The sequence below is a fragment of the Siphateles boraxobius genome, unplaced genomic scaffold, assembly GCF_051911475.1.
Source record: "Siphateles boraxobius isolate OS27281-9 unplaced genomic scaffold, OSU_SipBor_1 41, whole genome shotgun sequence".
NCBI classification, from domain to species: domain Eukaryota; kingdom Metazoa; phylum Chordata; class Actinopteri; order Cypriniformes; family Leuciscidae; genus Siphateles; species Siphateles boraxobius.
The window spans coordinates 43,844,306-43,916,394 of record NW_027509042.1 but is presented as its reverse complement, the minus strand read 5'-3'; the positions used below and the strand labels follow the sequence as shown (position 1 = coordinate 43,916,394).

At 40.5% G+C, this 72,089-nt stretch overlaps 3 protein-coding genes across 7 annotated transcripts in view; 2 read left to right on the top strand and 1 right to left on the bottom strand.

The window, feature by feature from the left end:
• quob (quattro b) overlaps nt 1-14,960 on the top strand; it is a 48,803-nt gene extending 33,843 nt beyond the window's left edge. For 3 of the 5 annotated variants that reach the window (XM_077199878.1, XM_077199877.1, XM_077199880.1), the window contains exons 16-23: nt 4,855-4,944; nt 5,906-6,136; nt 9,389-9,559; nt 9,641-9,818; nt 11,917-12,033; nt 12,810-13,016; nt 14,264-14,442; nt 14,616-14,960. In XM_077199878.1, coding sequence (XP_077055993.1) covers nt 4,855-4,944; nt 5,906-6,136; nt 9,389-9,559; nt 9,641-9,818; nt 11,917-12,033; nt 12,810-13,016; nt 14,264-14,442; nt 14,616-14,657 — 1,215 coding nt within the window. In that variant the 3' untranslated portion in view covers nt 14,658-14,960. The remainder of the gene's footprint in view (nt 1-4,854; nt 4,945-5,905; nt 6,137-9,388; nt 9,560-9,640; nt 9,819-11,916; nt 12,034-12,809; nt 13,017-14,263; nt 14,443-14,615) is intronic. The other 2 variants (XR_013193083.1, XM_077199879.1) reach the window with 2 other exon arrangements.
• Nucleotides 14,961-20,621: 5,661 nt separating this feature from the next.
• Nucleotides 20,622-57,596, top strand: tgm2b (transglutaminase 2b). The gene is made up of 13 exons (XM_077199873.1): nt 20,622-20,752; nt 26,434-26,613; nt 29,961-30,179; nt 30,289-30,407; nt 44,826-44,954; nt 45,856-46,036; nt 47,948-48,086; nt 48,234-48,337; nt 49,424-49,663; nt 49,753-50,028; nt 51,134-51,294; nt 54,091-54,227; nt 56,503-57,596. The coding sequence occupies exons 1-13, from the start codon at nt 20,749-20,751 to the stop codon at nt 56,651-56,653; spliced, it is 2,040 nt and encodes a 679-aa protein (XP_077055988.1). The 5' UTR covers nt 20,622-20,748; the 3' UTR covers nt 56,654-57,596.
• A 12,504-nt stretch (nt 57,597-70,100) lies between these two features.
• Nucleotides 70,101-72,089, bottom strand: part of vstm2lb (V-set and transmembrane domain containing 2 like b) — a 9,513-nt gene continuing 7,524 nt past the window's right edge. The window contains exon 4 of the mRNA XM_077200004.1: nt 70,101-71,246. Coding sequence (XP_077056119.1) covers nt 70,917-71,246 — 330 coding nt within the window. The 3' untranslated portion in view covers nt 70,101-70,916. The remainder of the gene's footprint in view (nt 71,247-72,089) is intronic.

Below are 72,089 nucleotides of genomic sequence, written 5' to 3'. Positions count from 1 at the left end.
GGTGAAATATTGTGCCCCCGGCCTGAGACAGAAGGTCTCTCCTGATCGGGATCGCGAAGGGAGGACCGTCTAGGAGATGGATCAGGTCCGAAAACCAGATCCGACTTCGCCAGTGTGGTGCTACTAGCAGTAGGCTTATTCCATACCGGCGGACTCGCTCCAGAACTCCTGGGAGCAGAGCAACAGGGGGAAAGGCGTACAGACGTAGCCTCGGCCACGTCTGCACCATAGCATCCAGCCCCTGGGGGGCTGGGTGAGTAAGGGAGAACCACAGAGGACAGTGCGTCGTATTTTCTTACTTCTGCTTGGCCATAAAACTCCCAGATTTTCTCCACCACCTCGGGGTGGAGTCTCCAGTCCCCTGGCCTCAGCTCCTGCCTCGACAGGATGTCTGCTCCTATATTCTGGACCCCAGGAATATACACTGCCCTCAGAGAGAGTACCTTCCCCAGAGACCACAGGAGGATCTGGTGCGCCAGTTTGCAAAGCGGACGCGAACGCAGGCCCCCCTGACGGTTCAGATAAGAGACCACTGATGTGTTGTCTGTTCGTACGAGCACATGATGGCCCCTCAGGTCTGGGAGGAACTGCCTCAACGCATTGAAGACAGCCATCATCTCCAGGCAATTTATGTGCCACGAGAGATGATGACTCTTCCACCGACCCTGAACCGAGCGGCCTTCCATTACCGCTCCCCAGCCGGTGAGGGAAGCATCTGTCGAGATAGTAACTCGATGGCAAAGAGCTCCCAACACCGGGCCCTGGGTTAAGAACCAGTGCTTCCTCCATATAACTAAGGCACGAAGGCAACGCCGCGTGACCTTGATCATACGAAGTGGGTTTCCCCTCGGGGAGAACCCTCTGGTCCTGAGCCACCACTGTAAAGGCCTCATGTACAGCAGGCCAAAAGGTATCACGTTGGACGCTGCTGCCAAAAGACCCAACAGTTTCTCGAACTGTTTTACAGTGCGTGACTGGCCTAGCTTCAGCTCTTTTGTGGCTGACAGGATAGCAGCTACACGAACGGGCGATAGGGTGGCCCGCATCGTCACTGAATCCCATACCACACCAAGGAAAGTGGTTCTCTGTACTGGAGAAAGCACACTCTTCTTGGCATTGAGCCTCAACCCCAACATCTGCATATGAGCGAGAACGACACCTCGGTGCCGAACCGCCAACTGCTCTGATTCCGCTAGAATCAGCCAGTCGTCGATGTAGTTCAGAATACGTATGCCCTGAAGCCTGAGAGGGGCTAAAACTGCATCCACGCATTTCGTGAACGTGCGGGGTGATAAAGCTAGACCGAAAGGAAGAACCCGATATTGGTATTCTTTGCCCCCGAAAGAAAACCTTAGGAACTTCCTGTGCTGAGGGAGGATGGAGATATGGAAGTAGGCGTCCTTCAGATCTATCGTGACAAACCAGTCCTCGGATCTGATTTGAGTCACGATCTGTTTGAGTGTCAGCATCTTGAACTTCAGTTTCTGAACTGACCGATTTAACAGACGAAGATCTAAAATAGGACGCAACCCTCCATCCTTTTTTGGAACAATGAAATAACGGCTGTAAAAACCCGACTCTCGGTCGGGTGAGTACACCTGTTCTATAGCTTCTTTCGCTAACAGGGCCTTTACCTCTTGCTCCATTACCAGAGCCTGCTCGGGATGCACCACTGTGGGCAACACCCCGTTGTAACGGGGAGGACGAGAACCAAACTGGATTCTGTATCCTTTCTCTACAATCTGCAGGACCCAACGAGAAATATTCGGCAGAAGCTTCCACGCTGCCAGAAAATTTACTAAGGGAACCAGCCTCTCGAGGCTGGTCTCTGGTGTTACTGAGACAGCTAATTCTGGAGCCTGAAACATCATGGCAGGAACTACCTGAACTGGCTGCTCTAAAGCCCCCCTCAGAGGGCGCGAAACCGATGCTGTGCCGCAGCATAGCATCAGCGACTCGCTGGAGACCGCTGCGCCCTGAAGCACCAAGGGTGGCAGGGTTGGCAGAACGGTCTCGTGAGGACCCCGAAATGGAACAGGCACCGTATAATGAGGTGTACACCGCTCTACTTCGGTCGGGGCTGTCCTCACAGGCCTGACGCATGAACATCAGGACCTTTTTTTTTTTTTTTGAGCCGAAGTCCTCTTCGCCTGAAGAACGGTCCTCAGATCCGGCTTCGACTTAGAAGACTTCGGTTGAGAGGGTTGCGTCTGTCTCCAGTGTCTATGTGGAGGTGCACGAGACGCAACACTCTCTTTCTGTTGCACATGATATGATGAGCTGGACGGCTGGGGCTGCTCACGCCCAGCAGCCCCAGGGGGCTGGACACGGCGAGGGATAAACTTTTTAAAAGCGTCAGCTTGCTTTTTAGACTCCTGAAATCTCTCGACGACCGTGTGGACTGCGTCGCCGAAGAGACAAGAAGGTTCAAGCGGAGCATCTAATAAAAAAGCTCGATCTTTTTCTTTAATCTCTGACAGATTTAACCATAAATGTCTCTCAGTAGCTACCAAGGCTGCCATAGACCGCCCAATTGCTCTGGCGGTCTCCTTAGTAGCCCTGAGAGAAAGATCGGTAGCCCGACGAAGTTCTCGAATATCGTCATGAGAAATTCCCTCACTACTATCCAGATCCCCCAGCAGGTCAGCTTGATAAGCCTGAAGCACTGCCATTGTGTGCAGACATGCTCCAGCTTGACCTGCTGCCGTATAAGCTTTGCCCACTAAAACCGAGGTGGCTTTAAGCGGTCTAGTGGGCAAAGCCGAGGCTTTCAGGGACGATGCGGGACCAGGCGAAAGATAGCTGGCTAAATTCTGTTCCGCCTGGGGCATCGCCTCATAACCATACTCTTTTAGCCCTCTTATTCTCGAATAAGTGTTAACTTGAGGGCTAAAAAGTCGTGAAGAGTAAGGTTTATTCCACGATTTCGATATTTCATTATGAAGATCGGGAAAAAAGGGAAGCCCTCGTGGTGGAGATAATGTCGTGGAAGATAAAAAGCGCTCATCTAATTTACTTTTAGGACGAGCGCCTTTATTCTCAGATGGCCATTCAATATTTAATTTCTCTACAGCCCGTGACATAACATCCACCAGCTCATCATATGCTGGGGAAATAAATTGTGAATCTCTTTCCCCCATGTGTGTGCTTTCACTCTCCATACTCATAACATCGACCTCCTCGGAGGAAGAGCATTGAAGTAATGGAGGGCTCTCTCCCCGGGCGGAAGAAACCGCAGTGCGTGCTTCCGACACCGGGGGGAGAGCGCTGGATCTTCCGGGTAAGGAAGGAGAAAAGGCCCGCGGACCCGTCTCCAACCCCTCCGAAAGATCCTTTTGCGATCCCCAGGAATGCATTCTCCGCGCCGCCTCGGCAGACGCGGGTCCTGATCCCTGAGGATCGCGAGCCTGCCCACTCTTTTCATCAAAGAGTGACAGGCGAGAGCGGAGCATGCGGAGCGGTAGCATTTCACAGTGTTGACACTCAGCCCCCTCGAAGGCTGAGACCGCATGCTCCACTCCCAAACAAATGACACAAAGCTCGTGTGTGTCCCCACCCGTTAAATAACGCGGGCAGGGAGGAACACACTGCTTGTACACTTGTTTCGCCATAACGTTTCCGAATAAATTGCAACAGACAACAATAAATAGACAGAGACAGTATAACACAGATCGCTTGCTGAGGCAACAGAAGCTAATGCCGGTTTGCACCGGATGTGCTTTTATCATATCCTGGTCATGACGTCACCCGCCCGTGACGCTCATTCTTTCCATTGGACTAGTTGACATAGATGCTTCAGACGCGGTCACGCTGGGGGCGTTCCCATGGCGTCGATGGACGCATCGTTGAGTTCCCTTCGTAAGGGAACTCAAACTCAAAAAACAAAACATTTCCGTGTCACTTTTCACCCCAAAATTGTATAAAATAAATAAATTATATTTTGCATAAAGGAAATTAAGCCTAAAAATATTTTTATGATCATTATTTTTATTTATTGCATTTAGACATTTTTTAATGACAGTTAAGAACATTTCCTCTACCAAATTTGTATTATGGTAGTGCAAAAACAAAAACTGATGTATTATTTAAATTGCATCATTATAGAATTTGCCATACAGCCTTTCATTTATTTTGCTTTAGATAAAAACAGTTCTTCTTTAAATAACAACAGCATCTATCATTGGGAATAATAAATGTTACAACCACTACAACAACAAAAAAAGACTAAAAGTGAAATGTTTGGATATATTACAGTAATAAGAATTTGAGGGGAAAATGTGTTAATTGGTCAAAATTCACCCTCATTTTTTTAAAGTAAATATAAAAATATCTCATATCAGTATAGATATACTGTATATCTTGTTTTGTTTTTGTTTAGAGTGTCACACTCTAGCACTGAGCTTACAGAAATATGTTCTAAGAACGTTTGGCCAAAATTGCCATTAAGTTATGAAAACGTTATTTCTGAATGTTCTCTGGACGTTCTAAAAATGTTTTTTCTCGGTTATATGAATGTTAAGGGAACATTCCATTTTACAGTTTTTGCAAACATTTTTGGAACGTATTGAAAGTTACTTTCGAACGTTCTGAAACGAGTAGTAACATTTAAAAAATGTAAGGCAAACATAACTAAAAATGTTTCAGAAAAAACATCCCATAATGTTTCTGTGCTATCATTTTGAGAACCTTATTAAAGACCAGATAACTTTGAACAAACGTTCTATTAACGTTACTAAGAACCTTTGAACCTCAGCTCTTTATGACGCGTTAATGTCTTCACACACAGGATCTGAAAGCACACAGAAGTCCACTGTGTGAAAGCGATGATTCTAACATTTTGTCTCTCAAATTCAGAAAGAAAACTTCGGCCTGTACGCATTATACAGCAAGAACAAGCCTCGCTCTGAGAGGATGCTCATCGATCACGGGAAGGACTTCTTTAAGGTGAGTCCTTCCTGCGTTTGCTCACAGTTTTCCAAATTTGATTTCTCATTTTATTACCCCTTCATTACAACTACAATAAAATCAATCTATGAATTCAATATTCTATCACTCAAAAACTAAAGATTTGTAAGCATTTGTATGTCTCTAAAGTACTACACTGTGTACATGAAGGACATGTAGAAGCTCCCTTTCTGTTGCGAATTACAAGATTAGGAAAGAGTTTATGATATTACCACATAAACTCTTTCATAATCTTACTGTTAACTCCCATAATGGGAAGTCAATATTTCACACATCTGATCAAATCTGAAGTAATGCGCTGGAACAGGCCTTATTGGGAAATGTTGCTGCCATTCTGCTCAAAAATCTGTCTGATGAAGCTTAATTTGAAAGAAATGGGATTATACTTGGAATGAGAAGCATTAAATGTGATTAGGGCAAAAAAACATGTCAGAATACACCATCTGCATAATAAATGTGCACTTTTCAAGACAGGGCACGTCTATAACCCAAACTATGATTATGATACAAATAATAATGACAAATATTTGGTGTTGACTTTGCAAAAAAGTCAAAGCAGTATTGATGATAATATCGTAATCTAACATTTTTTATTTCAGCTCAAGCAATTAAAAACAAACTTGATGTACTAAAATAGGTAAACCTGAAATAAAAATTAAAAATAACCTAGGGCCTATATAGACATTTTTGAAACAAACGCTTGTAAAAATGACAAAAAAAGACTAAACCTTTAACTAAAATAAAATGTTAACAGAAAATATAAAAATAAAAACGAATTCAAAATATTAGTAAAAAGAATAATAGTGTCTCAGTGATACTAAAATTACACTGATGTACATAAAATGTCCTCTTTTGGAGTTTAATAATTACAGTCAGTACCTGAGTGATCAGTTCTTTGAGATGCTGTTATTAATTACAGTGATATGATCTGGTTTGACAGCAGAAACAGCAGCTGTTGTGTGATGCGATGGATCTGTCCTCGTACCTGCTGAAGCCCGTGCAGCGCATCAGTAAGTACAGTCTTCTGCTACAGGAGCTTCTGCGGGAGACTGAGTCCGGCGCGCATGCGGCCCGGCACCGGCTGGAGATTCAGACCGCGCTTCACATCGTCCAGTTCCAGCTGCGCCACGGAAACAATCTGCTCGCCATGGAAGACATCCAGGACTGTGATGTGAGTCATACAGAGTTGTTATTCTTAAATAAAGCTGATCAAACCGTTCATTGAAATAAAGCTGAAATAAAGTAAGATATACCGTGCAAATGTTTGGAGTCAGTAAGTCTCTTCTGCTCATCAAGGCTGCATTTATTTGATATTGTGGAATATCATTACAATCTAAAATAGCGGTTTTCTATGTGAATATATTGTAAAATGTAATTTTTTACATTACCTGTGATCAAAGCTGAATTTTCAGCATCATTCTTTGAACGTTCAAAAGAACAGCATTCATTTGAACCATAGAAATCTTTTGTCTTTACACTCGTAGAAGAAACATTTTTGGTCCCGGAGTGAACAGTTCTTAAAGTGTTTTAAAAATGTTTTAAAGAACTTTTCACTATAAATAACATTTTGTGAAATGGAAAGATTCCATGGATGTTAAAGTTTCTTCATGGAACGATCAATGCCAATAAATAATCTTTTTTTTTTTAGGGTGTACTGTCACTTTTGATCAATTTAATGCACCCTTGCTGTATAAAATGATTAATTTCTTTAAAAAAACAACAACTTCCTGACCTCAAACATTTGACCGGCAGTGTAAATATTAAAATAGAAAAAAATTGAAAATTAGAAATGTTGCAACAAACTGAAATAAATAAGTTGAAGCTGAAATACTACAAATATTAAAACTACAATTAATTTAGCTTTATTAAATTTAAGCTAAATAGAAATATTAACTAGCCAAAAGAATTAAAGCATGTAACGGTATTACTAAATAAAAGTTGTTTAATATAAAAAAACAAGCTCAATTAAAATATTAATAAATACTATAAAGCTATATAAATAATACTAAAATAACACGAGTGAGAGAGATGAGATTACAACATCTCAGAAAACCCCAAAATCGGTTTTAGTTTACAGCATGTTATGACAATTGCTGTTGCACACACTGATGAGGATTAGTGACTTAAACAAAAGACTATTAAACTTCAGTGTGTAAAATGTTGTTACTCTTCTGATCAGACCAACAATTTCTACCTACTTGATAATAAAATCCCACAGACTCGCATTGAAGAAGCGACCCGAGTCATAGAGATCAGAATATCACACAGACTTGAGCGTTAATTCGGTTACACTTTATTTCGATAGTCCAGTTTAGACATTTTACTAACTATAAGTAACTTTGCAACTACATGTTAACTCTCATTAGAGTATTAGTAGACTGTCTGCTTAATATCTGCTAACACTTTATTTTGATGCTCCTCAATAGACATTATTCTGTCTACTTATTCTATCAATCTTAACATGACAGTATACTTTACTCTAATGAGAGTTAGTTGACATGTAGTCACAAAGTTACTTATAGTCAGTAGAATATTTAAAGTGGACTATCGAAATAAAGTGTAACCGTTGATACTTTTTACTTAATACACTACAATAGCTATTGCATAGCAATACCAAAATCCACTAAAACATCTCAGAAACACCCTAGCATTTTGCACAGGCAAACACCACTCCTCATTTCTTCAGAAATTGTACTATCATAATCTGTTGTTTTGCATAAGGCAAATGTATATGTGTGTAAATTAAATGTTGACTAAAATAAAGAGTATTTTAGTAGAAGAGGAAGGACAGGCATGAGGTGAAGGCGAGTTTTGGCCACATCACACACTGCCTGTAATTAGAACGATAAACACCTTCATATTTCATGCACTTATTTTCAGACGCATGCTTTAAAAAGAAAAGAAGCTCAGTGGGTAGAGAGGATAAAAGATAACTAGTAGGCCTAGACTCCCTCCACCATAAGTGAGCTAGAGACCGCTTATTGTACGCTTATGTCATTTGAGCCTCTTTTTAGAAGGACACTTTCCTCATTTGCCAAAAATAAGATTGTGTTCAAGGTCAAATTATGGCTTGATATTTCTGCCAAATTCTGAGAGAGATGGTGTTTACATCGCTTTTCATCTCATCTATGACACATTCACTGAAGTTTTACAGTTCTGTCACTCAGAATGATTTGTGTTTAAGTAACTTTTTCCGTGCAGTTCTCTGTCATTCATTTGATCAAAACAGTTAAGACAGTAACGGTTACAATTTAACTCTTTCCCTTCCAGCGTTTCATAAAAAATTGCCAGTCACCGCCAGCATTTTTGATCATCACAAAACTTTCATTGCCCCCAGAATATTTTTTAATGACTTTTTAAAGAGCATCTGATTTATAAAACAACAACAACAAAAAATATTTTATTCTAGCATTCTTGAAGCTTGAATGTGTGTACGCTTCATAAAAAAGCAACATTTTGACCAAAAAAACACGGAGAAAATCATGTGTTTGTCAAAGACTTTGTCCGGATGGGATTCAGAATGATGATCAGGACACAGATGGAGTAGATCGAGTCCATCAACACCTCAAAGCTTCAGTCGTTTTCTCTTCATGGGTTCAACATTTCATTCAGTAACGATAGACAGTTTTGATTTATATGATGTTTCATGTTTGATGATTGCGTTATTTTACATGTGTGTCAGCAAGGCTTTTATCGGTTGTTTCTGCTTCTTCTTCACATGTGTTTTGTTCCGGAGACTCTGTACTCTTTCAGAAGATGCGTAATAGCGCCACCTACCGTAAAACTGAGAAAATATGAATTACCGGACAATTCTGTCAGTGGCGGGGAAGACTTAAAAATAGCTGTTTTCTATGTGAATATACTTTAAAATTGAATGTATTACTGTGATGAAAGCTGAATTTTCTGCATATGCTTTCTGTGTCACTTGATCCTTCAGAAATTATTCTAATATGCTGATTTGCTCCTCAATTTTTATCAAATAATTTTTAAGAATGTATTTTGTCACTATCAATGTTGAATAGTTTTTGCTGCTTAATATGTTTGTGAAAACAGATAAATCAGGATGAACAGAAAGTGCATAACAGGAATAAATTATATTTACTGTACAGATCAAATAAATAAATAGATAATTGATCAAATAAATGTAGCCTTGCTGAGCAGAAGAGACTTTTAAAAACGTTTTAAAATCTTAATTATTTAAAACTTTTGACCGGTATTGTTTATAGTGAAGTCTCTCGATTCAAACTTGATCATGTTTTTTAATATCATAGACATCGAAAAATACCTTGGATGTAATGTAAGTCGATTTGTATGAAAGCATCTGCCAAATGTATAAATGTAGGCCCGATTTGCTCCAGTAATGTGAAAGTCGTTGATCAGGCATGTGAGATTGACATTGTGATGATTTGTTCATGTTGTGCAGGTGAATCTGAAGGAACAGGGCCAGCTGATCCGTCAGGATGAGTTTCTGTTGACCTTCAGGAAGAAGAAATGCTACCGTCACATTTTTCTCTTCCAAGATCTCATACTCTTCAGCAAGACACGCAGAACTGACATTGGGAATGACACGTACATCTATAAACAATCCTTCAAGGTAAACCACCACACGAACCGTCCGTGAACAGGTCAAGCTCTTCTTGTCTCGGAGCTTGACGTCTCTTCTGTCCTCTCTCAGACCTCAGACATCGGTATGACCCATAACTCTGGTGATAGCGGCCTGTGTTTTGAGATCTGGTTTCGGAGAAGGAAGTCACAGGACACGTACGTACTTCAGGCACAGAGTCGAGAAGTGAAGGAAAACTGGACCAGAGACCTGGAGAGGATTCTGTGGGAACAAGCCGTTCACAACAGAGGTGAGCAGAACAATGATTTCAGACCGTATATATTCAATTATAATGGCATTTATTTATAAAATTCAAAAAATGTTGGTATAGTAAGCATGAATGGTGGATATGAGGCACTAGTGTGAATTAAATTAAGAAGAGTTTAAAGGTAATCCGAGATTGCTCTATGTTTTATTTGAATTCAGGTTGTGCTACATTGCTTACTTTTAAAGACAGTTTGACAAATTAGTAATTAAATCTTTAACCTGTGATTAGATGTGATTGCTTACTCTGGGAACTCTTTCATTTCCCCCCAATCCATTGAAAAATTACTTTTTTTGAAATCTAAACCACTTCATTTAAAAGTGAGTTTTGAATCTGTAAAAGGATTAGAGTTAATCTAAGTCTACTGTAAAACCTTGATTTAATGTGCATTTAAGATTTATTCTCATTGGTGCAACGTGCAATTACTGACATACCTGTTACCTCATATTTATGATTATGAAATCAAAACCTTAATAATAGAGGCAGTAATGTGATGTGCTTGGGTTTATCAAGCATAAAGAACTGCTGAGAGGTGATATTGTATATTGAGGAATGTAAGAAAGATAAATGACAGAAGCTGAACTCCCACACACAGCTGCATTTATTCATGACTCTTACCTCGGTCCTCGAAGCACATTTCCCGATAATAGTTCCATAGATGTTTGAGTGAGTGTGTGAGAGCTGTGTGATGGATTGGCCACATGTCCAGGGTGTTTACTGGGATACTGGGATAGGCTCCAGGCCTATGACCCTGCAGAGGTTGTAAGGAAGTGAGAGAAAGGCAAGGCAAGGCAAGTCAAGGCAAGTTTATTTATATAGCACATTTCGTACACAATGGTAATTCAAAGTGCTTTACACTGAAAAATAAAATACAGTACAAACAGTCGGACGAACAGTGGCACAGTGCTCATTCAGTAAATGCACAGCTCAACAGATGTGTTTTGAGTCTGGATTTGAAGGTGACAACTGTAGGAGCGCATCTGATCTCTTCTGGAAGCTGGTTCCAGCATAGTAGCTAAAAGCAGACTCATGCTTAGAGTGAACCCTTGGTATTGCAATGTATTGAGGTCCTAGGCCATTGAATTATTTATATATCAGTAATAATGCTTTCAAATCAATCCTAAATGTAACTGGGAGCCAGTGTAAAGACCTGAGGACTGGTGTGATGTGTTCATATGTTCTGGTTCTGCTCAGAATCCTGGCGGCAGCGTTCTGTATGAGCTGCAACTATCTTTGGCCTTTTTGGGAAGGCCAGTGAGGAGTCCATTACAATAATCCACCATGCTGGTGATGAAAGCATGAACAAGTTTCTCTAAGTCTTGACTGGAAACAAAGCATCTAATTATTGCAATATTTTTCAGATGATAGTATGCTGATTTAGTTATTGCTTTGACATGACTACTGAAACTAAGGTCTGACTCTAGAGACACACCCAGATTCCTGACTTGATTTTTAGTTGTTTGACCCTTCAGTTTTGTGTTTGTTCAACTGAAGAAAGTTTTGGCACATCCAGCTGTTTACTTCATCAATGCATTTGCACAGGGAGTCAATGGGGCTGTAATCATTAGGCGATAGGGCTAAGTAGAGCTGTGTGTCGTCTGCATAGCTGTGGTAAGCGATTTGGTTCTTTCTCATTATTTGGCTCATTGGGAGCATGTACAGGTTGAATAGGAGTGGTGCAAGAATTGAGCCTTGAGGGACTCCGCATGTCATGGATGTCCACTCAGACTTATGGTATCCTATACTCACATAATAACCTCTCCCTTCTAAGTATGACCTGAACCATTTTACGACTATCCCAGAAAGCCCCACCCAGTTTTCAAGCCTGTCAAGAAGTATGTTGTGATCGACAGTGTCAAATGCAGCACTGAGGTCGAGTAATACCAGTACTGATTATTTGGTGTTTATATATAAGAATATATTTTTGGAGTTTTTCCCCATGGTATCATTGTCAAAATTGTGGTCAGCAAAAATGTGTGGCTGGTACCTTTGGAGGACCAATAGCCAAAGTACCTGATGAGCAAAAAGAGTTAATGTCAATTCTACCCCATAAAGCTGAGGGTCTGTGCTGATCTTCACACAGAGATCCGGATGCAGGAGAGGGTGTTCATGGGAATCGGACATAAACCCTTCATGGATATCCAGCCCAGTGAGATGGCCATCAACGACCGAGCCATCAACTGTGCTCTGACAGGACGAGGTGAAACACCAGTAATAAAGGGCTTTCGCACCGGAGGAACCTTTTCATAGTTCCTAGAACTATTGGCGGAAGTACCCAGATTTTGTATTCAGGAACTAGCAACGATATTAGTTCTAGGAACTCCTTTTGGAGGAACTAATTTAGCTCCTTCTTCAGAGTCGGGTCTAAACCAACACTATAGGAACCATCCGTGACGTTAGTGAACGTTGATTGGCCGAACGCATGCGAAACACAATCACCTGCCATTTTTAAAAAGGCTGTGAACACACAGATTATAGCCTATATATTTACTCCACAAACTAACTCAAGGTGAGATGGGCATTTTAATCTTTACGCTGAGGAGAAAATCCAACGCAACTTTGAGGGGACCAAACCAAACATGATTAACTTACGTATTTTCACTCAGCTAGCGACACTGGACATCAACCAGGCGGCATACGCTAATAACTTTTTATTACTGTCTACTTTCTGTGTATTACAGTTCTATCTAATAACGTATTAGACAGGACTGTTATAGACAGATTGTAAACGAATGAAAACGGAGAATGCGAGTGCTCATTCACTGGTGTTCTCGTCGTCGTAAAAATAAAGGTCCGCCTCGCCGTCAAATAAAAGTCACAAAATAGGAAAAAGTTCATAAGGGAACCATTAGTTCTCGCCGGGGCTAGTTCCTAAAACTAAGTTCCTAGAACTAACTGGTGCGAAAGCCCCTATAGTTAAACTCTGACCATAACCCAGCTTTGACTAGCCTTATTTAGCTCTGTGTAATATTCTAGGTGTCCCTGTTCTCCGGTTGAACTCTGTTGGCTCGGCCAGCTGTACGTCCTCCTCTGGGAGCCACTCGTCCTCCTCCTCTGGGTGGGGATCCTCGTCTCCCGTGGGCCGTCCTGGCAGTGGAGATGTTGTCCGGTACGTACACGGGACTTCAGGGATCCTGGAGGAAGATGATTTAGACCAGGAGAGTGGAAACCAGAGTGCACTTGGTACGTCCTACTTCACAATGTCTGTTTTGAAAGTAGTTCACTCAAAATATTATATGCAATGTCTGAAATTTGTGATCACTAGAAGTGCAATTTAAAATGTATCTTGTTTCATAATACATATTTTGGTCTAAAAAATTCTCCTTTCTCCCATCCATCCATCCATCCATCCATCCACCCTTCCTTCCTTTTTCCCATTCATTCATTCATCCATCCATCTATCCATCAATCCATCCATTCATCCATCGCTCTGTCTCTGTCTGTGCATCCATCCATCCATCCATCCATCCATCCATCCATCCACCCTTCCTTCCTTTATCCCATTCATTCATTCATCCATCCATCCATCCATCCTTCTGTCTCTGTCTGTGCATCCATCCATCCATCCATCCATCCACCCTTCCTTCATTCATCCCATTCATTCATTCATCCACCCATCCATCGTTCTGTCTCTGTCTTTACATCCATCCATCCATCCGTCCACCCTTCCTTCCTTTATCCCATTCATTCATTCATCCATCCATCGTTCTGTCTCTGTCTTTACATCCATCCACCCTTCCTTCCTTTATCCCGTTCATTCATTCATCCATCCATCGTTATGTCTCTGTCTGTCCATCCATCCATCCATTCATCCACCCTTCCTTCCTTCCTTCCCTAATCCCATTCATCCTTCATCCTACCATCCTTCCTTCCATCATCCACCCTTCCTTACTTCCTTCCTCCCATCCATCCATCCATCCATTTATCCATCCATCCATCCATCCATCATTCTGTCTGTCTGTCCATCCATTAATCCATTCATCCATCGTTCTGTCTCTGTCTGTCTGTCCATCCATCCTTCCTTCCTTCCTAGTGGCCAAAAGTTTTATTTATTTATTCACGTCAGATAATGGAATAAAAACAATTGCACGCAGCAACCCTTGACCAAGGATTTTTTGACATTTACATATTTGGCAGAGGCTTTTATCCAAAGTGACTTGCATTGCATTTCAAGGTACACATTTACATTCTCATCAGTTCTTGCTTTCCCTGAGAATCGAACCCATGACCTTGACGTTGCAAATGCTAACGCTCTACTGTTTGAGCTACAGGAAAGCTACTAACTTGGTAATATTGTCAGATCCGAACCTAATGAAAAGCATGTATATTTTCTGTTCTGTCAAATAAAAAAATCAATACTCAGGAGCACATATTGAAATATATATGCGGTATATATTTCTAACTGCATGTTTTAATGTGTTGTGTTTCAGTGGAGAGTTCAGAGTCCTCAGGAGAAAGTGTGAGCTGCTTCAGTAGCTCTGGCCACAGCTGCCCATCTGTGATTGGTGGAGACTGTGAACACGCCCCCTCAAAGGTGCCCGTCATTGGCTCTAAAAAACAGGAATGCAATAACTTACCAGGCCAAACCAGGGACCAGCCATGCTCTAACGTACGGGCCTACAATATTCATTTGCTTTGCTATTATTTCTGAAACATCATCATTGTAAATTATTTAAAACATTGACATTTTTGACACAATCAAATTTTATAGATATGTTTCATCTGTTGAGATTTGGATTATTCTGGTTATTAATATTTTAATTTCCTCTTTGTTCTTCACAGGTTCAAGGGACAAGCATCATAGGAAAGTCCACTGAAGTATAGCCCATCATGTATGTTTATGCTGTAATCATGAATTTTACCTTAGCATGCATTATATATGGAACACTATCAATCCTGTGGAACTCTAAAATAAAATGTATTTTTATTTATTTATTTTGGTGGGACTGAGTAACATTGGTTAATTCAACTAACTCTTAATGGTTAAACCTACAAACCTGTGTTTTTTCTTTTTTACTCATTTTTCTGTTTCTAATTAGCTTTGTTGTAGAGGCAATAAAACAAAAACAGATGTGTAATCTTTAAAGAAAAGTGCTTTGATAAAATAAATGTCTGGTCTTCATGAAATAATGTGAATGTCTCTCAGTGGAATGATTCTAAATGAATTGTTTTATAATAAGAAAGTGATGAATTCAGTTAGTGTGATATATATGCTACAGCTGCAGATATAGACATGTTGTGGTTTTGACACTTTTTGAGCAAAGACAGCAAAGAAAGTACTTTCTAAAATACCGTATCTCACGTCTTACAAACATTTGCCCTGAGCTACCATTTGTCAGTGTCAGTGTTACATTAAATAATAATAATTTAATAATGTATATGAACAAATACAAGTGGATATAATTCAAACAGAATAAAGGATAAACATATATTAACTAAATACTTGAAAATATGATGTAAAATATGAAGTGAAAACTTGAATAGTTTGCTTAAAAATGAAAATTCTGTCATCATCTCAGCCTTTTAAGTTGTTTCAGACCTGTATGAATTTCTTTCTTCTGCTTAACACAAAAGAAGATATTTTGAAGAATGTCGTAACCAGACAGTTGATGAACCTCTTTGACTTTCCATTGTAGGAAAAAAATGCTTCTACTACTACATTCTTCAAAATATCTTCTTTTGTGTTCAGTAGAAGAAAGAAATTCATACAGGTTTGAAACAACTTAAAAGGGTGAGTTGATGTCAGAAATTTCATTTTTAAGTTAACTATTAATTTAATAAAGAGAAAAATCATATGCATAATACAATATGAATGAAGAAAATCATCATCACAACTACTGACTGTTTGGATACACCAAGTAGCAAAAAGAATCAAACTTATTCTGTAAACTTTGAATGAAAGTGAACTAATCACATTGAAAAACGCCTCGGTTACGTAGGTAACCCTCGTTCCCTGAGTACAGGGAATGGAGACGTGTCGTCGGGGGAGTTCCCTGACGAATTGGGATCAAGCTAGGGAGCCAATTGCCTTCGAGAGAATTAAAAACGAGCCAATGGACTGCCTCCTCCTGGGGCAGCGGTTGCAGGTTCACTACCTGGTCCACGAAGGGAGTGGTAGGAACCTTGGGCACAACCGCCTGGGGATGGAGTCGCCATTCTCCTGGCAGGGGAGGCAATCGCGAGAGCTCGTCTGTCACACGGTTGAGCTAACCTAGAATGTGAACGGCACGAAGCGACCTCAGATGCTTCTGACTCCATAGGAGGAGGTGGGAGGCGGGAGTCGCGACATGCGACGGGAGCGTAGACCACCTTGATGGTTGATATACGCAACGGTCGCAGTGCTGTCCGTACGGACCAGTACGTGCCTGTGTCTGAGAAACCCCTTGCGGCGATGCAGGGCTAGACGTACTGCTTGCAACTCTAGGCAGTTGATGTGCCAATGCAGTTGAGGCCCAGTCCACAGACCTGAAACTGCATGCCCTTTGTACGTGGCCGCCCACCCGGTGGCAGAGGCATCCGTGAAAACCACAGCATGCCTGGAAACCTGGACTAGGGGCACTCCGGCCCGTAGAAACGCAGGATCTGACCACGGGGAGAAGGTTTGGCGACAGTGCGGGGTCACTTTGACCCGGAACGTGCCGCTGTGCCACGCCCACCTCGGGACTCGATCGTGAAGCCAGCGCTGAAGCGGTCTCATATGTAACAGGCTGAGCTGCGTTACTGCGGCTGCGGCTGCCATATGCCCCAGGAGCCTCTGCAATTGTTTCAGTGGAACCGCTGTCCTGCTTAGAAAGGACCTGAGGCAGGTGAGCACTGACTGGACGCGACTCCTCCGTGAGGCACGTAGTCTGGGCGACCGAGTCCAGCTCCATACCGAGATAAGAGATCCTCTGCATGGGGCAGAGTTTGTTCTTGTCCCAGTTGACCTGAAGCCCCAACCTGCTGAGGTGCCGGAGCACCATGTCCCTGTGATCGCACAACACATCTCACGACTGAGCTAGAATGAGCCAGTCATCGAGATAGTTGAGGATGCGAACGCCTTGTTCTGTCATGGGAACAATGGCCGCCTCCGCGACTTTCGTGAAGACACGAGGCGACAGGGCCAGCCCGAAGGGTAGGACCTTGTACTGATACGCTCGACCGTTTAAAGCAAACCGAAGAAACGGTCTGTGTCGAGGGAGAATCGAGACGTGAAAGTACGCGTCCTTCAGGTCGATCGCTGCAAACCAATCCTGGGGACGGATGCACTCGAAAATGCGCTTCTGCGTAAGCATTTTGAACAGGAGTTTGTGCAGGGCCCGATTCAAAACACGCAGGTCCAGGATTGGCTGTAACCCACCGCCTTTCTTGGGTACAATGAAGTAGGGGCTGTGAAACCCAGACCTCATCTCGGCAGGAGGGACCGGCTCGATCGCGTCCTTCGCCAGCAGGACATCAATCTCTTTCCTCAAGACAGGGGCGTCCACCGACCGCACGCGGGTGTAGTGGACGCCCCTGAACTTGGGAGGCCGGCGTGCAAACTGAATTGCATAGCCGAACCGGACGGTGCGGATGAGCTATCGGGACGGACCTGGAAGCGCTTCCAGCCTTCCAGATAGCATACCAATGAACCCACCCGAACCACCGGCGTACCCGCGGAGGGGCAGCGAGGTGGAAGACAGGGCAGGGTGCACCTGACACCAACCTGCTTCCACCGAGGGGCAGACGGCAGAGAAGGCTCATGGGCTTTCTGCTGCGGACTGCCTGGTGGCGAGGGGAGGGGGAGAGACAAGGAACGAGGCCCTGACTCCTCGTATGCTGGTCTGGGGCTGCGTCACTGCTATCCGCAAACTGGGAAGAGGGGAACGGGGGTGTGACCGCTCGGGGGTGGCACACGCTGCCGTCCTGGCCCTCTTGGACGGGGGAGACTGTGTGCCCATCAGTCTCGGCCGTGGATGACCTGGAGGAGGAAGAAGAAACTGCTCTTTTTTTGAAAATGTGGGTACCGCTGACCGAGTGGCCAGCGGCGGAACAGAAAGAAAACTGAAACAAGGATTTTCCGCCTGGCCCTCCCCCGGGGGAAGGAGGAGTGCAGGGGCACCCTCCCGAAGAGCAGTATCCGGAACCTCCACCAGGTCGCCCGTCTCAGGGCGGGCTTGGCCGCCCTATAACGACCCGACCTCCGTCCTCCAGGGTTAGACTGCTGCCCTGAAGGAGGAGCTGCCGCCGGAGGGCGACCTCGGCTACGAGCAGCCGGAGGCTCTATGGCCACAGAGGATGGACCAGCAGCAGTCCGCCTCCTGTGCAGGACGTGCCGTATCGCCTCCGACTGCTTCTGGGCGGTGGAGAACTCTTGGGCGAAGCTCTCTACCGCGTCGCCGAAGAGGTCCCCTTGGGATATGGGGAAGTTGAGAAGTTTGTTCTTCTCTGCTTCCCGCATATCCGCAAGGGTGAGCCACAGGTGGCGTTCCTGGACCACCAAGGTGGACATCGCTCGACCCAGGGAACGTGCGGTGACTTTCGTCGCCCGGAGGGCAAGGTCCGTCGCCGCACGCAGCTCCTGCAGCAGACCCGGGTCGAGACCACCCCCCTGCATGTCATGGAGTACCTTGGCCTGGTGGACCTGTAGCAGCGCCATGGCATGCAGGGCGGAAGTAGCGTCTCCACACGCCATGTAGGCATCCCTGGTCAGACCAGAGGAAAACCTACAGGCGCGGGAAGGGAGTGAAGGGGCACCCCGCCAGGAGGAAGCAGTCTTAGGACACAATTGCATCGCAACCGACCGCTCCACTGGGGGGATTTTTCTCTCGAGCCAATTGCCTTCGAGAGAATTAAAAACGAGCCAATGGACATTGGCATGCAAGATTTGCATTCCGCGACCTGCCTACCAGCGCGGGTATAAAAGGCGGAAGTAAACATTGCGCAATGCTTTTTGCTTTGGAGCCATCCAGTGTGTCTCGTGTGAGCTGCTGTGTTTCCCGAAGAGAGATATATTTAAAACAAAACGAGAAGCCCCTTTAGAAGAAGGATCATTTTTTTATTTTTTTATTAAAGCAGCGATGAAAGGGCCCTCGCAATGTGCATTTAAGTAGGTAAATATAAGAGGAGTACATCAACGTCAGTAACAAAAATGTCCTTTAATATGTTGATAACAGCATGCTTTATCACTTAGCTAACTATTGCTAGCATGTTTAGTATGTTCGTTCCTAGCATGTTTAGCACACAATGGCATATTTTAGTGTGTGGCTAGTACTGCATTACATTGTTAAACTTGTAATTTCCTGTTCCCAGTAGGTGGTGCTATGACTATAACTGAATTTTATCATTTAGGTGTTCAGGGCAGGACTCTTATCAAACATGTGTTTGCACTATTGCCTAACGATTACAGCCCCATTGACTCCCTGTGCAAATGCACTGATGAAGTCAACAGTTGGATGTGCCAAAACTTTCTTCAGTTGAACAAAGACAACACTGAAGTCATTGCGTTTGGAATCAAAGATGAAGTTCTCAAGGTGAATGCATACCTTCACTCTAGGGGTCAAACATCTAAAAATCAAGTCAGGAATCTGGGTGTGTCTCTAGAGTCAGACCTTAGTTTCAGTAGTCATGTCAAAGCTATAACTATAAATAAATTGTAGTAAATGCAATAAATTGTTTCCAGTCAAGACTTAGAGAAACGTTGGCATGCTTTCATCACCAGCAGGGTGGATTATTGTAATGGACCCCTCACTGGCCTTCCCAAAAAGACCATAAGACAGTTGCAGCTCATACAGAACGCTGAGCAGAACCAGAACATATGAACACATCGCACCAGTCCTCAGGTCTTTACACTGGCTCCCAGTTACATTTAGGATTGATTTGAAAACATTATTACTGATATATAAATCATTCAATGGCCTAGGACCTCAATACATTGCAGATATGCTCACTGAAAATACCCCCAACAGATCACTCAGATCATTAGGATCACATCAGCTAGAAATACCAAGGGCTCACTCAAAGCATGGCGAGACCGCCTTTAACTACTATGCCAGCCGCAGCTGGAACCAGCTTCCAGAAGAGATCAGATGCCCAAAGATTACACTCACCAAATTTGAAGATGAACAAATTAAAACTGTAGGATGCCTGAAAATGGCAAAACTGCATAAAAATCTGAGAGGAAATAAAAAATGGCTGACTTCCTGTTGTGTATAGGGCTATGCTCCAAGAGACATTTTTGTAGGTATTCGTACCGAATCTGTACACGTACGTGAAACGTAGCAGGAAGCGTTGAACCTTTATATGTGGCACTCTCGATCCATTTCGCCCCACCCAATTCTGAAACCATCAGATGTAAATTTTCGCCAGTTCTGAAGCGTGTGCGAAGTCTCGTGAGTTTTCGAGGATGTGTAGGCCCTCAAAAATGCGATTCACTTTGGAGAATAAGAAGAAGAAGAAGAAGAAGAAGAAGAATAAACGGAGCAATTCCAATCCTCACAACATCGGTACTCGGGCCCTAATAAAAAAGCTAGGAAGATGGAAAGTGGGGACAGAGAAATGCATCCCAAATTACACAAAGGGAACACTGAAGAAACACCTGAAATAATGTTTAATTAATCCAATTTACTTTGTAAGTTTTTCATCGTAGAACATCCACTCTAACCAAAGCAGGGAAAAAAAGATTCACTTAATTGTGATTTTGATTAAAGTTAAAAATATTATTATTTAAAAACGATAACATAGTGAGGTTAATGCAGATTGATTGAGCTATATGTACGTGTGTTAGTGTCTGCAAGGCAAGCTCTTACACGCGCGTGGGCGTGACACTCTGACGCTTCGCGCCGCTCAATAAAGACGCGCGTGAGTCTGAGAGCGCGCACACAGTGACTTGTCACTGACTGAACACACACACAACTCTGGATCACAGAACATCAACCTACATTACATTATTAACAACATGGGTAAGTGCGTTTCACACTCTATTCATGTTTATAAACTTTAAGATTCTATGAATTGAGTCATTTTTGTTTTATATTTTTCCCATATGCATCGAGCCTATAATAAATCTGTTTTGCATAACACAAGTTAACTTGTTCAGCAGTTGCCATATGAATTTATTTATTTATTTATCTGATCTGGCCTTTAAAACTTTTAGTGCAACCTAACGTTTGCAAAATAATTATGTAATTTAAATAATATATTTGAATAAACCCAGTACATTTGATGTTATCCCCATTTTAGGTTACCTGATGTTTAGTTACATGTAGTGCATGTGTCCTACTTTATTGACAGATTTAAGTTCATTTGTACTATCATTAATATTAATTCATTAATTTACTGTGTGTGTGTGTGTGTGTGTGTGTGGGCGCGCGCTCCATGATGGGTCAATCACATGTTCTATTAAATGCACTGTGTAAATAGTACATTGTGATTAGTTTCAGAGTTTGGGGTTTTTATATGGCACGTTATGAGTGCGGGTGTGGTGTCTATTTTCCTGTTTGCTGTGTAGGCTACTGTAGTTTCCACTGTACGCAAACGTCTCAGTGAATGAGGTTCTGTAGGACATGTAAATATTATGTCTTTAGATCTACAGGCAGCTGTTTACCATGAGCTCCACTAAAAATATTTACCAAGGGTCATAATGATTAAAATAGTACACCACTGACCCAACCATAAATGGAAAACTACAGCAAATAGTTTCATAAGGGAGGAGAGTCAAAGACTCATTATTTCTTTCACCTACTTATAAAATCTTCTTCCACTTGTTTGTTGTTCCGCTATTCATCCGGTCACTTGTTCATTGAAATGCAGGCAGATATTTTTGAGGCTCGCTGTAGTTTATCCAGACAGTTCAGGCTACAACACACACTCAGAATGTTACCAGCATCAGTCTGAAAGCTAAACAGAGGTGTGTAAGCCAGTGATGACTGACTGACACACACACACACACACACACACACACACACACACACACACACACACACACACACACACACACACACACACACACACACACACACACACACACTGATGGAGGCGGCATCTCTTTAGACCAGGATTAAAGATGTGATAAAGATTACGACAGAGGGTTTACTGAGAGAAAACAGAGAACACCCCACTGTGCACATACCCCATTAAACACACACACACACACACACACACACACACACACACACACACACACACACACACACACACACACACACACACACACACACACACACACACACACACACACACACACACACACACTTTCTGTCTGTCTGGCCTGTGACTAATTTTCTCACCGCAGGGTTGGTTTACAACATTAAAGAGAGAAACTTGATCCGCATTCCCATGAGTGTTTATGAACCTTCCTCCTTGTCTCTACTTTCAGATAGATAGACAAAGACTCCCCAATCTTTACTACATTAATATCACTTAACCCAGATGTTTAATAAAGATTAATCACAATTTTGTAGGTATTATAATGATGTCATTGCAGAAATTCCCTCTCATTATTACAATAATTTTTGTATTACAGTTTACACCCCAAAACACTTCAGGGCACAAATAAAACACCTTTTAATGACATTTTAATGACATTTAATGTCATTATTATAAGGTTCATTAGTTAACATTAGTTAATGTATTAACTAACATGAACTAACCATGAGCAATACATTTGTTACTGTATTTGTTCATCTTTGTTAACATTGGTTAATACAAATACAGCAGTTCATTGTTTGTTCATGTTAGTTCACAGTGCATTAACTAATGTTAACAAGATTGATAAAGTATGTATGAATTAAAGTAAATGCTGAAATTAGCATTAACAAAGACTAGTAAAGGCGATATAAGTGCAGTTCACTATTAGTTCATGCTAACTAACGTTAACTAATGAACCTTATTATAAAGTTTTACAAATGTATTATTATAAATAAAATTTCAAGTAATTAAAATGTAAAAAACCATAATGAAACGAGAAATGATTTGAACTGAGAGTGTCAGAGGTCAGTCGGTTCAGACATGTCTCAGTCAAGTGTCCTTGAAGACGGCATCTGTTAAACATCAACCACATGCTTCACATGAGCTGTGCATTCTTCACCAGATGCTCTCATTAGAAACATTCATGCAGACCTGGAACACACAACAGATCCAGCACTTCATGTCATTGTGATCCTGAATCTGTGCATTGTGCAAAATCACATTAGATGAGAGGTTTCCAGATGCACTGAGTCATGGCTTGAGTGTTGTACTTTTTTATTTGTTTGCTTATAACTGACACACTTGTTGTGACTTTTATTCAAAGCACATGCAGCGGGGAAAGTAAGTGAAATTCCTGTTTTCCCAAGTGTGTTTCCCCCTTAACTTCCCCTTTAATGCAGTCAAATCTCACCGTCCTCAAGTAGATGTGCAGAATGTAAACAGAGCAAACAGGGAATTTAAGCTCTTGTCTCCTAAATGCTTTGGATGGCATACTCATAAATGATGGTCAGCAGTTTGCTCTAGGACAAGGTTTGTATTTTTAGAAGAACCTTGGAGTGCCATGCATAATGGGAGTGCTAATATATATATATATATATGCTTTTCACAGCCCCTTGCACTTCTGTAATTTGATAGGTCATAGTAAATCTGGATATTTAAATGTAGGATGAGACTTAATTTAATCCATTGGGAATTTATTGGCTGGTGAAATGTGTCGCTATAAATAAGGGTTAGATGGGGTTTGTCAGACAACTAGAGCTGCATGATTCTGGATAAATTGAGAATCCTGATTTTTCTTCGCTTAGAATGGAGATCACAGGATTCTCTCACGACACTGATGAAAAATGTTCACTTCAGTTATTTACACTTTATAAAATGATATATAATTCAAGTAATTTGTTTCATTCAATGAATCTGCGTTTATGAATGAATCGGTTGAATGAATGATTCAATGACTTAGTCATAATAACAGTCACTTGTTTCTTTCTCTGGACCTGGTACTCTCTCATGGCGTTTGCATTACCGATGTTCAGGTTTTTAACACTCTGATCTCTGATCACATGCCTGTACTGTTTTCTATGTCCCTTCCTCCTACAAGATCGCACATTTCATCTATTGCACAATGGACTCGTTCCTTTTCTCCCTGTTTCCAAGAGGAATTCACTAACTCTTTTAATGAGGTGTGTCTGTCTCTGTCCCTGGAGTCACCCTTACCCGACTTGGATGCTGAAGAACATCTTAGTCTGTTTAATACTGTATGCTCTGAGGTTTTAAATACCACTGCTCCTTTAAAAGCTAAGAAGTCAAAACCTAAGACTGAACCATGGCTCAATGATACCATCCGTTCTCTGAGACGAACGTGTAGAAGAGCAGAACGTAAATGGAAAAGTGATAAGCTACAAATCTCTTATGAAATGCTGAAAAACTCCCTCAGTGCTTTTCAGAAAGCTATGATATCTGCTAAGTCTAAGTATTTTTCTAATTTAATTTTTAAAAATCATCATAGTTCAAAAGCCTTGTTTTCTGTGTTAAAGTCTGCTCTCAATCCTCCTATAGTTGTGATTTCAAATCCTTCAGTATCATTATGTGAAGGTTTCTCAAGGTTTTTCTGTGAGAAGATCACCTCTCTAAGATCTCAGTTGCAATCATCTGCTAATGTCTCGCATGAACTGAGTTGTTCTTCACCCATATGGAGTGTGTTTGACCCTGTTTCTCTTCTATCTCTCAGAGAAATTGTTGATCATTTGAAACCTTCCTTCTGCTCTCTTGATGTTCTCTCTCCGCGTATCTTGAAACAAACTTTGGATTCGGTTGGAACATGTTTGGTGTCTCTAATGAATAAATTCTTGAGCACAGGGACTATCCCTGATACACTAAAACAAGCTACTGTTACACCTTTGCTCAAGAAACCTTCACTTGATGTTAGGGATTTTAATAACTTTCGACCTATTTCTACCCTTCCTTTTATTACAAAAGCATTGGAGAAAACGGTTCTGAATCAACTCCAATCTCATCTTAGCGCAAATCAAATTCTTGAAACTTTCCAGTCTGGTTTTAAGCCTCTGCACAGCACAGAGTCTGCTCTTTTAAGGGTTTCTAATGATATACTGTTAGCAACCGATGCTGGTGACTCTGTGATCCTAATACTGTTAGACTTAACCTCGGCCTTTGATACAGTTGATCATAAAACTCTATTATCCCGACTAGAATGCTCTGTGGGCATCCAGGGAACTGTCCTCAGCTGGTTTAGATCTTATCTAACAAATAGAAGTTTCTCTGTTAAACTGGGTAATTTTTCTTCCTCGCCAGCTCAACTCTCCTGTGGAGTGCCGCAGGGGTCTATTCTCGCACCCATTCTTTTTTCCATATATTTACTTCCTCTGGGCTCCATTTTCAGAAAGCATGGCGTATCATTTCACTGCTATGCAGATGATACACAAATTTATTTCCCTCTGAAACGCAACAAAGATACTGCACTAAAATGTCTTTTTGCATGCATAGAGGAAGTAAAAATGTGGTTTTCTCAAAACTTCTTATTTATGAATGAATCCAAGACCGAGGTTATAGTCTTTGGCCCCCATGACAACTATAATAGCAGCAACATTGATCTGGACTATCTTGATCCAAAGTCATCTTGCATTAAGAACCTAGGTGTTCTCTGGGATCAAAACCTGAAATTTGAAAAACAAATCAATGCGGTGATTAGTTCTTGCTTTTTTCAGTTACGTCTTCTCTCTAAAATTAAATCCTCCCTTTCTGAGAAAACACTAGAGATTGCAATCCATGCGCTCATTACATCGCGGTTGGACTATTGCAACTCTCTCTACTTCGGCATAGCCAAACAGTCTATTGCGCGTCTCCAATTAGTACAGAACGCTGCTGCAAAGTTCCTCAAAAGAAAACGCAAATTTGATCATGTTTCACCTATCTTAAAATCTCTGCATTGGCTACCTGTGCATTTTAGAATCGAGTTTAAAATTCTTTTATTTGTTTTTAAATCCGTAAATAATCTGGCACCGAGCTATTTGTCTGAGCTACTCTGTCCACACAACCCCACACGAAACCTGAGGTCTGGTGATCAGCGACTTCTGTCTGTCCCCAGATCTAGGTTAAAGAATAGAGGGGACAGAGCCTTTGCTGTTGCTGGCCCTAGGCTGTGGAACAGCCTTCCGGTTTACATCAGAGCTGCTCAATCTCTAACTGTTTTTAAATCCTCTCTTAAAACCTATTTTTTTTCTTTAGCTTTTAATTCATTGTGAGCTTCTGTTATGATTGTGTGGTTTGTCTTTGTTCTTTATCTTGTGTATTGTTCAGCACTTTGGTCAGCCCTGTTTGCTGTTTTTAAATGTGCTATATAAATAAATACAAACTTGAAACTTGAAACTTTCCCGAAGTAAGTGTTTTGAATTAAGCTGTTGAACGATTGAGACTCATGTATAATTACAGTACGGTATCTTATCACTACTTACTGGCAGAACGATTTAACATGCAAAAAGAGTCGCTGTAAAATCCACAACACTAATAAACAGACGGACAGTTTGTCTTGAGCAACCATCAGATTGGAGGATTGTTAATGATGTATAATAATGATGTTTTTTTTATCGATAAAGTCCTGGATTTTGATGTGTGTGGTCATGTTCATGCATGGAGAATGCTCATTGCTCTGTTCATTCAGCTCTAGACATCGGCACCTGGGATCTGGCGTGTAAGTTTAATAACACGGACCACCACACGGAGCTGAACGGCACGGATCGGCTGATCGTACGGCGAGGACAACCCTTCACCATTAGCCTGTATCTGAACTCTGGCTCTTACCAGCCCAGATCCAGTCAGATGCACATCACTGCAGAGACAGGTAATGTAGGGCAACGGCTCAGGTGTGTGTGTTTACCGAGGCCGAGGAATTTAGAGTGTTTTTTGACGTCAGGTTTGCTGACATGTCTTTGGACATCTGCCTTAAATCCTATAGCCTAAGGTGGTTTTCCTATCTAAGCTGGTTTCAGCGAGCATGAGCTCCTGACAAGGGGTAAAAACACCTTGAAAACCATCGGTGTAGAGACTGACCAGCTAACCACGTTTGGTCGGTTAAAGCTTTTTGTTAGTAGCCTACCAGGGGCTGACTTCTATCATATTTTTCTATAAAAAAAAAAGCACGATAAGTCAAGATAAGCGATTATTTTGGTAAGCTATTATTTTTAAATTATTATTTAAATTATTATTATTTAATGTACACTTACATAGTGTTGACAGTCTTGTCAGAGGTCTACTGAATTAACCCAATTTTTGAAAGTATTTCTGAAACTCATTTTCGCTTCACTTAAACGCTCAGACTCATTACTTTTTTAAAATGCCTGAAAAAGCTATATGAAAAAGACACCAATGTTTATGAAATAGTTGTTTGTCATATTAATCCATTCTTCCCTATCTCCACATCCCCATACTATATTATGTAGGAAGGAATTATTTCAGAGGCAATTGTTCAACTGTTTTATTTTCCAAAGAGATCAAGTTCATTCTTTATTAAAGATCAAGAGGTTGATGCTGAGGATGAAGGTTAACACTGGCAGGGATCTTGTGGGACTTTTCCATGTTAGAGCTGAGAGGAGGTGCTGGAACAAGAGATAACACACTGGGACAGTAGTGTGTAACCGACAGGAAAACTCTGCTCAGACTCAGATAACTCTAATGTTAAGAAAATAAGACCTTCTGGCTTGTTTAATGGAATATGTGATGAGATATCGCCCATGAATGTCTTAGAAGTTATCATTAGTGTCAAGTACAAAACTATTTGTTTTTGGTGAACATTCAGAAATCTCTATTTGTCTTTCTTAGTTGCATGAGACAATGTATATATATAACTCTAGTTCTAATAAGTTTAATAAGCTCAAAGATGTATTTTGCATGCAGTGACAGTGACAAGTAATATATCTGTGTGTCTGTTCAGAACTATCAGTTCAGCCAATCAGAAGATTATTTGTTTAATGTACAGGGGAATATTTCAGAGTGGGCGGGGCTATCCATCATGATACTGCAGAAACCAATCAGAATGCATCGTTTCATGTCACTTGTGACGGTTGTGACTGGTTTTGAATAAAGTTTCAGAATGATGTGAAATTAAAGTTGGCATGAAACAGAAGTCACCCTAGTCTTTTCTTCTCTATTGTGAGGTATATCCGAGTGAATCGCTTCTGGAACAAGAACAAATGTGGGCGGGGCTTGATTTTTTTCAGTGATGAATTGATTGGATGGTTGTGTTTTGCTATTGGTGGATCTCATGTGAGTGACAGGTTATAGCCCCGCCCTTCTCATCAGAGAAGAGATCCTGCAAGAGGAAGGGGAAGATATTCTTATTCTAGATTATTAAAACAATAATGATGTGCACGGATAAATCATTTAGAATAAATACCACAATATTTCACAAAAAACAAGAATTGTCGATTTTAATTTTAACGATGACTTTAAAGAGGTCATCAGACAAGCATTAATTGTTTTCTTACACCCAGACAAACTGGGTGACCCCAGTTCTTTCCCGACAAAGATCAGCAGATTCGCTGTAACTGTTGTTTAAGTTACACTGTTGTACTTACGGGAAATGTAGAACGAGGAGGGCTGATCTGGAATACTTCCCAGTCTCAAGTATTCACACATGGATTCCAGTGTGTGCCCTTTAAACGCAGGGTCAAAGACTCAGTGAGATGTGAGATTCAGAGACTGATGCCGCAGCTGTAGACACATTCCTGACTGCCTTTAGGATAAAAAGAAGGGGAATTTTGGTGTGAACATTGAGAACTATTCTCGTTCAAACCGCTCATTGTATCTGTAAATATATCTTGAAGTCGGGAACGATGTGAATGAGCTCCCTATGGATTCGTTCATGCTGAATGTGTAAAGTTTTTTCCAGTAAAGTTAATAGAACATTTGTTCAAAGTTATCTGGTCTTTAATTCTAAATATTGGCACAAAAACATAAATCATTGTAGCAAATTAGCTCAATGAAATATTAATAATCAATCATAACTTGTTATAATTGATTATGAATATTTGGATTAGTTAGTCGGATTAACTTCATGTAACTACATTAACATTACAACCAAATACTCAGTTCATCATGTGAACCCTCAATATTGGTTATTAATTGATTTATAGAAATGTACATTTCTGGGGCATGGGAAATGTCTTTCTTACTTTACAGTACTACTAAGAGCAAGTAGCCAAAAATCTATGATTAGGGACTCCAGATATGAGCTTGAGACACGGATATGTGATATGAACAAGACTTTATATATTAACTAGACTAAACATTTAAACCACTTTTACATACACACACATACAGTTTACCAAGGGACAGAGACCTGAAGCAGAATACAGGAAAGCAAGAAGTTAGAGCATTGTTAGAAATTCAGCAGATCAACAGCCTTGAGAAACCATCAGTTGAGTTCTAACACATCCTTTAAAAGGTGTAAGGATACTTAATGTATCAAATAATGTCTGAAATATGAAAGGTGAATATGGATTATTGAAATTTTACTAATGAAAATGTGTTTGAAATGTTTTGAATTTAAATATTCACAGCTTAAATATTCAACCATGCTGAATTTCAGCCCATAAAAATGCAAGCTCTAAAAATACAATGCATTAAAATACAAGCATGGTTAATGCAATGCATATTTTTCTTCAAGTAGTACAATTCAAGAGGCTTTTTGTTTCAAAAACATTTGGCATTTTTTTACTTCCATATCCTTTTTAAAATAACGCACACCTACACTATACCCTAACCTACCCCATAGTGTTAATAAAAGCAAATGTGACATTAAAACGCAATCATAACCTTGCGATTTAAGCTTGTTTTTGGACTCTTGTCTTTTGTGACTCGTCTTTCACGGGATTCGTACCGGAGTACACTGCGGTAAAATGTGTTTTGAGGTCATTACATAATTGTGCAAGAAGCCACGTGACAACAAGTTTTTATTAATCCATAATCTGCTCCTGTAATCATAATTGTGTGTGAAACCGGTAAAAGTGCTTGCTGTTTTACTGCCTCTAGTGTGCATTTGCTGTTGGAAACTGCAGTGATATGTACGTATTGGTACGTATTTTCATATTGCAAAAATGTTGCGACAGGTACGTTTTTCCAGTGAGCCTGTGTTGGACGTTGTGTGTAAATAAAGAGCAGTTGGTCAGTCATGTGTTTGTGATGGTGTAGGCCCTCAGCCGGTGGAGCAGTACGGGACCAGGGCCGTGTTCGGGCTCAGTGATGAGATCGACAGCTCGTGTTGGAGCGCTGCCGTGACCAGTCCTCCTGCAGACACCGTGTGTCTGTGTGTGTGTCCCGCGCCCGACGCTCCCATCGGCCGATACGTCATGACGCTGGATCAGCGCATCCAGTTTGAGTTCATATTGCTGTTCAATCCCTGGTGTCCGAGTAAGTACAGATGCACACACGCCTAACGGTTATAGACACAGATATCCTGTTCCTTATGGTAAAAGATGAATAACCCAACTGCGTGCTCAACCCATAATCTGACTCACAGGAGATGTGGTGTACATGGACAGCGAGGAGAAACTGGCGGAGTATGTTTTGGCCCAGGATGGCATCATCTTCCGGGGCGATGCCGATTACCCCATCCCGTTAGCCTGGTACTTTGGACAGGTACCAACATGCACGATTACACATGTTCATAATCTCATGACAGCAGAGACACTCATTAAAAAAACAATTGTGTCATTTCCTAAAGTTTTGCCATTCCTAATAGAGAAAATTTTGTCATGTTAACTACATTTAAATGTTATCCTGCCTAGATACAATTGCCAACATTGTCATTTTATCTACCTTGTCTCTACAGTTACTTCCAATGACAGTGATATACTTGTGTTCAATTAATTTAAAACCACTTTTTACATTGTAACAATAATTATTACTTATGTAGATCTTAGTGTGAGGTTTAATACATATATAGTTCCAGGTGCCCACGCCTAAACACAGTCACCACTCTTCTGCATGATGGTAATCACAAAATTCAAAAACATTACAGAAAGTCCTATAAGTTTCTAACATAACTGAACATTAAACACTAACATTAACCAACAACATCTGTCCATTTACTGAAAAACATAAAATAACACTTTAATCCCAAAATGTACCCTCCTAATGCAATCCCTTGCAAAGCATGCAGGGAACTACAAATCCAGTGTCCAGCTAGTTGTTAACAAAAATTATTAATGTAGTTTTCACACAAATGAATTAAGTAAACTTCAGTTTTAAATATATTAGGTTGATTGAACACAATTAAATTAAGTTTGACTTCCGGGTATGGCGTCGAGGCGAGTGGCAGTGTAGAACGCGAGCTCCCAGACAAGTTGGTTATACTCCCCTGCTGAATTTAATTTATGCCTTGTAATTGATTAACAAATATGGAGGGAGAGAAACAACGAAAAGCTAGAAGCAAATCAACTCAAAGACCTGAGAAAAACGAGAGACAAACAAAGGAGAATGATGACGATGACAACGCTGGCGAGAAAGAGGCCGCGGATACAATGCAAGCTTGCATCAGCGCTATATATTCTGAAATTAAGGCACTCCGATCTGACGTGAACACCGAACTAAACAACTTTCAAGAGACTCTCTCTAAAGACTGGAAAGCAGACTTGGCAAGCCTGAGTACCAACATCAACCTTAAACTGAACGAAATTGCCAAAGATTTGAAAGACACGGTGAATAGAGTGGAGGAGGCCGAGCACAGGGTGGCGGATTTGGAAGAGTGGAACGCGGAGGCTAGAGAGGTGCTAAGCCAAACCCTCGACATTCAACAAAAAATGCAAATAAAACTGACAGATCTTGAAGCAAGATCACGACGAAACAATATACGCTTGTACGGGATACCGGAAGAGGCCGGAGATGACAACATACAGGAGGTTGTTGAAAATTTCATCAAGACAGAATTGTCCCTCCCCGATACTGAACTTGGAATACAGCGTTGTCACAGAGCGCTCGGCCCTAAACCACCGCCAAATGCGAATCCCCGATCGGTTGTTTTGTATTTTCTTGAATATAGGATTAAAGAGATGGTCCTTCGGTCGGCATGGAAAAAAAGGGAAGTTTACCTGAAAGGGAAACGAGTGTACTTCGACCAGGATTACCCGGCTGAAACTCAAAAGAAGAGGAAAGCATACACTCCTATCAGGAAATTACTCAAAGAGAAGGGTCTCCGTTTTCAGACACCACCCCCCGCTAAACTTCGGGTATTTTTTGAAGATGGTCCCATTGTTTATAACAGCGCAACGGAGGCGATGGAGGACCTAAAAAAGAAAGGATTGACCACGGCCAACATCAGAGATGAAGACACTGCCGCATCAACTTCAATGGAGAGGCTGAGTAAAATTTCTTGGGAAATAGCGGGGGCGAAACCACGACACAACCGAGATGACCATCAAGAGAGGGCACGGAAAAGACTCCAGGATTTCCGCCGGGACACAGGAAAAACTGTTTGACTCTCACTCAGGGTAAATTATCAGTAAAACCGTGACGTTCGAAATCAGCTAAAACAGCAGTTTAATATAACAAGGGTAATGTTAATTTTGCATACAAGAATTCTGGTATATCTGTGCATGTTCATGCTCAGAGCCTTGCTTTTGGCGTTTTTTTATTAGTTGAGTTTACGTTATAGCTTGAAAGACCTGTAAAAATGAATACAACGTAAATGTCTGGGAGCTGAGGAAAAGACGTGCTATGATTTATAATATCAGTTTGCACGGGGAAGGCCCTTCGTTAATCGAAGTTTTTCCTTTCCAAATAGAAGTTTCTTTAAAAGTAACTTTGATTATGGAAGTTGTTGTTTCCTTTGATTGTACACTCTTTTATTTTTTCACTTTTTTGTTCTGTGTTATTTGTGTTACAATGTTAAGGTCACTTGGGATTTTTAATAGGATAGTACATCAGAAGTTAAATGTCACAACAAGAATATAGAATTATTACACTTAACGTTAATGGGTTGCAAAATCCTATTAAACGAAGTAAACTTATAGCTAAGATGAAAAGAGAGAACCAACATATTATTTTTTGGCAGGAGACTCATCTAGTACAAACTGAACATGAAAAACTGAAAAAGTTAGGATTTAGAAACACTTTTTATTCATCGTACACTAAAGGACATGCAAGAGGTGTTGCAATACTGATATCGAATAAGGTGACTTTCCAGGTCTCCAGCCAAATAGCTGATAAAGAAGGACGTTATATTTTGGTGAAAGGGATCCTTGATTCAAAGGAAGTAACATTACTTAATGTTTACAGACCACCAGGAAAAGATAAATTACTAATTATGAAAATATTCGAGCTAATAGCTTCAGAAGTATCAGGCACACTTATATGTGGAGGGGACTGGAATGTACAGCTGCATCCTACCTTAGACTCTTCAAATCCAGCAAAAAAGATAAATTCTGAATCTCTTTATGTTAAAAAAATGCTTAAGGAAGCTGGCATGATTGACATATGGAGGGAACTCCACCCAAGTGGGAGGCAGTTTACATTTTTCTCCCACCCTCATGTAGTCTATTCAAGGGTTGATTATTTTTTCATGCTCCAATCGGACAGGCATAGAATTATAGGTTGTGATATAGGAATTAGAGATGTTTCAGATCATGCAGGAGTTTATTTGAGACTCCATTTGGATGTTCAATCCAAAAACACCGTCTGGAGATTGAACACTAGCCTCTTAAATGATCCCCAATGTATAGAGTATATTAAAAAAGAAATTAAAGAGTACATAGAATTTAATAATAATGAGGAAATGTCATCAAGTGTTCTATGGGACGCTGCTAAGGCAGTGTTAAGAGGAAAGCTGTTAAAGTGGTCCTCAAGAAAAAAAAAAGAAAAACAGAAAATATTGTCTGATTTATCAAACTCAATAAAAACACTGGAACAAAAACATATTGAATTAAATAAACCTCAAATTTTAGAAGAAATAAAAGTAAGAAAACAACAAATAAACAAGATACTTGATAAACAAGTAGAGATCAAACTTAAATATGTCAAACAGAAGTACTATGAAAATGGACCCAGAGCTAAAAAACTGTTAGCATGGAAACTTCGTAAACAACAAACTGAAAGGTCAGTTCCCTATCGGTCAGTCACTACAACGTAGGTCATGACTGACCAATAGGAATCTCGCTAGAGAGGCCAATCTACTTCGAGTGAAACTAAAACAAGCCAATACACATTGGCGTGCAATCATTTGTATCAGCTGCGCGCCCTCGTTAGCGCGGGTATAAACGAGCAGCTGGTGCGATTGCACACTAGCTTTTTGCTTCGGAGCCAAACACTTCGATGTCTCTGCTTCCAGTTGAAACCAACTACTACGAGCCTTTCTGGACCTCTCCTTCCCGGTGCGGGCGTGACAGCACGGCAGCGCGAGCAGTTTCTCTTTCTCTCTCTTTCTTTTTTTTTTATTTTAAAAACTGAGCAAAGAAAAAGAGCTGTTTTAACAGCTGGTGAGGTGCGCTTCAGAGCGCTTAAAAGCTGTTATAACAGCTGGTAAGGTGCGCCTGGCAAGCGCTCAAAAGCTGTTGTAACAGCTGGTAAGACCTCCAGCGAGAGAGATCCAGCGCACAGACGGGTGCACATTCCCGTCTGTGATCGCTGTGGCTGTTCCCCTGCGTGCTTCAGCACCAGTGAGAGTAGTCCCTAAAAGAGCTCACACAGATAGTTCGCGTCTTTTTCAAGATGACGTTCTATCTGTGTGTTTCTGGATGCGGTCGTTACCTGGGGTCGCGGGATGGTCACGATCGCTGCCTCGTGTGTCTGGGCCTCGAACACGCACAGGCAGCGTTCGTGGATGAGTCATGTACCCATTGTGGGAAGATGACCATCTCGGAGCTGAGGTCGAGACTCACGTTCCTGCAAAGGGGCGGAGTCCCCGTGCCTGCACCTCGTTCCAACCCCCCTTCGCGGGTTGCTTCGGGCAGTGACACGGGTGACCTGAGGATTACAGTGAGCGCGCTTCCTTCGGGGAACCAACCCCCTAGGAACCCTCACTCCTCTCATGCTCCGCAACCAGTTGAGCTGCCAACGGAACGTTCTGGACCGTCCTCGAGATGTGTACCGGTCGTTTCGTTCGGCGCTCCCTGCGACGACCAGATGTCGATCGCTGCATCGGAGGGTGGGTCAGACCTCTCTGCGGACGACGGCTCGGAGCCGCTGCCTCCTTCAGGTGTGTCAGCGGTGCCCGAGTCGGACCCGGAGATGATGGCCATGCTTTCCCGGGCCGCCAACAGGATCGGGCTCGTGTGGAACCCTCCACCGTGTCCCGAGCCCTCGAGGTTGGACGATTGGTATCTCGGGGTGGCGCGCGCTGGTTCTCAGCAACCCACCCCAGTGCCTTTCTTCCCGGAAGTGCATGAGGAGCTCACAGGGACGTGGACGGCACCTTTTACTGCCCGAAACCGTCTCGGTGGCTCCTCCTCCCTCACCACCCTTGATGGCGGGGCAGCTAAGGGATACGCGCGTATCCCGCCAGTGGAACGGGCCGTTGCTATGCAACTTTGCCCTAACTCCACTTGGCGTGGAGAACCGTGTCTTCCTTCCCGGGCCTGTAAGTACTCGTCGGACCTGACCGGCAAGGCTTACAAGGCCTGTGGGGAAGCTGCCTCTGCCATGCACGCTATGGCGTTGTTGCAGGTTCATCAGGCCAAGGCACTGAAGGACCTGCACGAGGGTGGTCATGATCCACAAGTTCTCCAAGAACTTCGTGCCGCAACTGACCTTGCGCTTCGTGCGACGAAGGTCACTGCGCGGTCAGTGGGTCGTGCGATGTCCACACTAGTGGTCCAGGAACGCCACCTCTGGCTGTGTCTGGCTGACATGCGGGAGACCGACAAGATCAGGTTCCTTAACTCCCCCGTGTCCCAGACCGGCCTCTTCGGCGACGCGGTCGAGAACTTCGCCCAGCAGTTCTCGGCTGTACAGAAGCAGACTGAGGCCATTAAACATATCCTGCCGCGGCGGTCAGCTGCTGCCTCCACCCCACCGCCCGCGGCTCCTCGGTCTGCTCGTCGCCGTGGGCGTCCGCCTGCGTCTGCCCCTGCTCCCGCGCCGCAGCAGCAGCCTCCATCCAAGCGGCACCGTGGAGCCAGTCGCAGGCAGGGCGCCCCGCCCGTCCAGGCCCCCGCCAAGAGGGGCGGCAAAGCCAAAGGTAAGCGGCCCTAGGACGGGCGACCCAGAGGTGGAAGGGACTGCTCTCCAGGAGACGATGACTGCATCGCTCCCTCCCCCGGAAGAGGGCCGGGTGGAAAATCCTTTGTCCCGTTTTGTTTGTGTTCCGCCGCTGGCCTTAAAACCAGCGGTACCCAAATTTTCAATAAAAGAGCAGTTTCTATCATCTCTGGGTCCGAAGAGGGCCCGGAGAGTAGTGGGGGGTCAGAATCCTCACCACTCTCATCCGCCTCTTCTATCGCCAGCCGGCAGCTGCGTACGGTCCGAGAACGCCATCGAGCCGCCTCCCGCACCTCCTGCCCCGTGGAACCAGGTAAGTGCTGCACAGCACACTCAGACCCCGCTACGGGCCGCCTCCCAGAGAGAGCCTCCCGAGCTGCGTCCCTGTGTTCCACCTCGCTGCCCCACTCCGGGTACGCCTTCGGTCCCTTTGGTCCCGCTTGTACGGTCTCTGCGAGCCTGGTTAGCGCTCCCCAGGCCGTCTCGCTGGCTCATTCGAACCATCAGGCTCGGCTATGCGATTCAGTTCGCCCGGCGTCCCCCCAAGTTTCGGGCCATCCACTCCACTACAGTGAGAGCAGCCGATGCCCATGTCTTGCGTGCGGAGATCGCAGTCCTACTGGCGAAGGATGCGATAGAGCCGGTCCCTCCAGCCGATATGAGGTCAGGGCACTACAGTCCCTACTTCATTGTACCCAAGAAAGGGGGTGGGTTACGACCGATCTTGGATCTGCGAGTTTTGAATCGGAGCCTCCACAAGCTACCGTTCAAAATGCTCACGCAGAGACGCATTTTCGAATGCATCCGTCCCCAAGATTGGTTTGCAGCGATCGACCTGAAGGACGCGTACTTTCATGTCTCGATTCTTCCTCGACACAGGCCATTTCTGCGCTTTGCGTTCGAGGGTCGAGCATATCAGTACAAAGTCCTACCCTTCGGGCTGTCCCTGTCCCCCCGTGTCTTCACGAAAGTCACGGAGGGGGCCCTTGTTCCCATGAGAGAACAGGGCGTTCGCATCCTCAACTATCTCGACGACTGGCTCATACTAGCACACTCTCGAGATCAGCTATGCGAACACAGGGACCTAGTGCTCAGGCACCTCAGCCAGTTGGGTCTTCAGGTCAACTGGGAAAAGAGCAAACTCTCCCCTGTGCAGAGGATCTCTTTTCTCGGTATGGAGTTGGATTCGGTCGCCCAGACAGCGCGCCTCACAGAGCAGCGTGCTCAGTCGGTGCTGAACTGCTTGAACACGTTCAAGGGCAGGACAGCGGTCCCACTGAAACTCTTTCAGAGGCTCCTGGGGCATATGGCAGCAGCATCAGCGGTAACCCCGCTCGGCCTGCTACATATGAGACCGCTTCAGCACTGGCTTCACGGCCGAGTCCCGAGATGGGCGTGGCATCATGGCACTCACCGGGTGGCAATCACACCGGCGTGCCGCCAGACCTTCAGCCCGTGGTCAGACCCCTCGTTCCTGCGGGCAGGAGTCCCCTTGGAACAGGTGTCCAGGCATGCTGTGGTATTCACAGATGCCTCTGCCACCGGCTGGGGTGCCACGTACAACGGGCATGCAGTGTCAGGGGTGTGGACGGACCCTCAACTGCATTGGCACATCAACTGCCTCGAGTTGCTAGCAGTACATCTCGCCCTGACCCGCTTGAAAAGACGGCTACAGGGCAGGGACGTGCTGGTCCGTACGGACAACACTGCGACCGTTGCGTACATCAACCGACAAGGTGGTCTACGCTCCCGTCGCATGTCGCAACTCGCCCGCCATCTCCTCCTCTGGAGTCAGAAGCATCTGAGGTCGCTTCGAGCCATGTATGTCCCCGGCTTGCTCAACCGTGTGGCCGACGAGCTATCACGAGCTGTGCTCCCGGGAGAATGGCGACTCCACCCCCAGGCGGTTCAGCTGATCTGGAGAGAGTTCGGGGAGGCTCAGGTAGACCTGTTTGCCTCCTCAGAGACCTCCCACTGCCAGCTGTTTTACTCCCTGACCGAGGGAACACTCGGCACGGACGCACTGGCACACAGCTGGCCCCGGGGCCTTCGCAAATATGCGTTTCCCCCAGGGAGCCTACTTGCGCAGACACTGTGCAAAGTCAGGGAGGACGAGGAGCAGGTCCTTCTGGTGGCTCCCTATTGGCCCACCCGGACTTGGTTCCCAGAACTCATGCTCCTTGTGACAGTCCCTCCCTGGCCCATTCCTCTGAGGAAGGACCTTCTGACTCAGAGACGGGGCACCCTATGGTACCCGCGTCCAGACCTCTGGAAACTCCATGTCTGGTCCCTGGACGGGACGCGGAGGGTTTAGGTGACTTACCCCCTGAGGTACTTAACACCATCACTTCAGCACGGGCGCCGTCCACGAGACGTGTTTACGCCCTGAAGTGGAACCTGGTCGTCGAGTGGTGTTCTTCTCGCCGAGAAGACCCCCGAAGATGTCCGATAGGGTCTGTGCTTTCCTTCTTGCAGCAGGGGTTGGAGCGTAGACTGTCTCCCTCCACCCTCAAAGTACATGCTGCCGCTATTTCAGCTTATCACGACCACATAGATGGCAAAGCAGTGGGAAAGCACGACCTGGTCGTCAGGTTTCTTAGGGGGGCGAGACGATTAAATCCTCCTCGACCCCCCTCCATACCCTCTTGGGATCTTTCCCTGGTGCTTCGAGCACTTCAGGATGTTCCCTTTGAGCCTCTGCAGTCAGTAGACTTAAAGCTTCTTTCCATGAAGACTTTGCTGCTGGTTGCACTGGCCTCTGTCAAGAGGGTAGGAGACCTGCACGCTTTTTCGGTCGACGAATCGTGCCTAGAGTTCGGGCCGGGTGACAGCCACGTGGTACTAAGACCCCGGCCTGGCTATGTGCCCAAGGTTCCTACCACTCCCTTCAAAGACCAGGTAGTGAACCTGCAAGCGCTGCCTTTGGAGGAGGCAGACCCAGCCCTGGCTTTGCTCTGTCCCGTTCGCGCTCTGCGTATGTACGTGGACAGAACTCAAAGCGTCAGGACCTCAGACCAGCTCTTTGTCTGTTACGGAGGCCAGCAGAAGGGAAAGGCTGTCTCCAAGCAGAGGATGGCCCACTGGATAGTGGATGCCATCGCCCTGGCTTACCAAGCACAAGGCGTGCCCTGCCCGCTCAGGTTGCATGCACACTCCACGAGAGGCGTTGCATCCTCCTGGGCGCTGGCACGTGGCTCCTCGCTAACAGATATCTGTAGAGCTGCGGGCTGGGCGACACCTAACACGTTCGCTAGATACTATAGCCTACGTGTAGAGCCGGTGTCCTCCCGTGTTCTCACCCTAGACGGGTAGAAGCACTGAGAGGTCTGGCTCTGTCGGCTTGCTGCACCCTACTGTGCACCCTTATTGCTCCAGAGTAAAACCTGTTGAGTCCTCCAAAACCCCTCGGCCCGGACTTGGCGGAGCGTCCGGCGCCAGGCCCTTATCCGCTGAATCCTTGAGAACCGGATCTGGGCTGGGTTCCATTTGTGTGACCCTACGGGGATCCCATATGTGTATATTCCACGGCTGCTCCTATCGGAAGCCCGTGTCTTTCCCTTGGGCTAAGTCACCCTTTATTTCATATGCAGTACAGCCTTCGGCTAGTCCATATGCATTTCCACATAACTCTTTGAAGAAGTGGCTTCCGCAGCGTTCCTTCCTAAACAGAAAGGGCACGCTTTCCCAGTGTTATCCAATATCTCACTGTATGGGTTATTACGGAACAACAGTGTCAGACTCACTCTGTGTAAGCCTCCGCCTATCGTCCTTCCAGGCAAGAAGGTGTAGAGGCTTGCACGGGGGCGCTGGATGGGGTGCAGCGGCTGTGGCGCTTTGGTAGGGATTCCTATTGGTCAGTCATGACCTACGTTGTAGTGACTGACCGATAGGGAACGTCTCGGTTACATATGGTAACCCTCGTTCCCTGAGGGAGGGAACGGAGACGTAGGTCCCGTCGCCACATCCGCTGCCGCCCGCCGGGGCGGCCAGCTTTCTCAGGCTTGGCTCCTCAGCAAAAAACTAGTGTGCAATCGCACCAGCTGCTCGTTTATACCCGCGCTAACGAGGGCGCGCAGCTGATACAAATGATTGCACGCCAATGTGTATTGGCTTGTTTTAGTTTCACTCGAAGTAGATTGGCCTCTCTAGCGAGATTCCTATTGGTCAGTCATGACCTACGTCTCCGTTCCCTCCCTCAGGGAACGAGGGTTACCATATGTAACCGAGACGTTTTCAAAATTAGAAATCCAGAAACCAATGTAACGTGCTATAAAACCGAAGATATATTAAGGTCGTTTGAAACCTACTATAAAAAATTATATTCTCAACCAGAAGCAGCGGACCCTTCCATTATTGAACATTTTTTGGAATCTCTAGACTTACCATCAGTAGGACTTACACAAAACAAACTGGTAACACAAGAAATTACAGAAGCTGAAATTGATAAGGCCATATCAACTTTAAAGACAAATAAAGTACCAGGGGGGGATGGGTATCCAGCGGAGTGGTACAAAAAATGTAAGGAATTATTAAAACCTATGATGTTAAAATGTTTTAACCATGTTCTTAAGGGGGGAGAGACGCCGATATCCTGGAAGCAAGCTATCATATCAGTAATACCAAAAGTTGGAAAAGATAAGACGGAATGTGGGTCATATAGACCTATTTCGGTTTTGAATATAGATTATAGACTATATGCTTCGATAATTGCAAAAAGACTAGAAAATATAATTCCTGAGTTGATTGATACCGACCAAACAGGATTTGTGAAAAACAGGCAGACACAAGATAATGTGAGACGGGCATTATTTCTGATTGATAGCATAAGCAAAAGTAACTCTAAATTTCTGGTAATTAGCCTCGATGCCGAAAAGGCTTTTGATTCCGTGCGATGGGAGTTTTTGTACCTGGTACTACAGCGCTTTGGCTTCAGTGAAAAGGTTATAGGATGTCTTAAACCACTATATAATTTACCGACGGCACAGGTTAAAATAAATGGTAGTATTTCTAGTTCAATTACATTGGAAAGGGGATGTCGCCAGGGATGCCCTTTAAGTCCCACACTTTTTGCACTATTCATAGAGCCACTTGCTCAAGCAATTAGAGAAGATGTAGAAATACCAGGATTCCAATTTAAAGGAAATGAACACAAAATATGTCTATATGCAGATGATATTCTTATGACAATCTCTGACCCCGACTCCAGTTTACCTAAACTCATGTCATGCCTTGAGCAGTTTGGTTGGTACTCAGGATATAGATTAAATTTAGACAAAACTCAAACCCTCTCTTTTAATTATTCACCACAGGAGAACATACGTAATAAATATAATTTTAAGTGGAAAACTAATATTAAATACTTAGGAGTTATCATACCAAAGAATATGACAAAAATTTACACTATAAATTATGAACCCATAACTAAAGAACTAAAAGCAGATTTGGACAGATGGATGCCCTTACCCCTTGGTTTATATAATCGAATTGAAAGTATAAGAATGAACGTTTTACCACGATTACTGTTTCTATTCCAATCGCTGCCTGTAGAGATTCCGAAAAAACAGTTTAATGACTGGAACCGAATGATCTCTAGATTCATATGGAAAAATCAGAAACCTAGGGTCAGACTTAAAACACTACAATTATCAAAGGAGAGAGGAGGACTGTCTCTTCCCTGTTTGGAAGATTACTACAAAGCGGCACAGCTGAAATATCTAGTTTGTTGGTGTAATAATGAGTATGAAGCAAGATGGAAAGAATTAGAATTTAGCCAGCTGGGCATTCCCCTCCCCTCCTTATTGGGGGATAAAACCACTAGGATTAAATACTCTAATGATCTGAGTCATTGGACGATGGTTCCTCTCAATATTTGGTTCAAGGAATGTAAAAATTTTAAGCTCGAGAAACAAGCACGGTTGTTAAGATGGGTGGCCTTTGACAATGATTTTAAACCTGCACAGTTAGATTCAAGGTTTAAACAATGGACGTTGAAAGGCATTACATCATATTGTACAATCTCAGACAACACAGGTTTAAAGAGCTTCCAACATCTTACTGACACCTATATTTTAGAAAAACAAGATTTCTTTAGATATTTACAGCTTAGGAACCATTATAATAAAAATATTAAAAATAACGATAAAATTGAAATGAATATGATCAATATTTTTATTGATGCATATAAGAGTGGAACTCACAAGAAACTGATATCAAGAATATATTCAAGTATACAATCTTCTAAAAATCACTCTACAGTATATGTGAAAGATAAATGGGAGAAGGAAGCGAACATCATTTTATCTGAGGAAGAGTGGTTAAACATTTGCAAAACACAGTATACTACCACTAGTTCAGGTCAATGGAGAGAATTCTCATGGAAAAATATCATAAGATTCTTTATTACTCCCAAAAGAAAATATTTACAGAATGGTAAGCCAGATTCTGCATTCTGTTGGAGACAATGTAATACCTCTATGGCAGATTACTTTCACATATTCTGGAAATGTCCAACGATTCAGCCTTTTTGGGTAGAGATAATCACTGAAATAAAATTGATACTGGGATTCGAGATGGAGTACAGTTTCAGTACTATATATTTAGGAAATATACCAACTAATCTTAATTCCCAAGACAAATACCTACTTAATGTATTACTAGTTGCGAGTAAAAAAACAATAACTAAGAAATGGCTGCATGAGAGTCCACCAACAAAAGATGAGTGGATAGTGATTGTAAATTACTTATATGATATGGAAAAGCTGACCTTCTCTTTACGATTAAACATGGATAAATTTTACAAGTACTGGTCAAAATGGCTAATGTATAGAAGAAGGGAGTGAACATAAGGAGACACTGTGAGTGTAATGCAAATTATTACTATTTTTATTTTATTTATTCTTTTCTCATTTTCACTTTTAATACTATATTGAGAACCTCTCCCTTTTTTCATTTTTTTTCTCTTTTTTTTTTTTTCAGTATGTAAAATACTTATCCAATGAAAACATTCTGGAATTGTATGTTGTATGATGGGACCTTGAACCTTTTATTGACTTTTAGGACAATTACAATTATTCTCCTGATATTATTATAAAGGAAGGAAGAGAGGAGAAAAATAGAAAAGGAAAAGTTCTTTCTCACTCCTCTGAGACTATTGGGAAAGTAACCCCCTGATTTGACATTAACATTTTTGAACAACATAATTGTATGTTATACCTCCTGTGACCTGTTTGTTCTGTTCTGTTCTTTTGTGTTCTACTAAAAACCATTGAAAACAATAAAAAAATAAAAAAAAAACAATTAAATTAAGTTTTAACAAAATGTTAAAAATTGTGTTACTTTAGCTTATTTTAATTAATTAAGTTGAACACGAGGAGAAAAATACACTGTAATTTATCATTGTAAGCTTGGCACTGATAAAAGTCACATATGACCGAAAAGTTTGCCACTTTTTTTAAGTAAAAGCATTGATTTTATCTCGCTTTTTTGACGTCTTTTGTCTTTGGTGGAGTGTGTGGACTCTCTTGAAGTGCCTCTCCAATTTTATTTATGTTAACATTACACTCAAAAAAATAAATTTTGCCTCTTGTTAAATTTAATTAATTAAAATAAGCAAAAGTAACACGATTGTTTAATATTTTGTCACAACTTAATTTAATTGTGTTCAATCAACCTAATATATTTAAAACTGAAGTTTACTTAATTCATTTGTGTGAAAACTACATGAATTATTTTTGTTGACAACTAACTTGGCAGTGGATCTGTAGCTCCCAGCATGCTTTGCAAGGGACTGCATTAGGAGGGTAAATTTAGGGATTAAAATGTTATTTTATGTGTTTTTCAGTAAATGGAAAGATGTTGTTAGTTGATGTAAGTATTTAATGTTCAGTTATGTAAGAAACTTAGAGGACTTTATGTAATGTTTTTGAATTTTGTGGTTACCATTATGCAGAAGAGTGACGACTGTGTTTAGTATGTGTTAACTCAGTATTCACTCTATATGCATTAAACCTCACTTGCAGACCTGCATAAGTCATATCTAATATTATTATGTGAAAAGTTGTTCTAATTAAATTGAATGCTAGTGGCTACTATCATTGGAAGTAACTATAAAGTCAAACTAGCTAAAATTATAATGTTGGTGATTTTAGGCAGGACAAAAATTAAATCTGGGTAACTTGACAAAAACTTTATCTAGTAGGAATGACACAATTATTTTAGTAGTCTTGACCAAATTAATTTAAGTTCATACAGCAAGATTACAACAAATCATTTCAAACAAATTCGATTTTGTTGGATAAATATAATTCAATTTCGTGGAAAAGCTTTCCTTAATTTAATTAAGTTGGTTCAACAGATTATTTTTTTGAGTGTAATTTATATTTCAATTAACGTAACTTGACGTAAAAAGTTTTAGCTAACGATAATCCAAATCTCCCACAAATAAAAAAAAAGCACGGAGAAAATGAAGCCTGTTTTTGTATGAAGATGACTATTTTTTTTTTGCATAAATATGACACATTAATTCATGTGGATCATTGAAGGAATCCACTGAGAAATGTTGGGAAATGTTAATATTGAGATCTCTGGTGTTTGAATGCAGAAGTTTGAGACATTGTTGAAATCTCTTCTGAAAATCTAGCGGACACATGCGTGATTACGGATGTCTTTTCCTCAAGCAAAACATCTGGAAACAGGAGTTTCAGAATGTGCCTTGCCATTTTAATCTAATTACTCGCTGGATCACAGATTTTTTTTTTCCTACAGGCATTTTAGGGAAACGATTACCTGTTTTAGTGAAGCGAAGTGTGCAAGAGTGCATAATTTGCACATGTTTTAATTGTGTTTCTGTTGCGTTTTATCCTATAGTTTGAGAAGGGCATACTGGACACCTGTTTAAGAATCCTTGACATGAACCCCAAACATAAAAGGAACCCTGGGAAGGACTGTTCTGGACGCAGAAACGTCATCTATGTCACACGAGTGCTCAGTGCTATGGTCAGTACACATAAACATAAACATAAAAAATATATATTAATCACCTTTAGGGGCTCTTTAGTTTTCAGCATTGATGTTTCAACATTGAAATGTTTCTTGAGCAGCAAATCCGCTTAATAGAATTATTCTGCTCTGGAATTTGTTCAAAAAATATATTTTATAATGCAGTGTAATTATATAATTAATGTTTGGGTCATCAGATACTTAAGTAGTATGGATGTAACGATACACTCATGTCATGATTCGATACATATCACGATATTGAACTCACGATAGATATCATTGTGAAACTCAAGACATATGGATAAAGGTTAACAAAAAATGTACTGTTGATTAAACTGTTAAATTTGGTTTTACATTGTGGCTGGAAATGAATAGGCTGGCAACCCAATGCACAGGACAATTGTGACACCAGAATATCCATGATTCTGAAGCTGAAAATACATAATTATTTTAGACAAATATGCTTACACTCTGTCACTGACTAGATATATTTAAAATAATGTAGGCCACGTTTTACTGATAACATAAGATATTTGGCATTATCAGGACCCAGATATATCACCCCATTGCAATATTACACATTATATTCAACATTATAGTAGGTTAATGTAGTACTGACACTAAAACGTTTTTCTCACAAAGTACTTTTCATTTTGGATGAAATACACACAATACAAATTGTCACTATCCACGATACATATTGTTGCATTTTTTTATTGCGATATATTGTGACACGATATATTGTTACACCCCTACTAAGTAGGCAGCTCACTAGTTTCTGGAACAAAATTATAAATATTTTTCCTTGATAAAAGTATTATTCACACTCATCCATTTCATGTGACTTTCTGTAAGTTACAAGACAGTGGAAGGATTAGGATGATTTTTTCCTCCCCAGATTAACAGTAATGACAGGGACGACGGTGTCCTGGAGGGCTGCTGGAAAAACACGTTTGAAGGAGGCGTGAGTCCCATGTCCTGGAGGGGAAGCGTTCAGATCCTGAGGATGTGGGACAACACCTCCTGTATGGGCGTGAAATATGGACAGTGCTGGGTCTTTGCAGCCGTCGCCTGTACAGGTATTACATTATCCTATTAGATGATGTAGTGCTTCTCAATCGGTTGCCCACTGTAACCTACAGAGTCCCTAAAGTGACTTCACAAGCTCACACTTACATATAATCAGATATAGTATAAAAAATGAGTATTTGTGGAGGGGCAAAATTGTATGAATGCCAAGTTAATCTGGTAATATTTTTAACCATATTACCAAATGACAAAAAAATGACAGTTTTCTCTTAACAGTAATTTAACATAATACAGTATTTGACGTAAATAGTTATCGTAAAAACGATAATCCAAATCTCCCACAAATAAAAAAATGCATGAAGAAAATGAAGCCTGTTTTTGTATGAAGATGACTATTTTTTTTTGCATAAAGATGACACATTAATTCATGTGGATCATTGAAAGAATCCACTGAGAAATGTTGGGAAATGTTAATATTGAGATCTCTGCTTTTTGAATGCAGAAGTTTGAGACATTGTTGAAATCTCTTCTGAAAATCTAGCGGACACATGCGTGATTACGGATGTCTTTTCCTCAAGCAAAACATCTGGAAACAGGAGTGAATGTGATTTGCCATTTAATATAATTACTCACTAAATCTTTTTAGGGAAAAAAGATTTTCGGGAATTTTCGGGAAACAATTACCTGTTTTAGTGAAGCGAAGTGTGCAAGAGTGCATTATTTTGCACATGTTTTAATTGTGTCTCTGTTGCGTTTTATCCTATAGTTTGACAAGTTCACACGTACATATAATCAGATATAGTGTAAAAAATGAGTATTTGACATGCTGGGCTCCAAGCTCTGAGTTTGGCCCTTGCTGGAATAGGAATAATCGAGATGCTGTAAAATCTGTGATGGAACAGATATAAGTCGGATCTGTATAAAAGCCTCCTCTCGCCCTGACCGGGTAGATTATCTAAACGTGCTCCTGCCGAACTTTGTTAATAAAACATCGTATGGTGAAGGAAACATTTTGAGATGACAGGAAAATTATTTTGACAATGCATTTGCATTCTCTTGCATTTTTTTTCTATTCCCCGAGAAACTTTGCGTTCAGAAAAATGTTGCATTTGCAAATATCAGTAATTTGCAAACATTTTACGAGCAAACTTACAGTTTCTCAGGGGAATGCAGACATTATGCAAGTGAACGCAAAGTTTCTCAGGGGAACGCATAATGCTCACAAAATGTTTGCGTTCCCCTGAGAAACTTTGCATCGCTGGAGCATTTCTCACCATCTCATATTTTTTCCTTCACCATGTTCTGTAGATTCCAGCAGAAGTAACAGAAATATCTTAGCCTCCAAAGCGGAGGGGCAAAATTGTATGAATGGCAAGTTAATTTGGTAATATTTTTAACCATATTACCAAATGACAAAAAAAAAAAAAAGACTGTTTTCATTAAACTGGTAATTTAGTATAATACTACAGTCTTTGACTGTGTTTGGATGGTAAATCACTGTTTCCTTATGCATCTACAAAAGTGCAAATCGTTCTCATTCTGGCATGGTAATGGTAACATGCACTTTGTTACACGTTACATATCCTGTTTCTGTAGTAATAATTACTATAAATTATGCATAATTACATGCAACTAACTCTAAACTAAACCTAAATCTAATCCTAAACCTAACCCTATAGTAAGTACATTTAGTTAATTGATATTACTCAGAACTTAAATGCATAATTACACTTTAACAAAAGTGTACCATTAATAATTTTGCATGTTGTTGGGCCTGTGCCGTTCATTATTTTGTTTCATTCTAAGGACAGTTTTGTTAGTTTTGTACAATAAACAGTTTTGGTTCAGCATTAGGCCTCCAGTCGATGTCTAAAGGAAAAGCAGTTGAGATTCAGTGCATTATACAGTGTAAAACGAGAGAAATGAGGAACAGATGAAGCAGTTCTCGTGTTTGTCCTCAGTGTCTCGCGCTCTGGGAATCCCATGCAGGGTGGTCACAAACTACTATTCTGCCCATGATACCAACAGCAACCTTGTGATCGAGCGTTACGTCAACGAGAAAGGTGAAATAGACAGCGGCAGGACCAGAGATATGATATGGTATGACTTCTTTTAAAACACTTTTATAAAAATAACTCATTTGTCAATCAAAATCTACAGTTTATAAATGTAAAACCTCAAAAATATGGTTAAAAAGCGCATATTTGGACACTACAAAACATATTTAAAAAGTTTTTTCTGTTGTAGGAACTACCACTGCTGGGTTGAGTGCTGGATGACCCGAGCCGATCTCCCTCCAGGATTCGACGGCTGGCAGGCGAGTGACCCGACGCCACAGGAGAAAAGTGAAGGTGTGCAGACACCTCTCTTCTTCCTGTCAAACAGGAAATCAAACAAACTTAAAGAGATAGTTCACCAAAAATGAACATTCTGCACTGCAATTTTTTTTACTTTTGTTTTGTTTTCAGTACAAATATCTAAACACTCTTAAATCAAGATATATTTACTTTGAGAAGCAAAATGACTGAAGTGCGTTTATGCTTAAAACAAGAAAAAATATCTTAATCTTAAGACAAATTACTCAAATTTAATTCAAAGTGAAAACGAGATTATTTTTCTTACCCCAACGGCTAATATTTCGGTAACACTTTATTTCGATAGTCCACTTTAGACATTCTACTAACTATAAGTAACTTTGCAGCTACATGTCAACTAACTCTCATTAGAGTATTTGTAGACTATATGCTTAATATCTGCTAACACTTTATTTTGTTGGTCCCCCAACAGAGATTCTACTGACTATATGTAACTTGGCAACTACAAGTCAACTTGTTCTCCTAACCCGAACCCTAACACCTAACAGTCTACTGACAGTCTACTTATACTCTAATGAGAGATAGTTGACATGTAGTTGAAAAGTTACTTATAGTTAGTAGAATGTCTAAAGTGACTACAGAAATAAAGTTTAATCGATATTTCTTCTTGTTTTAAGCAAAAATTATACATTTTTTAACATTTTTCTGGAAACAAAATGTAATATCTTTTTGCTTCTTAAGTAAATATATCTTGATTTAAGAATGATTAGATATTTGTACCGGAAAACAAGACAAAAATACTGGGTAAAAATATCTTCTTTTTTTTTACAGTGTCGTCATTTACTCACCCTCATGTCGTTCCAAATCCATAAGCCTTTAAATCTTCGAAACTTAAAGTAAAACATTTTTTATTAAACCTGAGAGGATTCTTTCCCTCCATTGAAAGTCCAGGAAACCAAATATTTTTTATACTGTATCAACAAGTATTGAACAACAAAAATCAATCGATAGATAAATAGATAGTTTAATCCTAGTCTTGTAAAGAGACACGATTGCTTTATTTAATGAACTGATTTAACAAAGATAAACCAAAAACATAATCTGAAATCTGCTTTCTCTCAGGCGTGTTCTGCTGCGGGCCGGTTCCTGTGCGGGCCATAAAAGAGGGAGAGCTCACCTTCAAATACGACGCTTCGTTCGTGTTCGCGGAGGTGAACGCAGACTTAGTGCACTATCTGAAGTATAAAGATGGGAAAACAAGAAAAATCGTGAATGATCAAAAAGTGGGACAGAAGATCAGCACCAAGAGCGTAGGCCGAGATGACAGAGAAGACATCACACACATGTACAAATACCCTGAAGGTAGGAATAAACAAACAAGCGCACTTCCTTTCAATATCACACAATTAAATGCAAAATTAGGAGGTTTATTTTGCAACAACCTCTTGCAGGTTCTGAGGAGGAGAGGCAGGTTTTTGAGAAAGCAAACCACCAGAACAAGCTTCAACAGCAGCAAGCAAACACTGGGCTTCACATCAGCATCAAGCTGTCCACGGGGATCAGGAAGGGCTGCGACTTCGACGTGTTTGCGATAGTGACGAACAACACCGAGGAGGATAAGAAGTGCCGTCTGGTGTTTGCGTCGCGTGCCGTGTCTTATAGCGGAGTCGTAGGCCGAGAGTGTGGCTTTAAAGACCTGCTCAATGTGGAGCTGGCTCCTGGAGGAGGTGCGCTTGCATTACTGATGTGTGGATTGTGTGTGTGATTCAGAATGCAAAGCCAAATGCATCTAAGCATGGGCGTCGGAACCATTGTATATGTTTGGGACAAGACCCACCCACTTTTTAAGACCAATGATATTGGACCCACTCACTTTTACCGTCTCTAATTCAGCGCATACTGTATGTCTGTTCACTTTTCAGAGCGCCGTCAGTCAAATCCATTCCACTTGAGGAATGCCCTAATAAATTAAACTCCATTTCTGCTGAATCATTATATTTCTCAACGAGCCACAACTGACGAAAATAACCGCCCGTTGTACCCTTCCAGTCAAATATTGCATTGTAAACATTAATAACAGCTTTAAGTTGTCAATGCTGGCAAATGAGCATGGTATTAGCAGCGGGATGATAATGCATTTAATGTTTAGCATTTAAAGTTTAGTTTACTTGTTTAATTAAAAGGCACCAGAATACATGAAATGGCATTTACTCCAGTAACATTTTTCTGGGGGAGGACCCACACACTTTTTTTTGTTGCTTCCAACGCCCATGCATCTTAGCAATTTTGTGCATAGACATCTGATGAAAACTCTTGCCTCAGTTAAGTGCATTAGCAATGCAATGGCCATGCATTTACATACATTTACATATACATAAAGTATTGGTAAAGTGATTGTAATGCATGGATTGGAGTGGTTTTTTGTTTTGTTTTATTGTTATTAGTATTAGTAGTTAATAACAATATTTTTTGTTTAAGGTGTCCGTGTTACAGTGTAATTATACATTTAAGTGCTGCGTAATAATAACATTAGTGTTAAGATTAGGGTTTAGAGATTTAGGGTTAGTTTCATGTAATTTTGCATAATTTATAGTTATTACTATAGTAACTACATACACAAGGAAAGGATACTGTGAAATAAAGTGTTACCTATTTTTTGTAATTTTATTTACGTTTATACAATATATATTTAAAATTGTAATTAAATAATATATTGTTATTATTATTATATGTCTATAATATTAACCGTAATTGATATTGACTTTCCATTTCCTATTATTGAATTATTCTTTGATTGTTCTGTGTCTTCACTGTGTTGTGTGTTTGTTCCAGAGAGGAAGGTTCCTCTGAGACTGAACTACAGTAAATACTGTAATAATCTAATGGAGGATAACCTCATCCGCCTGGGGGCTCTGCTGATCGACTACGGCACCAGGGAAGCCAGTATGGCCATGCGGGACGTCGTGCTGGACGAGCCCGAGATCAAAATCAGGGTACGACCACGATCACATATGTTGATGTGTGTGTATGTTGATGTATGTTGATGTTGATGTATGTGTATGTTGATGTGTATGTTGATGTGTATGTTGATGTGTATGTTGATGTATTTGTATGTTGATGTGTATGTTGATGTGTGTGTATGTTGATGTATGTGTGTGTATGTTGATGAATGTGTATGTTGATGTATGTGTATGTTGATGTATGTGTATGTTGACGTTGATGTATATTGATGTATGTGTATGTTGATGTATGTGTGTATGTTGTTGTTGATGTATGTGTATGTCCATGTGTACAGTATGTGTATGTTGGTGTTGATGTGTGTGTATGTTGATGTATGTGTATGTTAATGCATGTGTATGTTGATGTATGTGTATGTTGATGTATGTGTATGTTGATGTATGTGTATGTGATGTATGTGTATGTGATGTATGTTTATGTGATGTATGTGTATGTGATGTTTGGTGTATATTGATGTTGATGTACAGTATGTGTATGTTGATATATGTGTGTATGTTGACATTGACGTATGTGTATGTTGATGTATGTGTGTATGTTTATGTATGTGTATGTTGATGTATGTCTATGTTGATGTATGTGTGTATGTTTATGTATGTGTATGTTAATGTATGTGTATGTCCATGTGTAAAGTATGTGAATGTTGGTGTTGATGTGTGTGTATGTTGATGTATGTGTATGTTAATGCATGTGTATGTTGATGTATGTGTATGTTTATGTATGTGTATGTGTATGTGATGTATGTGTATGTGATGTATGTGTATGTGTATGTGATGTATGTGTATGTGATGTTTGGTGTATATTGATGTTGATGTACAGTATGTGTATGTTGATATATGTGTGTATGTTGACATTGATGTATGTGTATGTTGACGTATGTGTATGTTGATGTATGTGTGTATGTTTATGTATGTGTATGTTGATGTATGTCTATGTTGATGTATGTGTGTATGTTTATGTATGTGTATGTTGATGTATGTGTTTGTTGATGTATGTGTATGTTGACGTTGATGTATGTGTATGTTGATGTATGTGTGTATGTTTATGTATGTGTATGTTGATGTATGTGTATGTTGATGTATGTGTATGTTGACGTTGATGTATGTGTTTTTTTACGTTGATGTATGTGTATGTTGATGTATGTGTGTATGTTGACGTATGTGTATGTTGATGTATGTGTGTGTATGCTGATGTATTTACATGTTGATGTATGTGTGTATGTTTATGCATGTGCATGTTGATGTATGTGTGTATGTTGACGTTGATGTATGTGTATGTTGATGTATGTGTGTATGTTGACGTTGATGTATGTGTATGTTGATGTATGTGTGTATGTTGACGTATGTGTATGTTGATGTATGTGTGTATGTTTTCTGTATGTGTATATTGATGTATGTCTATGTTGATGTATGTGTGTATGTTTATGTATGTGTATGTTGATGTATGTGCATGTTGATGTATGTGTGTATGTTGACGTTGATGTATGTGTATGTTGATGTATGTCTAAAGCCCTATTCGCACGGGATAAGTATTACCTGGTGACTTCTAGTCATTTGTAATAATTGCGGAGTTTGTCTGAGATCTTAATCCCGTGCGAATCGGCCATATCTGTAATTTGTAAAGTAAAAATTCCCCCGCAAATTACCTACTATATTTCGCCGAACACCGAGGTCCTGTGATAATATTAGTCCCGTGCGAATCGGCATCTCTGTGATTTGGCCGGATCGTATATCATTTTTTCAAGGTTTTTGTTTCATGTGCTCCTTTTTATCCGTCTTTCGCGAAGAATGGAAGCTGTGTTGGAGTGTTTTGATAGTATTTTGGGTGCTGGGTCATATCGCTATACACAACTGCACAATTTGCAGAAAGTGAAAGCTGAAAATCATCAGAAGAGCAAAAACAAAAATAGTGATTAGATAGAGATGAATGAAATGTATAGCAGCATGTGGTAAGGAACTTTATTCTGTTTATGTCATAATCATACAGCTAGACCTATAACGAAAAGACATTTCCAAGCAATAGCTTATTGACGTCATATCCGGGAGATAAGTCAGTAAATTTGAGTGAAATCACAGGCTTCGGTTATCCCGTGCGAATGCGCCACATGAAATTCAGATGTCGGGGTGAAATTTCTAAATCACACGAGGTCCCTAGATAGTACTAATCCCGTGCGAATAGGGCTATGTTGATGTATGTGTGTATGTTGATTTTGATGTACAGTATGTGTATGTGTGTATGTTGATGTACAGTATGTGTATATGTGTATGTTGATGTACAGTATGTGTATATGTGTATGTTGATGTTGATGTACCACTTGTGGTGGTTGAGGAGAGATCCCCTGATATGACTGTAAAGCACTTTGGGTGTACAGTAGTACATATGAAAGCACTATATAAATGATTTCCACTTTATTTCGATAGTCCACTTTAGAAATTCTACTAAGTAACTTTGCAACTACATGTAAACTATCTCTCATTAGAGTCAGTAGACTGTTAGGTTAGGGTTAGGTGTTAGGGTTCGGGTTAGTAGAATAAGTTGACTTGTAGTTGCCAAGTTACTAATAGCCAGTAGAATGTCTGATTGGGAACCATCAAAATTAAAGTGTTAGCAGATATTAAGCATATAGTCTACTAATACTCTAATGAGAGTTAGTTGACATGTAGTTGCAAAGTTACTTATAGTTAGTAGAATGTCAAAAGTGGACTAATGAAATAAAGTGTTACCTGTAAATGTCTCATTCATTCATTAATTCATTCATTCATGTGTCGTTCTAGATCTTGGGAGAACCCAAAGAGAACCGTAAGCTGGCGGCAGAGCTGACCTTACAGAACCCGCTGCCCGAAACCTTGCAAGGCTGTTGCTTCACCATAGAGGGCGCCAACCTCACAGGCGGCAGCAGCATCACCGAGAAGTAAGAACACCCACTGTCTTTAGTGCAATAGAGAGTGAGAAACGATGGCTACAAACACACTGCAGAGTTTTGATAATCAGCTTAAAATGCCCCTATTGTGGTTTTTCACATATTCCCTTTCATGGGGTGTGTAATAGAGCTGTTTGTGCATGTAAATGATGTGCAAAGTTTAAGCTCACGAGTTTTTGTCTCATAAAAAAAAGAAGTGATTCTGAACTGCCTGAAATGAGTCGTCAGTAATTCCCAAGGGGGTAATCCATCAGCCGGAAGTTGAAGCCTCGCGGGAGCCGCCATTGTAGCAGAACTTCACCTGCTGTTAGCATTCCATTGACTCCAGTTCATTTTGGCGTCACTTTGACAGCGAATAACTTTACATCTTAGGCGTCCAAAGACTTCATTTGTCCATTATATATTTCTAAACAAACACGACAATGTATAAAAGGGTCCATTACTTTGTATCTTACGTTATGGCCCCGTAGAAGCCGTTTTTGTTAAAAACAGGCTAACGATTGCGTCATAACCACGCGACTTTTTGTCGCACAATAGAGACATTATCGTGTAGACAGGAGGAGAAGCTCGCAGGCAATCGGGGGGACGTCCCGTCAAGGGAGAAGCCCATAGATAATGAGTCCATAAAAGCAACGGGACAAAATATTTCAACAATGTTTTTGGGGAATTGGAAATAATTCGGTATGTGGCAAGTGAATACATATGAAGTGATTAACGTTGGCAATTTTCACGCACAGCTACTAGAAGATTTACGTCTGTCAGACAGGTTGCTCACGTCATCAAGCTTAGTTTGAGTCGGTTTGAGTCTGCGCGTCAGGAACGGAAGTGCTAAAAAATCGCTAAAAATGGGCTTCAACTGTCTCAACTGAGTTCCAATGAGATGGCTCTGTCCACTTCTTATACTGTCTATGGTAATTCCAGTCTCACTTCTTGATGATCCTGCGTAGGTTTGGAACTAATTTGCATAATGCTTTTGATTCGCTGAACAGCATATCTTTCCCCGGCCCTCAAACACTGTAGTTTATCTGAGACTGGAACAGTTTGGTTCGTGTTGTTCGTGTCGAGAAGTCGCTGTTTTCTGCTGACAAAATAAATCCACTTTGATGAGATTGATACGGTAAAACCCACGCCATCATTACTGTTCGTATCACTGTGATCAAGAGCTGAGATTCAGATATGATAATGAGCGTTTGGTTTCTGACCAATCACTGCAGACTGGGCCATTTGACCAATCAGAGCAGAGCAGCTCTCAGAGAGGTGGAGTTTAGAGAGACTGAATCTTCGATCGAATCGTTTCAGACGATGCTAATGCTGCAGTGGATATCATGAGAAAATTAAAGTGAATGTAAACCGGTTGTATGAGACTCCAAAACAAAATTAGGAGCCTTTAAAATAGCATAATAGGGCCACTTTAAATTATTGTTTGTGTGTGATATATACAAGTCACTAGCCTGGGGCTTCCATTCACACATTTTATGCACATTTTGGGATATCACCTGAATAAATACTGTATAGAAGCACCAAGATGCAAATGTAGTTCACGAAATGCAAGTAAACCTCACATACACTTACAGTGTACTTACCTAAGAACGGGGTGTGTAATATAAGGCAACTACATGGGTGGTTCAGAGACCTACTAATTATCTACTTATTGTTATAATTAATAGAAAATGTTGGTGTAGAAATGCTATAAATTGCTAGTAAATTCGGCAAGTAACACTGAATTAAACATGACATTTTGAAGTAAAAAGACTGAAATTGTATTTTCTTAAAGAAAAACATACTCAGTCTTTGTTTGAGTTACAACTTCAAAAAAATCTGGTGTTTTTTTCAGTGTATGTATATGCGGAAAAGAACTGTAAAATCCAGTGCTAGCCATAAACTTATATGCTTGCTTGTGATGGAAAATTTCGGCTAGAAGATATGCAGAAACTATGATGAAAACACATTTAACTAATACATTTGTAGATGTGCATCCAAAAAGTATTTGCCACAACAAATTATGTGACTGAATAATTCACCATCAGACTTTTATATCACATTGCATCTCAACTGTTCTGTTAAACTTTTTTCAAAACTCCTGTTTTTTTCCAAAAGTGGTCTCCTACTTTTAGAACCGACTGAACCTTTAAACACAATAAAACATCGCACACTGCTCTTTGCTAGTGTCCAATAGTTTATATTTGAATAAACACAATTCCGACTATAAATATGAAAAGAGGTGAATCTGTGAGATTTCTAACGTGTAAATATTTGTTCGTCTCAGGCTGGAGTCCACCATTGAACCTGGGCAGGAGGCCAAAGTTAAAATCTACTTCACTCCCACTCAGTCCGGCCTGCGCAAACTCGTGGTGGATTTTGACAGTGACAAGCTGGGCCACGTTAGAGGATACAGGAACGTCATCATCGGAAAATGAGAGTCTTGGCTGGTGAAAAACGGAATGTGAAATCATCTATTTTCCATGTACTTAGGAGAGTATTACATAATCTTTTATATACTGTATTTTTCTAAGAATGTGAAAAGCCACTCTATGTTTCTGGCTTCTTAGCAGCACATACTCTACACACACCGCATGTTTTTAAGCACAGAACAGTGTATGCAATCTTTTCATTTTTAGGACACTGAAGCATGCACATTCCTGGATGTGTGTTTGGAGCCACATTGCATATTATACTTTAAAAACAAAATAATAAAAATAATGCATGGAAGAGACTGCAATGTGGCATTGAGATTTTTAGATGCGAGGGTAAACATTTGACATGGATCTTTATGTTTTTGCTTCAAATATATTTTTATATTCAGCTGTTACTTTTTCATTAAAAATATGCTATAATCTTGGATGGAGTGTTTTTAGTCTGTATCATATAAAAGGCTCAGAATTTTCAAAAATTACAATTAGATTCTTCTTCTAAGTATAAAAAAATGCAAAAAGGCTTAAAACTATAAGCAGCAAAATCTATTCTCAAAAGTGAAAATGTATGATGATACCTATTGAGTGATCAGAAACTGGGTCCGTCCACATGTGACTGAAATATGGTCCTTAATTTTAATCGTATAGTTTTTATTATTAAAATAATGACCCCATTAAAAGTTTTCTTCAGTTCAATCACTGTACAGACTTGCACCTCTTTGATCTACTTCAAATAATGACCAGAAGGATGTTATCAACATAAACACTAGATTACCTCAGCACATAACTATTCATGTGCCAACAGAGGAAGTCTTTCCCAAACACTGTTGCTATAGAACATAAAAACATTTACATGCAGCATTACAGACTAATCTGAAATTTGGCATTGTTTTCTGACCACATTCACTGTTTCATAACAGGTAATAAATAAACTCACCATTACAATGAATCCTTGTATTTTCTAATGTACATACAGCAGAAGTAGATGGATGAGAGGGAAATGTATTTATTTTATAAAACTAAATAAAATCAAAGTTAATGAACTTCGTCATTGACCAATATGTATAAGTGGAATTTGCACAGAAAATGTACATTTAAAAAGGTGAAAACGGATGATAAAGTTTATCTTACGCATTCCTGTGTTAAAGCCAGCCCTCAGGCGATGTGTTTTCATGACAGATTTGCTCTGTGACACACCCTGCGATTGTGTTTCCTACTGGCAGCTCTTCTCCTCAATATCCCTGCTGTACACATTACACACATCATTTATTAGGCATAGTTCATTGGACTTGTAATGTCTCTAACCACCATTCAATCAATTCTTCATTTCCTCCACCTAGTTAACACTCGGGCACTCGTCGCATTATTTCAATGAAAGGAATCTATATTTTAGTTTGATAATGTTTTTATTTAATATTTTGTATTTTTTATGGGATTTTATGGTACTATATTATATTTACACAGTAGTTATTATCCATTTATTCATGTTTTGAGCATAAAGTATTCAAGATTTACGACAGTTTAAGGGTGATTCTTTAACTATGGTACTTTTCTTGTCCCGGGATGAAATAATAAAATCGAAAAAACATTTCTTCTTTTTTGTTTTTGTCACACTTACTTCACCCTAAGGGGAACTTATAAAAAATGTATAATGGCTCAATCATTCTTTTTATTATATAATATGAGGCCTTTTATGCATGCTTTTTACTATTTTCCCTCTGTCCCTAAGACAGACTTTGTAACTTCAACCTTGCTTAATTCTAAATTAAATATTTAAATAATGTAGATTTTAAGTACAAATTATAAAATAATATCTATTTCAATTATACATATTATATATTGCAATATTTATTCACATTATTCTATATTTTTCATAAGTAGAACCCTTGTCCCTTGGGTTCACTGTCATTTCCACCACACTATACAAAATATAATCCTGGGATCATTGTTTTAGGTTTGAGTACTTAGTAACCATAGCAACAGAAACTCCACAGTGGAACACATGACTGGGTGAAAGGGTGAACTCTTTAGGGGGTAATGAAAAGAAGAAAAATCAAGGTAAATATGACTAAAACTGAGAGTAGGTTCATTGGTCGTCATTTCCAAACGGCTCATATTTCATATGGACGTAAAAATAACTGGACAAATTTAATTTAATAATGTGTAATTTGTGTATATTTAATGCTAACTATAAAACTAATATTAACAGGCTAACATAGCATTATCTTTTAGAGGGAAAGGGGGGAAATGTCATTTCCACCACCGTCATTTCCACCACCGTGTTCATTGTGGCGGTAAAGACAGGTTGTGGTGGAAATGACATTGTTTGTGCTAAACATCAAATTATTTGAGCTATAATACTAAAACTTTAATGTAAAAAAAACTAATTAATTAAGTTAAGGTAGTAAGGAAATATTTTATAATTTTTTTATTGCTACTATATTGTTGGTAAAAAAGAGAACAATAGATAGGTAAGTTTGACATGATGTCACATAATGTTTGGATCACCGATCTAATCCAGTGTCTAATCACTTATCAAAAATATGTTTTTTTAATACAGCTTAATTTTATATTGCTACACTGTGAAATTACAGCAAAAGATCAAGCAGCCTGCACACCAGTTATGAAGGATCTTCTAAACTCATCATTCACTCACTAAATTTTTTTTTTTACTATGGCTTCGATTCGACACACACAGAATCAAGAATCACCCAATGAATCTCAACAATGGTGACAATCAATTAAAAAGATAACATCAAATCTGAACATCACAAAACACACTGCTAGAAGTCAACACAAAACCAACAGCAAAAATAAAAGCAACCAGTAAAAATGAAAGAAAATAACCAGACAATTTAGCTGCATATTTTATTCATGCCGCAGTGCATGCTGGCAGTCATGCACAATTTTTTGTTTGTACTATGGGTACCAACCCAACATGCATTGCAGCATTGAAACTTTTTTGATAGTCACCATTATTGCGATTCATACGCCAATTCATGATGTCTGTGTATGTCTGTCTAATATTGAAGTTCAAAATGTTCTGAGTATTAACTTTTTTAAATCCTTCTTATTTTCTGGTTGTCAAAACTACGATAGATCTCGATCTGTAAAATCACAGTGATACCATCATCAAAAAAACAAAACATCACCCATAGTGGACATACGCATGTGTATTTCCCTCATATTAAATATAAAATGCATGTGTAAACTTATATTTTTCTAATGCATTTATGAAGGGCAACACGTCCAACATGCAGATGCATATCCTACGGCACCATCCCAGAATCAATTTAGTTGGAACCCACAAAACAACCCAAAAGCAGCAGCCTACACTGCTTAGTTTAGTATAATAATTTGCATAGTTAATATTTTTCTATGGTGTTCAGTTTATACAGGGTTTTCAAATGTTATTTAATACAAATATTTTTTTCTCTCTCAAAATCTCTTTTTTTTCACCCCCAAGCCCCGCCCCCGTTACAGAATCGTGATACTAACCGAATCGTGGGCAAAAAATCTTGATACTAACTGAAACGTGGGTTTGGTGTATTGTTACAGCCCTAACAAATAGTCACTGCCATCTAATCCTGTTTTCTTTCATTTTTTTTGCAATAGCAAATGTATTTTAAAAACACAGTTAACACTGCCAAAGAAAAACTAATGTTCAAAAGTCAAGGGTCAAGAGCCCAACTAAAGCAAACACTGATCACCATAATGGTTACATCAAATGAAAATAAAATAACATCTAAACCTCTGTCACCTTTTAATAATAACTTCTGTAGACATCAGACATAAAGTCAAACTCGTTAGTAATAAGTGGAGCTGGTAATGCTGTTTGTGGAGTTGTTTAATCCTCCTCTGCTGAGATCTTCAGAGATTTAATGTATTTTATCTTCAGTTGATTTCAGCTTTTTTCTGTTCTTCTTGTTCTCTTTCCTTCAGTGATTCTGCTTGTTAACAGCAGGTGTTCATCAGTGTCCGAATTAACTCACTTGTTTTTAATCACTCAGTCAATTGGGGGTCAGAAATTGGGGGCTCGTCTTAAAAATAATTTTATTGTAAAAACCAATTGGAGTTTCGTCACTGCGTGTTAGACAAAAAGAAGAGAAGTAAAAACTCATGAAATTTGCTTTGTATATTGTTGTTTGGCTAGTGGTTTTCACTTTGAGGGGGAGGGAATTCGGAATGTCTTTAAAGTTTGCACTAGACAAATTTGCGATTCAGCCTACGTCTGAACAGTTAGATATTTGTCGTAAAGATGATCTGGTCACGATTGCGGATTTTTATCAAATCACAGTTCCTCGTGGTGCAGTTAAACAGGAGATTAAGGAGGTAATTTATAAACACTTGATGGAGCGTGGAGTTTTGTCAGAGCGGAGTGAGTCGGCGGGTGTTGCATTTCAGTTGCCGGTTTCCACGAGTGAGGGTGAGCAACCCAAACCTAAGGAGCTGACCAGCATAGATCCCGTCGATTTAGCTTCTCCGCAAAATCTTTTTCTGGCGATCAGACTGAAAGAGTTAGAGGTGGAGCTGAGCAGACAGCGTTATGAGAGTCAGCTGTTGCATGTACGCACAGTTGAGCTTGAAACCAAGCGAGATATCAAGCTCAAGGAGCTGGAGCTCAAAATTAAATCACCTGTTCACCCCTCAGCTGTTGATGCGCCTGGCATGAACGTGAATGTACCGTCACCCATGATTGTTTCCACTCCGAGTCCTATTCCTGCACCTCGACGCAAGCCACAAGTAAGTCAACCTGAATTTGATATTAGTCGTCAGATATCACTAGTGTCACTTTTTCGAGAGACCGAGGTTGACACTTATTTCACCGTGTTTGAGCGAATCGCCGGCACGTTGAAATGGCCGCGGAATGTTTGGCCGCTGTTGTTACAATGTAAACTCGTGGGTAAAGCCCAAGAAGTCTGTTCAGCGTTATCGCTTGAACAGAGCTTGGACTATGAAGTAATGAAAAATGCCGTTTTGCGTGCGTATGAATTAGTCCCCGAAGCCTATCGGCAGAAGTTCCGTAATCATGTGAAAACCCCTAGTCAAACATATGTTGAGTTCGCTAGAGACAAAGCAAGTTTATTTGAGAAGTGGTGCGCCGCAAACAAAATAGTCACGTTTGAGCAGCTTAAAGAACTAATACTATTGGAGGAGTTTAAGAATTGTTTACCAGAGAAAATTGTGGTTTACTTAAATGAGCTGAAAGTTTCTGCTCTTTCTGCTGCTGCAGTTTTTTCTGATGAGTTCGTACTCACGCACAGAGTAGTGTTTTCACCCACAAAACGTAATTTTCCTGATCGTGTTCGCAGTTCTAAGGATTCCTTAGTGGTACCTAAGAACGTTTTGAGGGCAGACTCTACTGAAAACCGTGAATGTTTTTACTGTCATGAGGTCGGACATCTAATCTCCGCCTGCCCTGTTCTGAAACGTAAAACTGGCAAGAAAGTAAACACTTTCAAAAGCGTTGCGTTAGTTGAGCGGCCTATCTTTTCCACCGAGCCAGTATCTCTGGATTATACAACCGCTGAATCTGCTTTTAAGCCGTTCATTTTTGATGGTGTTGTGTCGTTCAATGAAGCAGATTTGGAAACAAAACCCGTTTGTATGCTCCGTGATACTGGTGCTGCGCAATCCTTCATTTTAGAGAGTGTGTTGCCATTTTCAGAACTGTCAAACTGTGGTTCCAGTGTGTTAGTGCAAGGCATTGATCTCACTGTAGTTAAAGTTCCTTTGCACAATGTTTATTTACGCTCCGGGATTATTTCAGGGAACGTTAAACTGGCAGTTCGGGCTGAATTACCTGTGAAAGGTGTATCACTCATTCTAGGAAATTATCTGGCGGGTGACCAAGTTTTCTGTTTGCCTGAAGTGATAGATGTTCCTGATGCACACAATGAAGATGCATTGCAGAAAGAATTTCCCCATGTGTTTAGTACGTGTGTAGTAACTCGAGCTCAAGCTCATAAATTAAAAGAAACTGTGGATCTATCTAAAACTTTTCTGTGTGCTGATAATTCTCGTGAGACAGAGGAAAAAGCTGATGCAGCTGAGTTAAAAATGTGTGCACTTCCCAATGTTGATTTTCCATTTGGAAGAACCATGTTAATTGAGGCGCAACGTGCCGATCAAACTCGGTGTCATTGTGTTGTAGCTGTTGTTGAGCCGAGCGTTTTGCCAGAGTGTCCAGTGGCTTACTACTTTTTAAGACGACGTTCTTATGTGTAAGTGGTCTCCAGGTCATGTCAAGGAGGACTGGGGCACTGTTATTCAAGTTGTCGTTCCAAAACCTTATCGAGAACAAGTGTTGAGTGTAGCACATGACCATGAACTGTCGGGTCATGTAGGAGTTCGAAAAACGTATGATAATCTGTTGAAACACTTTTTTTGGCCTTCCATGAAATCAGATGTTTCAAAATTCTGTAAATCTTGTCATGCGTGTCAGTTATCCGGTAAACCCAATCAAGTTATTCCTCCAGCCCCGTTGAGGCCGACACCTGTGCTTGGCGAACCGTTCGAGCGTATTTTGATTGATTGTGTTGGGCCACTACCCAAAACAAAATCTGGAAATTCCAACTTGTTGACATTAATGTGTACGTCGACCAGGTATCCTGAAGCGATACCACTACGCTCTCTTAAAGCTCATGCAGTTGTCAAAGCAATCATTAAATTCTGCACCACTTTAGGAGTACCGAAATACATTCAGTCCGATCAAGGAACTAATTTTATGTCTAAAGTGTTCGACAAAGTAATAAAAAAATTTAATATTAAACATCAGGTATCTAGCGCTTATCACCCTCAGTCACAGGGGGCAATCGAAAGATTTGCTTCGGATCTCAAGTCCATGCTTCGAACTTTTTGCATTGATCAACAGAAAGAATGGGATGAGGAAATCCCACTATTGTTATTCGCAATTCGTACCATGACTCAATCTTCTCTCGGATTCAGTCCTGCTGAATTGATCTTTGGGCACACCGTGCGTGGACCCTTGAAAATTTTGCAGGAGCAGATCCTTTCATCCGATTGTCCTACTCCTACAACGAACGTCTTAGATCACGTTAGCTCGTTTCGTGAGCGACTTCATAAAGTGTGGAAGCTGGCAAGACGCTCTCTTGATTCTGCTCAAGATCAAATGAAAACTCGATATGATCAAAAAGCTGTACAGCGCTCATTCCAAATTGGAGAGAAAGTTCTCGTTTTACTTTCTATGCCTGGTTCAGCGCTTAAGGCTAGATTTACTGGACCCTATGATATTAAAGAGAAATTAAGTGTCACTGATTATGTTGTTGACACCCCAAATCATAAGAAAAAGTCACACGTCTGTCATATCAATATGCTGAAGGCATATGTGACGCGGTCTAACTCTGAGACTAAGATCCCTGTTGTCACTGTCGCCCCAGTAGATGTATCGCCCTCAGAATATTCACCAGAAATCGATGGTTTGAAGATGAACAGTGCCGCGTTCTCAACCGCTCGGTTGCCCAATTCAGAAACTCTGTTAAACTTTTCAACAAGATTGTTGCACTTGTCCCTATCGGCCCAGGCTGACATCCTAAATTTGATAAAGAGGTATCCGACTTTGTTCAGTGACTCGCCTACAACTACACACGTGTTAAAACACGACATTGATGTTGGTTCCCATGCGCCCGTTAAACAAAGTGCCTACCGAGTAAATCCACTTAAGAAGGAACTGATGAAGCAAGAAACTCAGTATTTACTTAAACACAATTTGGCAGCCCCTAGTTCTAGTCCATGGTGTTCACCATGTCTTCTCGTCCCTAAGCCCGATGGTACTTCAAGGTTCTGTACAGATTACAGGAAAGTTAATGCATTAACTAAGGCTGATTCCTTTCCACTTCCGCGAATGGAAGATTGCATAGATCGTGTGGGTAATGCCAAATCTGTGACTAAACTCGACCTGCTAAAAGGTTATTGGCAGGTGCCGCTCACAGAGCGAGCGGCTGAAATTTCTGCCTTCGCCACCCCGGAAGTATTTCTACAATACCGGGTCATGCCTTTTGGCCTTCGAAATGCTGGAGCCACCTTTCAGCGGTTAATGTCTATTGTGTTATCCAACATATCTAATTGTGAAGTTTATTTAGATGATGTTGTGTGTTATGCTAGCACTTGGGAAGAACATCTTAAAGTTTTAGAGGAAGTCTTCAAACGTCTTAAAAATGCTAATCTTACCTTGAATCTAGCAAAATGCGAATTCGGTTGTGCTACAGTCACCTATTTGGGTAAGGAGGTTGGTAGCGGTCAGATTTGCCCTTTGAATTCAAAGATTCAAGCTGTTCTTGATTTTTCCATTCCGAACAATAGAAGAGATCTCCGTCGATTTCTCGGAATGACGGGTTATTATCGATGCTTTTGTAAGAACTTCTCATCTGTAGCTAGTCCTCTTACAGAATTACTGCGTAAAGCACTCATTCAAGTGGACTTCTGAATGTCAGTCCGCCTTTGAAGCGTTAAAAACTCTGCTCTGTAGTGCTCCTGTACTTGTTGCCCCTCAGTTTGAAAAAACATTCTTGCTAGAAGTTGATGCCAGTGGCACTGGTATCGGAGCGGTTTTGTTGCAGACCGGTGAAGATGATTTGAATCATCCGATCAGTTTCTTTTCAAAGAAATTTCTCAAACATCAAATGAACTATAGTACGATAGAGAAAGAGGCTCTTGCCTTGATTCTTGCCTTGCAACACTTTGAAGTGTATATTGGTTCGAGTGTATCACCTATTACCATTTTCACTGATCATAATCCTCTTACGTTTCTCCAGCTAATGTCTAATAGCAATCATCGGTTAATGCGATGGTCTCTGATTTGTCAAAGCTACAATATGAAAATCTGTCATAAAAAAGGTATGGAAAATGTACTTGCTGACTCACTGTCCCGTGTCAACCAGTAAAACATTATGTTTTATTTTATGGGTGGGGGTGTTAGGATTTTGAGATATTTTGTGTGTTGGTATCAACTGTCCTTGTGTGTAGGTTTGTCTTGCTCTCTTTTTCTCTCTGTATGATAACAAGCTTGTTTCAGATGGGCGTTACCTCCGTTAATTTGTGGAAGACTGTGATTGGACCAGCTATGCTCCTGACCTGGATATAAGGACCGCCTCTGACACTCTATCGAGGCCTTTTGAGCCTCGCTGACTTTGTGCTTCTGTGTTTTGTGGTTGTACCGTTTAGGTACTTCTCGTTAGCTTTGTTTGTGTCACCATTGTTTGATTGAGTAAGAGTGTCGTGCCAGAGAGATTATTAGTGTTTAGTGAAATTGAGTAAGTGTTTGTTGAATGTAATACTATTGCCTGATTGACTACCTCTTTGGATTCTGATTCTAACTTGTCAACCTGATACTATTTTAAATGTGTGTAAACATTCTTGTAATTATTACCATATCAAGGGATGTAGGGGGTTTGACGCCAATTTATTTATATCTATTTTTCACTTTGTTTATGTGTAAGGGAGTTAGGTAAGTTAAACTGTATTTTCATTTCTTCTTTCTTTTGTTAAAGGTTATTTAGATTCCAAAAAGTAAATTGTTTTGTTTGTTATTTTGGCCTTGTCTGCCCCTGACGATAACCCCTTATGGTCAATAAAATTCATATTACTCTTTATCTCTCTGGTAGTGTGACTCTCTTCCTTTTCCTGTTGCGGCTGACCCCTAGCGGTCGTAACAGACTATATTAGTGAACTAATGTAGGGAATAGTGAATGAGGGTAGAGGGTGTGATTTGGAACACAGTCTCTGAGTGTTGGCTTTGAGCGCTGTTAATTCACAGTATATTCCTGTAGGCTACTTTCTCGAAAACGACATATATCACCCAGAATGCATTTTTTCTACTTTATACACTCTCAGAAAAAAAGGTACAAAAGCTGTCATGGTGGCTGTACCTTTTCAAAAGGTACACCTTTGTACCTAAAGAGTGCATATTGGTCCCTCAAAGGTACAAGTTGGTACCAAAAGTGTACATATTATTATAAAGTGTACATATATTAGTACCTAAATGGTACATATTAGAACACTTTTGAAGGGTACTGTCCCAGTGACAGCTTTTGTACCTTTTTTTCTAAGAGTGTATTGCTGTTTTAATGGAAAACAGCATGTTACTGTTAAAATGTTGTCCGGTTTTTTTATAGTTTTTTTTTATAATAATTTTTTTACAGTGTGAGGGACTGATTGGAAGTTAGTGTGTGGTACGGTATGATGGGGATTCTTACCCATGCATTATACAGGATGTGGACCCTGAGGGTTGTGTGTTGTGTATATTAAGGTTATATTAAGGTAATGATGTCATAAAGGGTTTGCTCTAGTTTGATCTGATTTGAACTAGTTTGTCCAAGTTCAGCATGCAGAAAGCAGTGAATAAATGATTTGCTGATTTTTAACACATAGGGCCCTATTTTAACGATCTGAAACACAAGTGTCAAGCGCGAAGCACAAGTAACTTCCTGGGCGGGTCTTGGGCGTTGTTGCTATTTTACCGGCGGGATAAATGACTCTTGCGCCCGACGCAAGTTTAAAAGGGGTTGGTCTGAAATAGCTTCATTATTCATAGGTGTGGTTTGGGCGTAACGTGAAATAAACCAATCAGAGCGTCATCCAACATACCCTTTAAGAGCAGGTTCGCATGTTGCATGGCGGATTGTTATTATTATGGCGGATTTACCAGGCGCGCTTCATAATCGGTTCTCAGAAATACGGATGATACATGATGATACAGTGTACAAAGTCAATTGCGCTGGGTGTAAGATAGGGCCCATATTCTTGTTTTTTTATTTTTTGGATTGTTTTTCATTTAAAAATATTGATATGTTTTTGTTTACTAATGCTGTTGCTTATTGATTTGATCTGGTTCACCACATAGAGCAGTAGAAAAATAGTTTTTAATTGGAAGTTGCCTATCTATGTCATTTCCGCCACACACTGTCTTTTCCGCCACGCCATGTCATTCCCACCACAACACATATTTTAAAGTAAAAAATATAAAAAACATACAATCAAACCAACTATATTCAGTGGAGTTGATAATTGTGCAGTTAGGGGTATGATATGTGTATACACTTTAAGAAATACATGATTTTGAGCTATGATAAGTAAATGAAATGTTCCAGTGATCTAGTTTTAGGTGTTTTTAGTGTAAACATTGTACAATATTTACAGTTACATTTCTGAAAAAGATGTGTGTGCTATTTAATCAAATATATTTATTACAGAAGATATTTAATTATTTTTTCTTCAAAACACGTTTTGCTATGTGATGGAAATGACCGTTTTCTTGGACTGTCAGATAAAAATGGCAATATATATATATATATATATATATATATATATATATATATATATATATATATATATATATATTATTCAATACAAATCATAATAGCCAACTTAAGGGAAGGTTTCTAGACAGATTGAGAAACCAACTGATACTAAACAACTTTTTGTAGAAATGTTTTTATTTTCTGAAACTGTCTAGCTCAAAGAGTACCATAGTTGAAGAATTACCCTTAAGTTCTAGCCAGCCTAAGGCACACCTGTGCAATAATCATGCTGTCTAATCAGCATCTTGATATGCCACACCTGTGAGGTGGATGGATTATTTCGGCAAAGATGAAGTGCTCACTAACACAGATTTAGACAGATTTGTGAACAATATTTGAGAGAAATAGGCCTTTTGTGTCTACATAGAAAAAGTCTTAGATCTTTGATTTCAGCTCATGAAAAATGGGGGCAAAAACAAGTGTGTTGCGTTTATAATTTTGTTCAGTGTAGTATGAGTGTGTAGTATGAATACATTTGCCATATTGTCATTATCATGTGACACTACCAGCGTCAGTTACGTCGCTTCACTACCATTCATAAATCCTCTCCCGTGGCCTCATGGAATAGTAAAGTGTCAATCGCACACTTCAGAATCTCACCTGAAAAAAGTAGCTCATCTGGGGACTTTTTGCCTGTACTGTGAACTAGGACATATTTCTTTTGCCTACTATATAGTAGGGAAGTGTGAGATTTAGGATGGAGACTGTTTTTCAGAAATCGCATTGCTTACCTTAAAGCATTGAGAGAGAGAGAGAGAGAGAGAGAGAGAGAGAGAGAGAGAGAGAGAGAGAGAGAGAGAGAGAGAGAGAGAACCAGCACCAGCGCTTTCATAAAGTGTTTGCAAATTTCATGGTCATGAAATCAAGCTTTCGTGTCATGAACCAGGAAATCCATTTGTTTTGGGTTACATTTTAAAAAGATGGCCCTATAAATCATATCAGAAAGTGCATTTCTTCTTGTACAATTATATATGCAGGTTTTCATGGGACATTGCAAAGTGGTCATTTCATTCCCATACTAGCTGAGAATTGAGTCACATTTAACTTCGATGCCTGAAAGTGGCTAAAGAAAACTTCTATGGACAACAACCCTTTTCATTGATATAGGTTATAGTTTGTGTCCCTGGGTTTTAAAAGACATGAAGGTGAGTAAATAATGAAAGGGTTTTGATTTTGTGGTGAACTATCCTTCCAATGAAGTTAATGTCATTATGCGAGTAGTGAATACTGACCTCTGTGGTCAAATGGAGAAATGAATCGAAAATTATAAATAAAGACACCAGCTCAGCTATTTTATTTCTTCATTCATTATCCTTTCACTCCAAAACATATTAGGCTACTATTCAATATAAACGACCAGGTTAGTAATACGTTTCAAAATCTCCAGCAGAGAAATAACATGCGTGGCACAACCAAATTAATTCCTACAACAACAAAACACACAGAGATTGGCATTAACACAATTATAGTTAAATACTGTTCAAATGGTGCAATGCAATTAAAAAATATGTTTACAGTGTTTTCTTGCGTGTCCAAAGCAGTCAGTCTGCAAAAATATAGTCACTGTTGCAGAGTTTTTACTGGGACATTAGCTAACTTAAGGCAATTCAGACAGATTGCAATGATTGGATGAACCTTTTATGGTCCTACACCTTCCACAGATCACAGATCACAGATCACACACACACACACACACACACACACACACACACACACACACACACACACACACACACACAGACAAAGACTTAACTTAGTGATTGCTACCACTCTATTAGAGACTTTCAACCACAAGTCTGTGAACAAGACTTTTCAAAATCTTCCTGGAGCAAATCACCTACCCTTACTTAAAATGCTTTGATATTAAAGTAATTATGTCACATTTGAGGGTCATTTAAAAGTTTGAAACCCTCTGCACCAGAGGAGAAAATGCATCTGGAGTTTCTAGGTTTATCCTGAGGGTGTCAGTGTCTCCTTCATGCTCGATTCAGAGAACATACTCATATGAGACAAACACACAATACATCGGGATAACACAAAAACATGCATCATATTTCTGAACACAAGACAATAAATCAAGCTTTGAAAAGCCTTTTAAGACATTATAAAATACAACTACAAATAGCCAATCAGAGTTGAGCATTTCGTAATTCCTTTTAATAGGTAAAATGAATTATTTAGGCTAACTGAAACAAGAGATGTCTTCAGAAATTCCAGAAAGTTACACAACTCAAACATCTAATTCCATAAGTAACATTAAAGCAGAACTAGATATACAGAAGAATCATCATTAAAATCACTTCAACATTAGAAAACTGCAGTAGGCTACATCTGTCGAACATTAGTGTAAAAGCACATTTAGAAACAGCTCTATTATAAAACAAACAAACACACACACACGTTGAGTTTTCCTGTAGGGATTCTCCATAGATAGACAATGATTTTTATACTGTACAAACTGTATATTCTCTCCCCTTACACTAACCCGACCCCTAAACCTACCCATCACACAAAACTTTCTGCGTTTTGACATTTTCAAAAAAGACCATTTTATATTGACATTCCACAAAATAATGTTTTTGCTGAGCCAAGGACTTTTAAGAACGTTTTTAAGATGACCGCAGTGGCTTTTCAGATTTCAACAAGTGAGTAAGCTATTACATTGTTTAAGAAAACAATTCAGATAAAGGTTTGACTTTACATGAGGGTGAGAAAATTACATAATTCTAATTTTAACTTGAACTATCGCTTTAAATCCACACATTCCTTTCCTTATAATAGAAAAAGCTCAAATCACAACGATGCCAGTTTAAAAATTATTTACAACAATCAAACTAAAGATAGGGATAATTATCTGGACAAACTCTGTCAGGACACGTGTATTGTAAAATCAGGACTGCCCTAGTTTCATCTCCTCTCCTCTTTATAGTGTGCAGTTTTCAACAGGACAGTCACTGTGTCTCTGATTGGTGTTTGTTTCCCGCTCTGGTCTTGTTCCTCTCGTGGAGTTGTTGATGAACCCGATGGGCCGCTTCTTCCTCATGCTGGATCATCTGATGGTCTTCAGGACCTGCTTTCTGCTTTGATGTCTTCTTCTCTTCTTCTTTCTGCACATTGATATGAATCTTCTGTTGTACCTGCAGATATGCCTGAACTCTGTGCCGCTGGGTTTGGCTTTCACTGAAGTCGATGACTCGACACTCGTACGTCCCCTCGTCGGATCGTTTGACGCTAGATAGACGGAGCTTATGTGAGATGTTGCTGCCAACCACTTTTACCACCTTCAAGCAAATATAAAATATGGTTATTGAACATTCACATTCAGCTAATTAAGTTTGGGAATTAAATGGGCTGTATCTAGAGTTCAGAAACCCGTGTTATAGCGACACTGGTGGCCGTTAAAGTGAACTGCAGCAGCTCTTACTGCTCGTGCACACGTAACGCACAAGAGACTGAATGTGATCCTTAATGTTACTCACGGCGAAGGTATTTTTCATTCTTTGGGTTTTGAAGTGATATACAGTTATCGAACATGCAGAAACCGTCCATGCTGCAAACAACTTTCCTCTCAATACCAAACAAAACAACAAAAATGCCAGCGGTGAGAAACAGCAGTTCATAAATCATCTGATCATAGAGATGTGGATGTTTTCAGCAGATATGAGATTCACCGGCATCATGATGACAGATGAGCACATTAATATCACACTGTTATGATAGTTTGATTATACAGTATATTTGAGACTATATAGATTATACAGGTCCTTCTCAAAAAATTAGCATATTGTGATAAAGTTCATTATTTTCCATAATGTAATGATAAAAATTAAACTTTCATATATTTTAAATTCATTGCACACCAACTGAAATATTTCAGGTCTTTTATTGTTTTAATACTGATGATTTTGGCATACAGCTCATGAAAACCCAAAATTCCTATCTCAAAAAATTAGCATATCATGAAAAGGGTCTCTAAACGAGCTATTAACCTAATCATCTGAATCAACTAATTAACTCTAAACACCTGCAAAAGATTCCTGAGGCTTTTAAAAACTCCCAGCCTGTTTCATTACTCAAAACCGCAATCATGGGTAAGACTGCCGACCTGACTGCTGTCCAGAAGG

Bases quoted from the DNA above. Each gene is read 5' to 3' on its own strand.
- tgm2b (XM_077199873.1), top strand. The intron at 30,408-44,825 runs GTACCAACATGC...TTTATCCTATAG, and splicing joins TAGCCTGGTACTTTGGACAG to TTTGAGAAGGGCATACTGGA. The intron at 50,029-51,133 runs GTGCGCTTGCAT...TGTTTGTTCCAG, and splicing joins GGAGCTGGCTCCTGGAGGAG to AGAGGAAGGTTCCTCTGAGA.